Raw genomic sequence first — 72,089 nt, 5'->3', positions numbered from 1 at the left:
GGAAACTGCATGGAGTTCCCCGTATTTGGGAGAATCTGCTGTTTCCTAAGGGTGTGTTCCTAACTGTGAGAACAGCCTAGATTTAAAGGCAGAGGACTTTCCTCCCACTAAGAATGCAGTCTACCAAGCTGCTTCAGCTGCTTCTCTGTCCAACTGAACATTTGTCTTTCATTTGAATATATAATTTTGTTATCTGTTTGGAAAATACAGATTGAATTACCGTCTTGTTATTATGTCCTCTTTGGATCCTAAACTTAAAAAAGGCAGATAGTAGTTTTAGCCATTTATCTGAAACAACAGGTGGTTTGATTAGGAAAACATAGAACATGGCAATAGATGAGAAATTATGCAGCTGGAATAAATTGTCTCCATGTAAAAGTCTGTATTTACCATGGCTCCAAGAGTGTTTTGCATTCATTCACTAAAGCAGCAGCATAGGATTTTGTAGAATGGGGGTTTTATGCATGGCAGCAAACTAGAAAATGTCACAGTGACTGGGAAAATTCCTTAGGATTTATGTTTTGAGTTAATGCTTAACCAGACTTTGCAAAAGCCAACCAATCTGATAGAGTGGTGAGATAGGAGTCAGGTCAGACACAAAATCCCTATTATAACATCGGTAATAACATTATAGCACAATAACTAGTAGCTTTGTTTTCAAGGTAGGCTGTAAAATGTGCTCTGGGTTGAAATACAGTGTATGTAATTTGATTTTCCTGCAAAACTTGTTTCTGGAGGGCTAATATTCCCAGCTGCTCTGGTCAAAAAAAAAAAAAAATCAGAGAAAAGCTATAGAAAAGATGTCAGAATTCCATGTGGAAGGAAAAAAAATTAAGTTTGCATTTTTCATGGTCTCATTAACCTGTAGGTACTTCTGACTTCTCCATTTCTGCAGTATCAGAGTACAGCTGCATCTCACTGCTCACCGAAAAGTTTTTGGGGTCAAATATGAAACAACTGTTCGACTTTGCCTGAATTGCATTGAATAATTGCATGTTACTGTTCCGAGCATTATATTTTCTCCTTGTGTGGCTGTGGCATTCCTTGGAGGGGATCTACATGCCCAAGAGCCGGGGTGGAACCTGGGCAGATGCTATTGTTTGCAAGGTCAGAGGGAAGTCATGCAGGTAAGCGGACTAGTGCGGGATTTCTCTTGCTAATACAACAGTTATGGTCAGATGTCCTCTCCAGACCTAAAGAGCTTATGGGACAGAAGAAGAGAAGTTACAGGTCTTCATCATGTTCTGGTACCGTTTTACCTGCAAAAAGGAAGCTGTAGGCCTTATTTCCACATTCTACATGTGGTCAGTAGCTGCACCTAAGAAAGACACAGTATGGAGGCTGCGCGTGGGCTGCACATTCTGCATCCGGGCAAGTTTCTCCTTGCAAAATGAAGAGCCATTCCTGAAACAGCTGGGGGCTGTGCAGTACTGTCGTCCCCCCCGAGGACTGAAGGGGAAATTAGTCATCTATGGTGGAGGAGTAGGAAGGAAGAGATGATAAACAAAAGAAAAAAAGTCACATGCATATTTTTGTCTTTATTTCTAAACCTGAACTTTCTCCTGATGGAAGCAATACAGCAGCCAAGGATTTTGAAGGGAGGAGAGACATAAAATCATTATTGTAGGTAACCTTAGCTCTTGCTTCCCTCCTTTTCAGTGGAGTATTGCAACTTCTTTTTTTTCCTGTCTGCACATTAGATCAAGTAAACCAGAGAGTGTCTGTACTGCTGCAGAGAAATGTGAGAAGTAAACTACAGCCTCACGTTACCTGGAGCCCTGTGCTACAGGCCCACCCCATCATCTGGCAGCCAGGCAAAGTAGGGCTGTACCCACCCATGCTAGGGGCACTGTTTTGCCATTATAACTCTGTAGGTAAAATATAAATGTTTCCTAGATTCCTCCTTATGATAGCATGAAAATCTCTTGAAACTTTGCAGTATCTAACTGATACTTAAGTAGTCTGCTGCTTACACTAGGCAAGTCTCTTCATTACTAGTTCTTCCAATGTTTCATGCTTTCTCCCAGATTTGGCCCTTTAAGTCACTTTTTGTATTTTTGTTGGTTTTTAATGACAGCTATTATTTTCCTTCCGAAGAAATCACATGCATGACTTCAGTGCAAAAATCTCACCATGTAAATCAGTCTCATGGGTTTTATGAGTTTGTAGTTTTGGCAGTATTGGTGATTTTCAAAGAGATCAGAGACTCTCAAGTCTTTAATATACAACTTAATTAGATTCTGCTGCAATTAAATCTAAATAAATTTGCTGTCTAAGTGATTTAGCTCTGTTAAGACTGTCCAGCCGTCAAATAAACCTGCTTTGTCATTATACCCAAAGACCCCATTATCACAAAGATTCAATAAAATCTCTAGGACCATTGTTTCAGCTTTACACCTAAAAAAAGGAATCTAAACTTGCACTATTCATTGAGTTCTGATCAAACCAACGTGAGCCTAAGCAGACAGTACTTCTCACGAAATAAGGGCTATATTGGATTTGCCTGGCAAGGTTTTGGTAGCGGGGGGCTACAGCAGTGGCTTCTGTGAGAAACTCCTAGAAGCTTCCCACGTGTCCGACAGAGCCAATGCCAGCCGGCTCCAAGATGGACCCGCTGCCGGCCAAGGCCGAGCCCATCAGTGACGGTGGTAGTGCCTCTGGGAGAACAGATTTAAGAAGGGAAAAAAAGTTGCAGCGGGCACAGAAACAGCAGCCGGAGAGAGGAGTGAGAACATGTGAGAGAAACAACCCTGCAGACCCCCAGGTCAGTGAAGAAGGAGGGGGAGGAGGTGCTCCAGGCGCCGGAGCAGAGATTCCCCTGCAGCCCTTGGGGAAGACCATGGTGAGGCAGGCTGTCCCCCTGAAGCCCATGAAAGTCCACCATGGAGCAGATATCCACCTGCAGCCCGTGGAGGACCCCACGCTGGAGCAGGTGGGTGCCTGAAGGAGGCTGTGACCCCGTGGGAAGCCCGTGCTGGAGCAGGTTTTCCGGCAGGACTTGTGACCCCATGGGGGACCCACGCTGGAGCAGTGTGCTCCTGAAGGACTGCACCCCGTGCAAGGGACCCATGCTGGAGCAGGGGAAGAGCATGAGGAGTCCTGCCCCTGAGGAGGATGAAGCGGCAGAGACAACGTGTGATGAACAGACCACAACCCCCATTCCCTGTCCCCCTGCGCCACTGGGGGGGAGGCGGCAGAGAAAGTTGGGAGTAAAGTTAAGCTCAGGAAGAAGGGAGGGGTGGGGGTAAGGTGTTTTTAAGGTTTGGTTTTATTTCTCATTACCCTACTGATTTGATTGGTAATAAATTAAACTAATTTCCCTGAGTTGAGTCTGTTTTGCCTGTGATGGTAACTGGTGAGTGATCTCTCCCTGTCCTTATCTTGACCCACGAGCTTTTCGTTATATTTTCTCTCCCCTGTCCAGCTGAGGAGGGGAGTGGTAGAGCAGCTTTGGTGGGCAGCTGGCATCCAACCAGGGTCAACCCACTGCATTGTTTTCCAAATTTAACAGCACTTCAGACAGAAGTCATTTTTTTAGACAGTTGTAATCTGAAGTGAGAAATGTGAGATGACGATTAAGGCTGGCTGAACTGTAAGAACAAACCTACTGTCATAATGGTCCTCAAGCACTCCAGAAATAGCCCCCATTCAGTTATTTTCAGAGCACATATTTGTGTGTGCTCTATTAGGTCTACTCATTTGGTCAAAGTTAGTTACTTATTTGTCAATTGGGCCAGTAATTCTGGCATCTTCTTAACAGTTTCCTTGGTGTTCGTATGATCATCACCTTTAGCCTAACATAGCATCTTGAGATTGAAATGTTACAAGCCAGTGCTAACCCAGAGAACAAATACAAAGAAATAATATGACATTTCCTGGCAAGTTTTGGCAAAGTTGGCTTTAACAGTTGCTGTGAGTATGAAAGCATTTAGGAGATGAGCACATTTACTTGTTAGCAGCTGTCATTGTTTTATCCTTAGTCTTGCACCATGGGTGTTTTTTTTTCCCCATAAACTCCATTGCTGGAGTTATGTAGGAATTCTACCTTTTATTTTCTTTGCCATTGATAATTCTAATGGTTGCAAAGAAAAAAGAAGAAATTGTATTCCATAAAACATTGAAATTTAAAAAGAAAAAGCAATGCTTAAGGTTTTCATAGCTTCTGATTTAGAGAGACCTGACTTACTGTGACTGCTCAGCACTGCCCATGGCTACACAGGCACTATGATGGCAGAGAAGCCACGGAAGGAAGTTTACTAGTAAATTTAACAACATTTTGCAGTGCTTATATTTCTCTATATGTATTTTTCATAGCAGCTGTTGCTAATTCTTAGATTAAAATAAAGTGGTTGGATAAACACATTCCCAGGATTTCAACAGAAGGTTTGTTTGGCACTTCAAGTTACTTCTCTGAGAAGCACTCACCTGTGACAGATTACTATGGCTACTAATTTATGTCTTAGCCTGTTTTACATTAGCTTGTCCTTTCCTGACTCCAATAACGATTTGTTTATTTAGTTTGTGGCAGATGTGCCAAGCTTGAGGATTAAAAAAAAATTAAGAAATTCTCCCCCCCACACCCCCCAGTCAGGTGCCCCCACACTGTGGTTATTTATTTTGGGCAACATTGTTAGGTTCTTTTATTTGCTTTCTGGTTTCTGAGCTTGAGGGTGGACCTGACTCACATTTTCCAAGCACTATGCAAGCTGTAGGGCTTATTTTATTTTTGCTTTAGAAAAGTTCTGTTCTATTGCAATCGCTCTATTCCTACAACTCAAACCTTTAGAAGGAAAATCTACTATAAAATGAGCTGCAACAGAACCCACAGAAGCTGGCACCTCCCCATTGTGCATTACTTAAACAAGACGGAGAGTTCAGACGTGGTATGCGGTGGTCTGTTTGTTGCAAGATGAAAACAGTAGGTACCATATTAAATGTTGTATCCAAATATTATATTCTGGCCAGAAGTAAGAAAATTGCAGCTAGTATGTGATTCCAATTACCACGTGATCTTTGCAAAAAACAAGCCCATACTGGTCTATGACCAAGCCAACAATTCCTGAACAGTAATTTATCATGAGAGCAGGCCAACAAGGTTACCAGCATCCAACCAAAAACCACCACTCATGCAGAACAAGCCTTGCAGAAGATGAAGGTAGTTTTCTAATTCTGAATACTTACAGCTCCCACTTGTATTAAATCTCTGAAGTGTGACCCCACAGCTCACTGAGGTGTGGCCTTTTTCCCCTCCAGATGTACAGTCTCTGGTGGCTGCCGCCTGCTACCCTGCACCCTCCTCTCCAACCAGTTTGACAAGGCCGTACAATCACCTCCAGACCCTCCAGCCTGACTGGCCTCATTTATTCAGGAACTGTTACAGTTACTGCTCTTACAGTTCTGGCTGCAAAACTATTATTCTGTAAAGAATTTGAGAGCAAAAACTTTCATCCAAGTGTACACAGTGAATTTCCACCAGATGAAATAGCCTAGTAGAATTTGTTCCCTCCCTTTTCTTGAGGTGCAAATGGGAAAAATATATTGCAATCTATCGCATTCAGGAAAATTGCTGGAGGAGACAGAGATTTTCCCTCAGCCTGATCCCAACTGCGTTTATTTTCTATTTTAAATACGATCTTGTGCGCTCATAGCAGTTTCAGTGCTCAGAGTGCTCTGCCATGGTCCCAAATAGAGCTTTGCATCTCCCAACGCCATTTTGTGATACTGACAGTATCATATATTGGCCCAATTTTTATTTGGTGTCAGACACTGAGAGCCTAAAAAAAAGGTGGAGCTCAAAACCAAGTGAAAGGAGGGAAGCCTACATTATATGTGCTACCTGCACAACTGGGGCAGAAAAAAATTACAGAAAGCTCTGTGCCATGCAACTCTCAGACAACAGCTCCACTAGACATGTTTTAAGGCACCCAGTATAGATGAAACTTGCAGGCACAGAACCCAATGCATTAAACCATTACAAATCCATTAGAAGAGAAAATTTGGAGATGTAACTGTCATTGCTAAATCAGTTATTGTTTTCCATTTGCTACATTGATCTAATTCCATATAATTTCAGGTATCGTTTGTCCTCCTCCAGTATAAAGCCACACTGAAAAAAAAAACCTATATGGACTGGTCTGCACTTAATGTGCTTATGCCGTAGAGCCATGGCATTAGGCATACGAGCCCATATGCTTCTTGGCATTTAAAGCAGGACTGTCGTTCCCCATGCTTGAGGAAAGTAAATCTTGTCTGTGTCAGCATGCAGAAACATAAAAACCAGAAGTAAAATGCTGAGCGTTGACTACAAAAATACTTGTAACTAGCCCAGATTTAGCCAACCTTCTTGAGCCTCCCAGCCACAGTACTGAAATCTTCATACAAATCAATAGCCACAAGCAACGTACCATATTTAACTTTGCAATCAGGACAGAAAAAGTGCTAGAAATGGCTCGTGGGCAGGAAGAAATGGTGCCCAGGAGTCCCGTAAATTCATTGCAGGAGGAGCCAGGCTGGCGGTGTAGCCGGGTCTCAGTGCAATTCTGCAGCGTTAGCTAAAACCAGCGTGGCTGATTCACTCCTTCCTGCAGGGTATCAATAGCCTTGATGCTACAGCACATGTTGGCCCATATGCAGGAAATGTTTCAACTACCTCTGGGTTGACTGGATTAAAACCAATAAAACATGTGTTACCAAAGACATTTTCTTCTGCTAGTTTTCTTCTTTTTCAGGGTAAAGCTTCAGCTTCTTATCTGTCCATATCTTTCCTAAAGAACATGAACTAGGGCACATTAACCCCAAGTGGTCAGGTAAGAGCTGTTCTGCTAAAGAGGGGCTGCCAGCTTTAACATCGTATCTCATATTTGTGAGCATTTTGAGAGAGTATTTAGAAAATCCATGGAGATTCAGATATCCTCCAGGAAAACAGCAGTCAGTTAAATTGTTTAGAGGTAAAAAAAAAAAAACTTTTAGCACATTGCAATGCTGAGGTACTGAAAATATGAGAGACGTCTGAATAAATAGTGAAAGTAGAGGGTTTTGCAGATGAGTGAAGAATGAGAAAGGAGAAATTATTAATATTCTAAAATACAGCAACACTGCACGTTAAGTAACTTAAATGTCTGTAAATGTAATAAGGACTAGATACAAAAACAACAGGGTTTTTATTTCCTTAGAAACAGAAGCAATAAATCTAGATCTCTCTGATAATACAAGGTGGAAAGCAGAAAAAGCTGCTGCATGCAAATCTGCCTCCTGCCTTGTAGTCTCCTCTTTCTAGTGCTGAAAGGCTTTACCTGTGCAGACACATACACACGGACATGTACGGTGACATGTTTATAGTGACAGCATGTTTAAGAAGTTACCATCTTGTTAGCTGAGTCATGATACCTGTGCCTGCCTCTAAGCCATTGAAATAAGATCGAGTGAGACTAGGCATCACTGAATGTAACTTAGCATCCCCTGATTAACCTTCTTAAAAATCCTGTGATATTTGTGAATAAATTGTATTAACCTCTGCCTGGTGATTGGACTGTGCAAGTCTCCTTGCAATGCATTTTGCCTACTGCATGGGTAATGACAGCAGTGAATATTGGAAGCAACGACTTCTACACATGCGTGTTCACCAAAGAATCCAGAGTATGAACCACAGTTACTGAGGTCTGTACGTGCAACACAGTTTTAGTTAGCACAGGCATGCCTACTGGTGCTGCTGAACGCTCCTTTCTTTGAAAGTTAAGCATACACTCCAGTGGGGAATTAAGGCACCCGCAAACTGGTTCTGTAGTATCTTAAGAGGGTACAGTAGAAGAGGTTCCTTTACCCTCGTGTCTGCAAAAGTTATTGGCCACCTCTCCCCAGAACAGGCAGAGCAGAATGAACTACGTATTCCTGCCTGAGCTGCTCCCGTTCCCAGCTCTTTACATCAGCTTAACCTATTGAGAAGGGTGAGTTGATGCTACTGAGGAGGAGGAGGCTGCAGCACAGCCATGAATCTGTTGTAGCCTGATGTCCTCTTTGCTTGCTTGGGCAACACGAGCTCTCTGCTGACCTTAGCTATATCCACCACCACTTTCGTGTGATTCAAGAGAACTCATCTGCCATCTCAAAGCCCCTTAGCATAGGTTGGGCAGTTTGTGTCAGAGCTAGGATTAGAGCTGGGAGGCTCTGGATTGCTAGCCTGACCTTGCTTATGCCTGGACTGGGTCTATTGTGCTGAACTGCATTGTGGCTCTAGATGGGGAAGCTCAAAAGATTACCAGTCATTTCACTGCGACACAGGTAAGGACTTAGGTCTCCAGAAGCACTTTTTAATCCCTTGCTGTAAGAGTTTGGTATTTTTTCTGTAGAACATACTACTAGTACCAATGTCAATGTACATTACAAACCTCAAGTTTTTCCCTTCCAGCAGTTATAGCACATCTACTCTACAGTTGGAAAACAGAAGCTGATAAGCCAATGATTCCAGTTCTGGCTACCTAAAAGCTGAAGTGTCAAGATATCAGTGTTCAGGCTAATTTCTGACTTCTCTTGCCTATAATACCACTGCTTTCTAAATCTGTTCACATCTCATTTTGTCAAAAGACAATTACCTTTTATAAAGTTTAAGCCTTTAAGCCTTCTTCAAAAGCAGATTTTTAGCTCATCTGCAGAATACATGTCCTTTGGGATGGGGACAAGACCATTAGCAGACAATAGCGGTGCACACAAGTGGCAGACTACTTTAAACTCACTGTTGTACTGTCTAATTTAGAAAATAAATTATAAAATTGAAACTGAAGCTCTGATGGAGTTTGTGGTGGAACTAATATAACCAGAGCTTTTTAAAAAATTTTACATAGGAAGCTCCAATAAATACGTGTACTTTCATACGCATGGTTAACACATGCACTAGGAAAGTCGAGCCCTTCATCCAGATTGGGAGGCCGCTGCAGCCCTTTATCACTGTTGATACATCTTTATAACAACACAATTAGGAAAAGAAGACACCAGCATTTCAGATACCAATATTTCAGTTTATATTGCCTTTTATGGTACTGTAGCTAAAACTTAGAAAAGTGCGCTAGCGAGTTTCAAGCTTTGCTCCAATAATCAAAGCATTGTAAAATGCCGAGAGAGCGAGCCCTTGCTTTTCTTTTACAAGCACTTGGCAGGTCATAAATAAAGTATGAGAAAAACAAGGGAAGTAAAATTGTGCCAGCCCCCAAAGCACCTTAAGGTTCATTTAATTGTCAGAAGGATTTTCCAAGTGAAGGGAAATTGCTTGTGTAAAGTAAGATGCAAAGCAATTGATATTGGCAGCATTCAGTTTGCCTGTGTATCCTATCTATTTTGTTTTATTCTACTGTATCACAATTTTTTATAATGGTAGAAGCTGCATACTGGATAAGTTCAATTTAGGTTAGTTATGAACATGTCCTTAGAAATTCTACAATTTTTACCATTGTGGGGAGTCAAATGCATTATGATCAAAGATGTATTGGATAGCTAAGCACTTCTACAAAAAAACCCCAAACCAAACCAAAAACATGTTGCATAAGATACCTTGAGTTTGAAGTTAGGGTAACCTACATTTTTGTGAAAGGGACTTACTGTTGCAGTATGAACTGTTCAATAACAGTGTTCCCCCCCCAAAAAAACCCAACTCAAAACTGAGGAACTTTCATATCAGCCAGTTCTGCATCTGTGATATATCTATTGGTTTTAATCCATTTTAGTTTTACATAAATTCCTCTATTTAGTTTATTCAACATTAGGAGAAAATACCCAAGGCAAAAGATGTTTGTAGCAGCCTATTGTCTGTTGTATATACCTTGCAGGGCCTGATTCTGCAAAAATATTAGTCAAATGAAACTAAATGTGTGCAAAGAATCCTCCATTATTAGTCCCTGGAAAAAATGCAGTGTGTTTTTAGCAAGTTAGTTTGCGTAAAGACCCTGGATCCTCTGGACAGATAATTGGACATTCAGATATACAGAACCAAAATCCATACTCAGGCTACAGGTACAAAATCTCGTTGACTTCCAAGTGCAACAGAGAGTTAAACTAAATACCCTAGAATTAAATCTGTTCTGTAGGCTTGTATTCTGATTTTTTTTTCTTACTGTGAATCTGCTGGTGTGCCTTCATTCATCATCAGCTCCTCCCTGTCCGTCATGAGATATCTGTGTATTGCGTACAATACTTAATTGGATCTACAAGATCCAAAAGAAAGACCATGTAATAGTTCAGGCCTCAATACCTACTAACATCTGTTTTCCCTGTGAAGTCCTAGGATTTGTTTTCTGGCAATGGGACAGAAATGAAACTCAGGAGGAAATCCAAATCCCAGTAACCAACAGTTTTAGTTCTCAGTCTAGAGATCCTGTATAAAAAAACCAGACATTTTTGCACGGTCTTGGCTAAGTCAGCAGGACTACGTTCTGGTGGGCCTTGAATGCCTTCCTGCCTTTAAAAGACGGAAGCTGTAATAACAACTTCAGCTTGAAAAGGAATGAAGAGCAAAAAATTATATATGTTTTTACAGTTGTAATTCGGTATTCTAGGACTGTGCTGTTACAAGCACACTTTCTAGAAGAAATGCATGAGACTGTGCATGCGTAAGCTTCTCTATTCAGCATTTTATGAGCAGGTATGACAGACTTTACAAGAAATTAATGGCTAAATATAATTTTACAGCTACATGTACTTTTATAGTTTCCTGAAAGTTAAAGTTTGTACAGACTTGCTTTAATTACCTAATTATAAAACGATTCATAATGCCAACCAGCTATCAGCTGACATTATCTGTGTATGTCAGCACCAGTTTGCTTTGCTGAGCTTTTGCTTAACTCATGACTCCCTTTAATTATTATACTCTATGAATCTATCAAAGGTGAATAATATAGCTTCTCCCACAATAGATATTCTGATATTTTCCGCACATTACGGCGTTAAGAATCTAGTCATAAGCAGCAGCCACTTCTAAAGAAATTCCGATCTAAAGAATTGGATTCCAATCTGAGGATTTCCTTGGCAGACGCAGCACTGCGTGACTTTCTGTGGTTCTCTTTAACATGGCTGACTCATACACACGTGAAAGTTGCTACACCACAGTGTTTTGTGAAATGACGAATAAAGGATAAATAAGTCTTACTTTTTGGCCCAAGGAACTAACAAAAACCTGGAGTCCTCTGGGTTGAGGAAGATAACTGTCAATTGGCTCTTCCATGCATCTCTACATACTTAACAAATGCTGTTTCCCTCAACAGAGAACAGGAGGGACCATCACTGTACATACCAGCATTTAGCTGGCAACAAACCTTTTGCAGGCCTTTCTCAAGGTTGCACACCTGACATTGCTGAGAGTCTTGGCTAGGGCTCTCTCTTAGCTTTCAGCTCCTCTGCTTTTTTGCCTCATGAACTTTCAGAAAGCAACAGATGCATCAAGTGAAATTGTTTTCTAACCAAATACAAGGCAAGCTTCAGCTCCAGATCAAGACACCTAAATTCAGTTGTCTACCTGTCTAAATAGGCACAATGGGGTCTCTAGGGTGATTGTTTACCCTGAAACAGACTCTCAATAGCTTGTCTGCTAAGTGGCTTTTTAGTCTATATCTGAGCTGAGCTTCCAATGCAGCCAGTGTAGAGACTAGCTCTCCGCTGACTCTAATGGACACGTACCTCACATGTAGATGCCTGCATTGGTTTCTTGGCATCAAACCAAACTCCATCCTATGGAATCAATTCAGTACGTCAGTTCTTCAAAACATCCATATGGGACTGACATATTATGCAGGATCTGTAAGTCACCCACATGCTTTCTGACCAGCAGCTGAAGGCCAAGTGAGATACCCTAAACCATCTGAAATTGGGCAGCTGGATTGAGCCCTAGCTCCCTTCATGTGAAAGGGGTTTCTTTTATAATCATTAGAAAGCATAAGCACCTCCTGGGTTAAGTTCACCTTGTTCTAAAGTAGATGTGTGAAATGGATGAGGTGAACATAGACAGTCAAGGTGAGATGCAATCTGGTGCCGACATAAATCTTGCATATGCCTTTGGGTGGAAAAGCATGCCTGCGTTAAGGGTAGAGATTGCGCGTTTCATATACATCATTGTAAATTAAGACTAGCAGCTACATTCCCCTATTCTAATGAAATCTGACTATTTCAGTCTTCCTAGAACATGCAATTAGGTTCTTTTTCCCTTAATTAAAAATGTTGCCTGCATGCTTTCTCTTTGTTCATTTTACTTCAGTTTACTGTTTGTTAAGAAGCCTGGCCTCTTTCCACAAGGAAGCTTTGATGCCTCTCCTGGCGGCACAACTTGGAGAAACGCATGGAATTTTTATTCTTCGTTTCCATCTTAGCGGCAGCAGTCAGAAATAAATAATGTCCAGCTAAAGCTTGGAAAGAATGACAACCATGATAAGGTTTTAGGGAGAGAAAAATCAAACTACGTGAAAGCGTCTGCAAAGTCTGTCAAGGATTTAAACCGCATTCTGCAGACAGCACTTACCTGGGCCTGTCACAAAGGCATTTTATTTACCAGAGGATCATTTTTATCAATATGAATGTGCATATTAAGTAAGATAATTAGGTACAGGGAGATGAAACTATTTTAAAACAGTCTAGCACAAGACGAAAGTTCAAAATCATGCTGGGCACTGTAAGGGAAAGGCCTGCCATACTGGCTCAGACTGAAGATACAGATCTTCCCTAGTGTCACGCACTCCAACAGCGACCAAAGGCAGCTGCATAGATACGAGTGCAAGAGCAACACAGTATACACCGTACTTCCCTGAAAGCAATGGCAGCTCAGGGACTGCAGAGTACAGGACAACACTGAATAGAGGACCACAATAGTGTGATTCAACAACATAGGTAGCTTTAAAATCAATAGCAGCATTTGGTGGGAAAGTAGACAAAAGATAAATGGACTTTTTTGTAATTTCACCAAGGTCATTTATTCAAAAGGGTGAAGGACAAAGAACTGAGTCTTGCTGCTACTTCATTTCAACACACAGAACTGGGTCCATGCAGATTCCTGCAAATCAAATCTAATGTGCCTACTTCACTTCTTGACAAGGATCTAAAACAAATGGGTTCTGAGGAGATGCTTGAAAGGGAATAGAGTGGGATTTCAGGAAGATATTTATCTCTGAAAAAGAACTAATTGTTCAATTAAAATTCACTCTTAAAAATGACTTAAAAAGAAGGCTCTCTAACATTCTTTGACACATTCTAATTTAACTGAAAACACTGTGTGTTTTTCTTCCCCTCCCTCTCATTTTCCAAAGCGCTATTCAATACAGCAATTTAATAAAAATTAAATTTGAGAATTCTTTGTGCCAATCTAAAGAACACAGATTAAAATCTATGCAACAGCTATCTGGATGACTGATTATTTCACACAAATGCAAATGACAGGAAAGCTGTTATTAGTGGAAGACGTTACACAGCTGAAGGTGGTTGATATTTCCACTCAAGACATTTCACAAAGAGAGTATCAGCAAGAACTACCCAAAACTAGTGACTATCAAAGAAAAAAAAAAAAGAACACAGCACCCATCTTTTAGAAAATGAAGTAATATAATCTCTTTACCATCTTTCCTAAATTAATTTTCGTGGATTTTTATGAGTTGGAAATAGGATCCTTAATCTGAGGTCTACCAGCCAGCCTACTTAGAAAGCATTTGGAGAGCAAAGGTTTTCACTGCATCCTTTGACTGATTCCTGTAACTATGTTTTCACCGAGAATTTTTTTTGTATTGTATTAAAGCCTTTGCAAACTCTCAAGACTGTCAAGCAATCTCCAAAACTCTGGATTACTTGAGGTAGTAAATATTTCGTCAGGAGTTCAGCATTCAAGTCTATGCACTAAATTTCTTCTGAACAATATCTTCGCGTACTCAGTGATCAGTATCACTGGATCAGGTCCCCAGATACTTACATAAATTAAGACTTGGATTTTTGAAGACACTTAAGATAAAACCTATACTCAAGTGCTTTGAAGAATCAAGGCCTATAAACTGAAGCCAAAACTTCAGGAAACATTTGATTAAGCTTCTTCAAATCAAAGAACTAGCATTTTAAGAAGTTGAAATGAACGATCCAGAATTAAATATTTGCTTTGGATTTTCCAATTGTCAGGAGTAACTGATAAGAGTAGTAAATCTGTATAAGATTGTACATGACCAGATAAACTAGAAGTGGCATATAATTAAGGGATGAGTGGACAAGGCATATCTAATTAATATAGTTTGGACAGAGCTGTTGCAAAATCTCATGGGAATATTAAAAACCACTTGGGTTTAAGAGTAACAATTCCATTATGAAGGGAAACAGGTAAAGATCAAGGTGGTTGTTTTCAGAACATCTCTTTGTACGTGCTGCTCCTGGCTATCACTGCCTCACAGTGACGGCCACCTCTCACTGGTTTACATGGGAATCACAGATTAAGTTCTATAGGTTCAAAAAGATGATGACAGCTAAAATGCTTTTCTGTGCAGGCACAAAACCCCACCTCTGTCACATCCAGAGACGCATAACTACACCAAGCCACCGAGGCTTAACTGGGCATGCCTTGCTGGAGCAGGCTGGGGTGCAGGGACTATGACACAGGTTCTGGGTTCCTAAAAAAAACCCAGACTACTCTTCCCTGAACTGAAAACCTATCGGCAGCAGGACCCTCACCAACTGCGCCAGTCAAATACAGGACTGAAATTCATCTCCTGGATTCACATCAGGTCCATTGCCAAGAAACAAAAATACTGGTTGCCCTGTTTAATCCGAGTTCAACTTTAGTCCAGCATCTTTTGGAGGGCAAAGACTTGTGACTCTGGTGTGTAAGAGACACTCTTCCACAATTAATTCAACATCTGTTTGCCACATTCAGTCAAAACTAACAGATGGGCCACATCAGCTGGGGGGGGGGGGAAGATACCTCATCAGTACCCTGACTGAAGCACTTTGTGATGTGTCACAAACAGCTGTTAAAAAGAAAAAGAGACAGCTGTAGGCAGAGGTTATTTTTAAATTACACCCACTGATACTGTGCAGGTAGGAACAAACTCAGACTTCATCTGTTTTGAATCCTGAACCCCAAAGGTGTCCCTTTCCCCCTCCTCCTTCCTCCTCCCAGCCAAACCCACTCCACTGGCCTGATAAAAGATACCAACTTGCTTCCTACAGCTGTAGGTGTTCCACCCTCTGCAAGGTCAGTATGATTGCTGCCTGCTTTACATCATCACAGTACAATCAGCATGATCTCTGGGAGGTGCCTAATTTGTTGCCACACATTTGAAGTATGTTTATAAAACCTGGTTGATGAAGTTTCCCACTTTGCATGATCAAAGTTTGATTAGTGATTTTTGTGAACCCTAGAATAATTAAAAGACTGGTTTCCAAGCTAACCCTTGTTTTGAGCACACACAATTGCACTTTAAGCAACTGGGCACAAGAAAAATCAAGTATAGCTTATTTTCTCATATTACCAGTCATCTGTATTTTTCACTCTCAACATGCTTCATAAACATTAATAATTGCCTGTCAAAATGTAACTTTTAAGAATGTGATGAAGATTTAATCAGACTGAAGATTACAATCAGTGTTATTGCACTTAATGAGATAGAAAGATGGACAGTAGAAGGTTTCTGACCAAGTTTTGCAGTATATAAATACAATCCCTTGTGTTAGGTGACGATTTATCAAAATACCTTAAGTAGTTTGTTACCCTTTCTAGGACCCAACCTTGCAACTCCCTGAATAGGAAAGAAAATGGCTTGGCTTGAGAAATGGTATTTTTTCCAAGGGAAAGGATATAAACGCCAATGGTTACTTAGCTTTTCTTCAAGAGATTAAAAAAAAAAAAAAATTGGATTCTAGGCAGGTTCAATCAAATGTAGGGGCCTAAAAAGCCACTGAGTTTAGTCAACTTTAGCTCTGTGCCCTTGACTTACTTTACAATTGTTTCTGTCCACTGTCCCCAAACCTGTCTGTGCTAATCAGCAAAGCAGGCACTTGAGTCACACCAGACAGCTCCTTGTGTGTGCACATCTCACCTGGACACTGCTTGCACTGCTGGCAGAAGGAAAACCCAAAGCTGTGCTCTCTACCAAAATTATGAATAGCAGGGCATAAGAAAGTATCATGATTTGGTCCCATGTTCAGTCAGTACAATTTCAAGAAGTATTGAACATACAGCAATGGAAAATGGTTAAGTATTTCCACTGTGGTGATAGCCGTTGCCTAGACAGCTTTGCCTTCTTCAGCAAGATGCTCAGCAAACAGACTTCATAAGCAAATAATTTTATCCCTAATGTTTTTCAGAGGACTATTGGGAGTCCCTATGAGAGCAGAAGCACCACAACACCCCTGGAACAACACCCTTTCCTGCACCTGGAAAGCTCTAGGACAGTGGTTGTCAGTTTTTCCCCTCCACCATGTTAGAAAAAGGTTGCAATAATCACATCCACAACTTACAGAGAACTAATCCTGCTGTCAGCACTGTCACTTTTCCCCCCACTTTAGTTACTGTCACTGCTTCCAGTAAAGACACTATACTGCACCAGAAGAACAGTTCTAAAAAGGAACTTAAAGATTTTAAAAATGTCAAGAAATTGTGTTGGTTTCAGCTTCATCAAAAAAATTAAGCAACAGCAGGATACTGAAGCAAAACAAAGAAAATAAATAAGAACGTGCAAGACTGCAGGTACTGCTTCATCAGCAGGAAGAGGAATATTCCTCTAGCTCCCAGGCTGTGCAACATCACACTGCTAAAGAACTTGGGTAGGAAAAACTGCCAGTAATTATCACGGTTTGCAAATCACTTTTTTCAGCAATTACTTTGGAAGTTATATTCTGTGTCATCATTTTCATCTTTGGTAGAGTTGATGAAAGCAAAAGCAGCACAGCTCTAGGGTAACGCTGATTTGGGCCCATTTGGCTAAGTTCTGTGACCCCACAAAAGCAGATCTGTAAACGGTTGTCCAGACTGTACACATTTCAAGCACATTTTCCTTTGAATTAGCTCTAATTTGGTCCCACAGACAGTGAGGTATTCATGGTTGAAGCCTATCAGGAGTGCTCCTGAAGTGTGTCTTCAAGTTTAGTTTCATCCAAAAGGAATTCAATGAAGTGTTCAGAACCCTCTGCAATATAAACTGAAGCTGGGTAAGTGGGGGATGATTGAGAGTTCTGCTTCAAAAGTGACTTTCCGATCCAAACTAACTCACTGACTTGGATGCATTTACTTTTTTTTGACTGAATGTACGGGAAAATGATGCCTTTTCTTTATCCAAACATGGACTTAAGTTGAAATGTCTGCACCCTGACTCTGCAAGATACAGGGTAGTTCACATCTTTTGGTCTCTCGTCAGCCCAGAAACAGCACGTGGCAATGCAAAGATGAGCATTGTGTGCAGTATGAACTCCTAATAAGAGGTGGATGAAGGATCTTCATTGTTTCTCCCAGCAACAGTCTCAGAGGGTCACGGTTTTTTCAGTGACAGAAGACACCTGGAAAACTAAATCGCCTTTGCTTTGTCATCCCTTTGGGTTTGGGTTTTATTAATGTGCAGATACGGCCCAAGATATTTAAGAATACTAGGTTTTTGGTAAGGTTTTTTTTTTTTTTTTTTTTTTTTTAAACTGAGCAGAGTAATAAATTGCACTTCCCTTCTGCAAGGTGAAAAAATTGGATCCAAATGTGAAAGTTTTAAAGTTTAATGAGAGTATGATTCATGCAGTATTTCAGAACAATACATTATTCAAGTTTATAATTAAGTTTATATATTTAGCAAGGGAGCCAAAAATCCTCAGAAAACAGCTCAAAGAAAAAGAACTTTACACTGATGAAAAATGTCTACAGAACAAAATGGCAAAAGATTGCGGACACCAAACAAAAGAAACCGGTCTTTTACAGTCTCAAGTACTGCAAGCCAGAAGGCAACTCGACAAGAGTCCTCTTTTAAAGGAAGTTCATTCAGCCTAAGTGGTGGGGGGAATAAAGGGGTGGGAGAGGAGGAATAGAAAAAATGGTTGTAATTGTTTTATAGTTTGCTGGAAAACAAAATGATCAGTCGTAAGTATGTGAGAAACTGGGCATGGATAAATTTCTCAGAATATAATTTTTATTATTCTGAAAAAGAGATGTCCGAGTACAGTAAATTCTAAACAAGCTAGACCTGAGTAACAGCAGAGTTGTCCTTTTTATAGCATCCATGCCAATTCCCTCATTATTTCTTTTAAATCGTAATGATCTGACAAGGCTGATTTGTACTTAGATTTAACAACAGTAGTAGCCAACTGATAAAGTTTAAGAGTAAAGTAGCTTATTAGCACTGGCACCTTAGCTGGAAAACATCATAAAAAGGATTTAATCAGAAATTGAATCCCCACCCCTTGCTTTTTAGCTGATAACAGCAGAAGATACAGGACACCAATGAATCAATCGCATCAGTCACCAACTCTGCTAAAACTGACAAGAAGGAATAGTAGTACAGACTTCACAAAATCACTCAATATTGCCCTCGTCACCCCTATCACCTCCATAACGTGTGATCGCTATTAAAAGGTAACAGAGAGCTCAATATCAGACTTGAAAAGCTGAACAAACACCACCTCTCATGACAGAGTTTACTAAATATCTGAAGCCTCAACAACTGTCATACTCTTCCCCACACTATTTAAAGAAGGGTGCATATCAAATAACAGCAAGCTCAGAAGAATAACCCTCTCCCTGGAGAGAAATTGGTACACCTGATATACTTGAATTTTGACCCTCAGAGACGATGCTAAGGAGAAAACCACGCACTAAAAAGGGAAAACATTGCTTCTTGGCAGAGAGCAAACAAGAAGGACATGATCAAGCTTTCAGAAAAGCTCTCCATGCCACAAGGCTGGCTGGCAATGTTTGTGCCCTGGTAGCTCGAGCTTTAGCGATACCTTGATTTCTTCCACTTTACTTGCCGAATAGATCTGCTGCACTTCTTTAATACAACTGCATTCTGTACCATGTTTTATTCATAATTACAGTTGTGCCTGAAGGCACACACTTTGGCATAGAACCACCAGAGATTGCTTTAGAGGCAAAGTTGATATTACATTAATATTAAATACATTAATAAGATATTGCTTTGGCCATCCTGAACATAGATGATGCCAAATGTTCAGGAACAACCTTTATTTTAAGCACCTGAAAAACACTGCACAGCTTTTTTTTTTTTAAGAAGTTATGCAGAGTGTAAAAAATACCGACTTTCAAACTATGCGCTTACCAAATACGCTAAATATGGTATGAGTTTGACGTTTGATTTGGTACAGGAAAAGCAGCTGAGGGAGGTAAGGAGCAGCTGCATTTCAAAGTGGAATTCTGAGCTAGCCTCCCTACAGGAACAAAGGAAGGCAACCTGAGCTCAAGCTAGCTTATCTGAAGTAACAACTGCACACAAAACACAAAGCCCACATTAAATACTGACTACACACAGGGTGTCAAATAGTGGATTCTCAAATGCTCAGGTGGAAGCAGCTTTAAAAATAAAATTGAATGTTAAGTTAGGAATTTAAGTCAGTTTTTGAAACAAATCTGACCTTCATATGGCAACAACAGGTTGCAGACTTAACACTACAACATACTAACAAAGCTCCTATACACTGTTAAAAGGGATGCGGTGTAAGCTCAGACTTGAAATATCTAAGCGCCCTAGCACAAAAGTTCAAATTCCAACAGGGCTGACTCAGTCCTTCCACCTTCCAAAGTACATAAATCTAATTCCATGCAGTTTTACTGTGAAAGGAATTCTTAAAAGCAGGGGTCCTTCTCCCTGCTGTGCCAAACCTGAGGATTCCCTCTCCTATGATATTTTCAGTTGTTGCATACCATGCTTCATGACAGAACTGACTGGCAGTCAGGGGTCAGCAATCAGGTGGTTACTTGCTGATATTAAACAAGTTGCTTTGAGAGCCCACTATCAAGTTACAGAAATACAAATGACTTGCAGTAATTTAGTTAGTGCAATAGTTCCAAACACTGGTTACATAAAAAACCCCGAACTACATTTTAAGATACTTCACCTAAGGTGTTTTAAAACGAGTGGCATCAAATCCAAAATTAAAAGCTATTGGTTTTTTGCTTACAAATAATTTAAGTATTCTAGCATGCTAGCAATCTTCAGGATACACCAAATTTGCAAGCAACTTAGTCAGAGTTGTCTGGCTGATATCCATGATGCATTCACTTTAAATATTTACTGTAACTGTTCTACCTTCAGTAGGTGTGGGGAAAGCCAATCATCTTCATTAACATCAGTAAAAGCAAGGCAGCATCACAAAAAAACCCCACCTAGCCCAGCAGAAGATACTTACGTTAAATAATGTCATGATTCTTTTTCCATTGTTTAATTCTTAATTATTATGATTGCATTGAGAAAAATCAAGTGTGTTTTGCAACTATCAGCTCATGTTGGGCAGACCCAGGTCTCCCTAACTCCACTAGGGTTCTTCCTACAGAACTCCTTTCCAGAGTTTTTATGTCTCCAGCAAGGAAGGAAGTCCGTGGATCTAGAGGGACAATCACTTCAGAGCCAGCTAACAGAAGTAGAGAAAAGATAATTACGAGCTCAGTTGAAGCATTCCAGCCTGTGAAGAGAACAAAAGAGTATCTGGTGCAAGATAAACAGGTAAAAGTGTTTCTTAGAGAACAGTTGTTTGAGATTTTAGCCTGTGATGATAAAGAAATGAGTCATCATCCATCACAATGAATATACTCTAAAGTTAAATCATTTGATGTGGTAACTTACAACCACATTCAGTTTTAGATTCTTTTCTAAACCTACATCAAAGAGGAGGAACTTCCAATAATTCTCATTAAACACTACAGATTTACACAGGTACTTCACTACTTAGGCTCTTGAATAGCACTTTTCTCACTACTTCAGGAGAGCTTATGAAGTATCTAGCAAAAAGGAAAAAGAGACAATGATATAACTGGGGAGAGACATATATGGGACAAAACCTCCCTGAGATTACCCAGCAGGACACGGCACAAATGGACAACAAAAGGGCTTTTAAAAAGCCCTGTCAAACGCTGTAATCGAACTACACCACTTCGATAGCTACCGTTACTGAAGCAGTGCAAATAGTAACAACTGCAGTTAAGACCTGTGCAGCACTATGAGATCATATTTTTATTAACGTAAATGGTATATACCACCAAATTACCACACCAGTTCAGACTGACTAGTGGTGTCTTTACACTACTATTCAGGTTTCAAAACTAAAATGCTTCAAAGGAAAGTACAAGAAATTCCAAGGGAAAAGTCTGCTTCCAGAATATATATATCTATGTGCCTTTTTTGCAGATTAACATTTTTTTTCACCGCGAGTGTACAGTGGGCACCATGCCCCTTTCCACATCTTCCAGACAATAAAAACCATTATTCAAGGAGGAATCCAGGGCAGAATAATACCTTTCAAGAGAAAGTTATTGACAACTTCTTTGTGAACAGTATTCACATCTTGCCGTTTCCAGAAAGTGAGTAGATCCTCAAAAGTTGCAAATTATGTTAGAGGTATGACAGTAAAGATGACTGAGATTACAACTCCAATAGTTTTGAAAAAATATAATTAAACAGGGCAATAGTAATTTTTGCAAACTTAGCAAGAGTAATGTTATATATCCCATGCAGTTTATAAACATCTTGGCACATCAAGTCTCAGTAAGGTTTAAAAGCAAGCATCTTCCTAAATTCCAATTACTCAGAGGTTAAAGATAAACCTTCCCACTCCCCCCTCTTTTCCAATTACCTCAATTTTTGAGAAAGATGACAAAAATGCATCGATATATTAATATTATATCCTATGACCTCAGTAGTCTGATTTTTCAAGTGGATGCAGCAAATAATTTGCAGAAAGATAGTATGACAACGTTCAAAGAGCACATGCAGGTCACTCACCAAATCAGCATTCCTTAAGAAAAATAGTTACTTAAAGTAAAAGGATCTTTCAATTAAAGCAGCGCTTCAGAAATTTAATTCCTACATTTCCGCCATGAGAAACACAAGAAAAATATTCCCAGGTAGGATTTATTTTGTGACACTTCTTCACTGATAACATTTTGCAATCTACACCCAGAAGGCAGAACTTAAGGATTATTTGAACAAGATGTCACCTAGGGAGACAGTATCACGGAAGAATGCAGCACACACTGACTGATAAAAGCAACCCTTCCAAGGTAAAGGCATTTTAAGAGTTAATAGGAGTGGGACGCAGTTACCATTTCCTATCAAGTTGACAGTTTTGGCATTCAGTATCAATACAATCTTTGAATGAACTGAACAAGTACTGTGCCTCTGCTCTATGAATTTGGGAAATAAATGCACTGAGGTGGTATAATCACTTAACATGCTCAAAAAAACCCTCTTCATTTGATTTGAAAACAATTGGGGCTCTTTCTCAGCATTAAGTATGGTATCTCTTAAGAGTTAATCTTGTAAGCATTTTCAAGTTAAAGGGCTAGAAAGAGGTTGAGAGCTTAAAAGTTTCATGTTAGGTCTATCCTTTAAAGGTCAGCATTTCAAGAGTTAAGGGTTCTACAGCAATATCAACTCAACCATGCTGCAAAGATAAGCATCTTTTCCTGTCCTTGATGAATGCAGCTAGACTTCAGGTCCACGAAGAATGCTGCTAGACCATTTCATTCAGCATTAGCTTTTTTTCATGACCCTCCTACAAACTCTGCAGTTCAGCTACAACTGCTTCCTGTCCCAACGTTAATTCTTATCTAATTACATTGAATTTGCTGAATTTTAAGAAACTTATTTCTTTTCCTGCTGCTCCTTTCTAGCTACAAAGTTAACACTATTCTGCGGAATCTGAAGCTCTTTTCCTAACATACTTAGACAAAACAGAATAGTTTACATAAATTTAACAAGAAAACATCACATTACTATATAGCACTTAATTAACAAGCTGAAAATATATTCAAGTCTTGAAATAATTCTCTGAGAAACACCATTCAGATAATTTTAAAAGTAATGCAGAAGTTCATTCAACGGCTTACAAGCTATTTTCCAGGCTCTCCCAAAACCAGAGCTATTGTCCCCCACAAGACAATTTCCTTGTGTGCTTTACCTACGTATCAGAAAGCTGTGCAGAGACAGTCAGCAGGAAAAGGCCTTAGTCTTCACAAAGCCCTAGTATCCAAGTCAAGACGTACAAGCAGACTTGCTATCCAGGATACAAAACCTAAAATTTTCTCTATGCGGCAAACAGAAAATTTTGAAGTTTCAAAATCCTTGAAAGAGCTGACAAAGGGCTGCTCATTTTTTAACTGAAGGAACCCAGTTGTGCATAACCTACCAAAAATAACTCTCATTTAGGAAGAGAACAGAAGCCAAAGGATCAGTTCAAACACACATCCAGCATTATTCAGTCAAGAAGCTTTTGAGAAACCCAGGTGAAAGCACTTTTTCCAAACATCTCAGGTTGGTGGGGCTGGAGAGAGGGAACAAAACATCAAGGCAAAGGTTTTGGGCGCACACAGTACAAATGCGTTTCTGAGGGGATCCAAGCCTTCTTCTGGTATGCACTAGACTGTGTCTAAAGTATCCCTTAAGTAATCTGCTCAACATTGTGCTGAAGTTTGTCTAAAATCCAGTTTTAGGTATACACACCTTTCTGGGCTGCTGGTTTTTGGAAACTAGTTATCTTAAAGTGATCTGCCTTCTTATAAGCAAAGTTAAATATACAACCTTAAATTAAATTCTATTTTCTGTAAGTTCTATTCTATGTCAGAAGCAGAAGTTACATCATTTGCAGCAAATGATTGTATGTTAACACTTATCCATCCAAAGAAATCTCTCCATCTACTTGTGGAGGGTGAGGATGCAGGGCACAGATAAAAATAGATAGAATGAAATAGTTATTTTTTAAATTTATTTGCAGCACGGTAACTTAGAGACTGGTGCACATGGTATTAGAAGTCTTGAAGTTGTGTCTACATATCAGTATATTAGTGAGAAATTACTTATGTCTGTATTCTGAAGTGGCTAATTCAAATCAATTCAGGTAAGCAAAACATTATATATAGCTTATTTTAAACATTTGCTTCAGATTGCAACAATGTTACATACAAAGTACTTAAGCCAATTTTATTTTCCAGTTTAAAGTCACAGGATCCTTCTAGTATATTTTTACCTTTTTTTACATAAAAGTATTTTAAAAAGCCATAGTGAATTATATGTGGGATCTTCAACATCTCAAAGGGTTCAGCTCAGCAATGTCCCTGCCCCTGGATTTCAAACCTGTATTTTCTTTATTACAAAAGACTTATTTTATTACAGGTTTGTTAAAAGAAACTATATGAAAACCAACTTATTTTTTTTTATCCATTGTGTTAATATTTAGCCTTTACCATACTGTTTAGTGAAACACAGTAGTGTGCTATTAAAACATATAAAAGGCAAATCTCAGTTCTATGGAGCAAACATTTATCAAATAAAAAATGGATAACAATTACACAGTGAAGAGGGATGCTAACAGAAGGGTATATGGTAAACTATCTACAGCAAACTACTCAGTGGTACTACCTCTGCACAGCCTGAACCACATTCTGGAGACACCAAATAAATTCAGAACCGGGCTTCTTGCATAGCTTCTTCATCAGAAGGTTGTCACCAAATTGTGCTAGAGACAAATACAGTGAATTGTCCAAAACATGCAAGCAGCAAACAAGAGGAACTGTAACAACTCAAATCCAAAAGCCTTTTTCTTATCACATTGCATTCAACATTTTTCTCCTTTCTCACTTTCTTTTGGCACAACAAGTTTTTCGGGCTGGTGGTGGTGTCAATTATCTTGCTTTCATTTCTCGTATTAGTTTCCAAGACCATTTAAATACAACAAAGTACAAAGGAACAGCCAGTAAGGTACAGTTCTTGCAAAGTGAATTCTGGATCTGTGTGGAGTCAGCAGACTACAGCAATATTTTAGATTAGGTGGGAGACTTGTGTTACTGAGTGGCAAGAACAGGAAAAGTCAAGTGAAACAAAACTTTAAGCAAGCAAACCACAGAGATTGGCCTCGTTAAAGAAAATCCTATTAAAAGTCTTACCAACTTAAAGCTAGGTAAAGGCAGCATCTTCTGCTGACAGCATTACTGCTGTGACTCACAACTAGAAGCCTACCACATGCCAGTGTACTGGCCCCAAACTTTTCTTCACCTGATAATGCTTATTCTTTTCAGAAGAAAGGGGCGTGTAGTAATACCTGAAAACTCTGCATTTGCAGAAGTATATGCATCTCAGCAAGTAACAGTGTATACTGTGAGGACCAGTTATTTCAACTCTTACTTCTTAGGGTGCATCATTGTGTTGACAACCAAGTATCATTTCTGGCTTTCAAAACTGGTTTCACTTCAGAAAATTATTTTACTAGAAGATCTGTTAGCAAACTGAACTATGAAAGTTTTCTACACAATTGAAAAAATGCCATTTTTCCTGCAAGATGCATCTGACATTACAATTGAAAAATGCTTGCTATTGCATTGTAGTAACATTGGCATAAGACAAACACATATTACATTGTCCATCTTCCTTACATCACACCTACTTTGACAAGGACTTCTAATCAAAGTGAATTTACCTACTGATTTGATTTTACCCTGCATCATGGTTCCCTGCCCTGCTCTGTATGTTTATTTCTAAAAGATAACTGCCACTGCTTGAAGAGACCAGAAAACAAACAAAACCCCACAGAATGGGGGGAAACATACAATTTTTTTCATAACACTACTCTTGTGTATCATTGCCCCAAATAAGCAAGTCTCAGACATTTGGTTTGGGAACTATTTCATCAGAAGACAAAATGAAACACTGGGTATCTTTTAATTTGATAAGGAAGACAGTTTAGTCTGTCTTCTATTAAAAAGGAGTCACCTCCCCGCCCCCCTGCAAAACCCCCAAAACCAGACAAACTAAAATTCACTGCCATGTTACTACAGCATAGCTCCAGCATTTCTTAAGGGGAAGATGATTTCTAGGGCAAACAGAAATCTCTTCCTTTTTTTCGTAATAGTAAAGAAACTGGAGCTGTCCCTTTTATGGTAATTCTTAGGAAATTTACTTTTATTAATTTAGAGCTCCCCAATCAAATAATGTATTTAAAATAACTTCTGAATAAACAGCTCAGAAAATCCAGACTGCAGATAGCTTCCAAACAAATTCTTTTCGTTCCCCAATACAAGAACAGTGGATCTCCATTAAACTATTTCACACCATTTGCTAAAGAGCTATTACCACATTTCAATAGTCGTCCCTCTCCCTCCAGTCCTACCAAGGGCAATTACATGCAACTTTAAAAGCAAGCAGTTAAGTATTACCAAGGAAACAATGATTGTCACAATGCAACAGAATATTAAGGTCAGTGAATAATAACTGATTATTTATAAATAACACTAATTTCTATTAAAGCCTGCTTTTCCAAATATAACCAGAACAAAAGCACAACAATTCTGTAGTGTACCAAGTGTATATTTCAATTTACTGTATGCAGTCTAACAACAAATTTGGTCATAATTTACCAGATATACATAAATGATTTAAGTAGTAAAAGAAGATTCAGTTCCAAGAGAATAAGTTCATACCTAGAGGAAAAAAAACAAAACCAAAACAAAACAACAACAAAAAAAAAGAAAATACATTAAGAATGTAGAGCCAGGTCCAGTTTCTAAGCATTAAGTGAGCAGTATCCTAATAAAGCAGATTTAGGTGAATTTCAGATATATATATATATATATTTATATATATAGACAGATCTACCAATTGTAAACTATGGTTTTAAAGGGGATAAATGGGATGGAAAAAATCTTTATGCTATACTTACATATTCACAAAGCAGACCATTACTTTAACGTTTAAAATATTTTTTCATTCATATCATCTTTGCCCAACTAATTTCTACTTTGGACCCCACCAGAATTACACATTACTCATTTCAGTCTAGAACAATGAGAATAAGATGTATTCTTCAGTGTAAAAAAAGGCACCCCACCCTCCCCACCCTCCCCCACAAAACTAATCATCTGTCAGGTTTACAATGTTGTGGAAACTACCAATGAAACAAGTGGATGATAAAAAAAGCATTTTAATTCCCATATAACTGTAATTCAAACTTATCTCAGCTTCAGTCAACAAAAACAATGTCTTAACATTATGTTACTGTTCTACTGATGTAAAGGACAACAGTAAAGCTCGTCTCTTTAAATACATACCAACTTTGATCAGATGGAGCACCATTAAGATTCTGTCTGTCAAAGCATTAAGTTCAAAGTTATCCACACAACTAGCATAATTTAGTTACCTGATATAAAATAGGAAAAAATATACTCATTTTAAAATTAAACAAAGCTGAAAAATATGGTGACCCTCAATTGTTTTTTATACAGTACTGTCACACTGGCCTAGCTATGTGTCATGATAAATGCTCTGCATATTTACTCGTGACATAATAGTACATCAGATTTATTGTTCCAATGATTGCCTGAATTCATTTGCCTTTAGGCTAGACAACACAAAGGAGTTTAAGATGAAGGTGTAATGCCCTCCCCTCCCTATGAAAGAGGCCTGAAGTCATTGGTACAATATTACAAGCTTAGGAAAAAAACCCACATGGCTACAAAAATTCAAGTTTCAACACCTCCTAGAAAATTTGAAATAAAGAGTGTAGGGAACATATCATCCTGAAAAGTAGACAACTCAAAGAGCATTATTTTGCTTTGGACTTTTTGTTTTTCTTTAAAAAAAAAAAATCCAGCAAATTAAGTCAACAGGTTAAATGTAGTTGGTTTGTATTAAACACTAGCAACAACCCATTAAGTACAAAAGAATAAAAAATAGTTTGTGTTCATTTTAATGACGAACGATGGGCACAATAGCCTAGTGTCCAATTCACATCACATAAACTAGCCAAAAACCGGACAAGTAAGAAATTATCAACCAAAAAGTTGTTTAATATGACACTTTCTCCATTCCTTGTATTTTTATTGTGTGGGACTGAGGTATACACCAGGGAAATCAAAAGCTTGAGAGGAGGGGGGGCCTTAGAGGAGGGAGGGAACATTATTACATCAGATACCTTTTAGCATGACTATCTCTTTTGACTAAGTGGCAGAAGAGTTACCCATGCTCTCATCATTCTATTATTTTCATTATTGGTCATTCCTTCTGCAAGATCATTTTGGAACTGATGAATCAATAACAGCCTTCTTGAAAATTCAAAACTGTGAAGAGACACTAAATTAATGCCATTATTAACTTCTCCAGTGCTTATCACCTATACCACCTGCCAGCATAGAGCCAAAAGTTTTAAAACCAAATTTCAATACAGTGTTGGCATTATCTTTGATGCATATTTAAATTATTGGCTTTCACCTATCAGAGTACGGGAGAGGTAAGGTTTGTATGGCAAAGACATGCTTGTGGAAACAAGAGCCAATAGCCCAAATTAGCTTAACTGGTTCACTGACAAAGTACAAGTGGATTTGGGAAACCTGTCTTTGTATTTCCATACGAAGTTGCAATTTTCTTCATTCATGTTAACAGATACATGAATGTGTAACATAAGTACAGTTACTACTATGTCTGAATAGGACCCAAGTAGCTATATCCTATAAATAATAAAAAATACATTTTTCTTTTGATAACTGACTGTAGATGTGAGGACTCTGTATAATTCAACCAAATGGTTGTATGCTGTACAGTCCTGTGCAAATATCATAAAAAAATTAATAATCCTTTTTTGCTATAAGGCTTTGACCCTACATTTTTCACAGCAACATAACTACCACCCAGCCTGTACCATATTTTGCAAGCCTTCAGTCCAAAAATTCAAATAGTCAATCCATATAGTGTCCATTTGCGGCACCCTGAAGTCATATGCTCTGTCAGTCATCTAAAGGCATACAAACTTCCCCAGATTCATCCCATCGAGACTGGTCATTCTGTTCTTCTACATCATCACCAAGCTCCTCATCACCTTCTCCCACTTCATTTTCCTCATATTCTTCATCCCTAGGGAAATCTGTGTCCTGCACCTGGTCTGCTCCCTCTTGCCCTCCAGGTTGAGATTTATCTGCACAGTCTACACAAACTCCGTAACGTCGCGATCCATGTCTTATTCCAACGCTGGCTGCTAGCATGAAAATCTTCTTACACACCATACATTTATACTTTTTATCCTTTTTATGCACCTATGGAAGAGAAATATTAACAGCTGAAAATGTGTGTATCAGGTTGCATTTGCAATAGTACTAGAAAACTACTATTAATAATAATTACTAATACAAAAATTCATTTTTTGACCTCTTCTGAAGGATACCCCAACACCGTTCAGAGAAAGATAAGTACTACTAGAGATCCATTCTGACTATGAGCTATTGCCCACAACCAAACTAGCTGCTTACTGTTCAGCAGATAGCTGAATAGCTGCCTGTTCCGTAAACAGGTGAGTGTTACTTTTATGACTACTCACTGTACAGAACAAGACTCTGAAAGGTAATGGGAACAGTATAAGCACTTACGTTGCAAACAGGATCATAACTCATTTAGAAAATCACCTTTACAATTTTAAGTCCTAGAAACATTAAGAACAAGCTGGAGTTGTAAATTCAAAGAGCAAGATCCTTCTTCCACGACACCTCCCTCCCAACACAACCAAACCCAACATCATCTTTCCAGGTTCCTTTGAAGAATTTTTTGTCTTGTGTGTAAGAGTGAGCTTGCGTGTAAAATTAGGAGGCTGCTGTTGACTAACTTGACTAAACATAAATTTTAATTTTTAATTTGGGAGTATGTTATTTGTACAAGTAACTGAATTCAGCAACCATGTATAATGGTTATCATCTTGGAAAAAATTAAGTTGAAGGCTTCCTTCTTCTATTGGGGGTCCCCATAACAGATTACAACTATGTGCTTAAATATCTCATTTGAGGTCACATTGAAAAAGTTGCCATTTTAGATAAAACAGAAATTACCACCCAGATGAGGGGAAAAAACCAAAACCAAACAAGGTCAAGATACAAATAGTTACCTTAGTCCCACTGTAAAATCTGTACAGCTGATACAACATGTGTTTTCCTCAGCCTCTAGACTTGTTATGATAGTGTTTCACACAAAGCAGAATGTTTGAGGTTTCTGTTGAATGGCGGCGAGGGGGGAAGGTGTTCTGATTCCATCAGGGAGAGCACACTTCACTTAAAAGTTAAAACACCAGGCTGGGCTGAGCTCACTCTATAGCTATTTTCAACCTGACTTCATCTCCTTTCCTGAAGGAAAAAAAATCTTCAGCTACAAGACCTCATCAGATACTGCAGGACAGAAACCTGAAGTCCCACTCTACTCTACCTGGTAGACTGACTACGACCCACAGTTGCTATCTTCTCTGGTGAGCCACAAAGGAAGAAGTAGAGTAGCTGCTGGGATGTGTTACACAGTATCACCACCAATAAGGTGATAATGACCTAACCTCCTCTGCCCAGCCACAGACCTGCCCCGTACCATCACCACCTCCATCACTGCAGTCACCTACAGACACTACAGAACAAAATGTTCTTCAGACGCGGTAACATCATAGGTACTCCTGTCCCTTCAGGCATCTAAGCCTTCACCAGGTGGTATGGGAAGAGGAAGAAAGGCAGCAGCAGCAGAGTGGAAAGATGTGTATCCAAGATGAGAGAAGACCAGTGGAACATAAGAAAGATGCTGGTTCTAAAATGTAGGAGCTACTAACAACATATGCCTTTCCTACCTGTAGAGCAATTTAAGGAATGCTTAAAATTACTATAGCAGTCTTAAATTTATATCTTCTAGAATTATATCCTGATATGACTCAAGTTATTATTTACTTTTAATAATATTACTGGCTAACAGAAAGTCCATTTCATGATAGCACAAGCTAGAAAGGAAAGGTAGGAAGCCTTACACCAAAAGCTCTTTTCTGCATCTGCATTAAAACTTGGAAGCTCACAACCACTTTTTCTACTCACTGAGGAACAAAAAGCCAACTGCTAGGAGAGTATGGAGACTTATGGAACACCTTCATGAGGGAGCAAGATGGTCCATTGATTCTCAAAGGACTGAGGAAAGCTACCAAAATGGAGAAGTAAAGTGCAATTTACCCTGTTCCATGTACTAACCTATTTTGAGTATCTGCAAAACATGTTGCAAAATGAGTTTTTTAAAATCACAGCTTGGAGAAATGTTATTACCTTCTCACCACCAATATGATCTTGCTTTTATTACTCCCTGAAAACACACTTTTGATTTTATACAGTAAATATTGTAATGAAGTCTTAATTTCCTTACAGACTAGATACAAAGTACATGCAAAATACCCAAGACAGATAATACTTTCTCTGGTTCCTCAGATAAACAGTACTCAAGTCAAATCCTGAGTAATGCAACATGCACAGGACAGGGTAAGCTCACCTGCTGATTATGGTATTGGTAGAATGCAAGTCAGAAGGACATTTACTTTCTGCATCTCAAGTATTTTTGTATTCCTTCCTAAATCTTAAAGCAGATAGTATACTATAGCTTTGTCTAGTTGTGAAATAAGTATTTCAGAACTACCCCAAGATATTGTGCAAATGCTGATTAACAGGGCGTCCTCACAGAAAACGGTGATGCAGCATTATAGAACAAGAAGACGCGCTATTCTATTGCGGTAACACTAAGCCAAAATTCCCTTTCGTTATCTACAGAATACTTACATATACTGCATCTCTTTATCACATCACTTTGAAAATCATCTTGAAATTATCTCATCAGAATTCCAGCGACTGTCTTAATTGATACTGCATTTTCCATTAAGAATATAAGAGGTATAGTTATCACAAAGAGATGTTTATCTTCATACATTTTAGATTAAGATAAAACAAGTTACATTATGGCAAATCAGAGAACAGTGTTTCTGTCAACTACCAAAACATGTGAAACAACTATAAAAACCCACTCGTACATGCGCATACACACACACACTTGAGGTTACCTACCAAGGAATGTCTCTTTACATGCTCTCTTCGAGTAAACAGCTTCCCACAGATGTCACAACTGAAAGATCTCACGCCTGTGTGAATGAGCAAGTGTCTCTTTAGTGTTCTTCTGTATTTGGCTACATAATTACAGTGTGGACACTTCAACTTGTTCATGATTAAAGCAGAGGAATCGCCTACAAGATAATAAGTCATCAGGAGAAAAGATGATGAAACACAAAAAACTATTTCAATATGTTCTGCCTGGTGCACAAAAATAAACAGGTGCCAAAACAATAAAGCACCCACATGACTTTTCATCAGCCAAATCAGGACAATGCCTTCCTGCAGAAACCACAAATACTGGTAGGTTCTGCATGTATGATCTTGCTAGAAAAATACCTACTTGTAACCAAAGAATTTTTACTACAGAAGTACAGATCGATTCTTTGAAAAGAAGTCTTATTTCATGAGTCAGAGTAAGTTAGCTCCAAATTAGCAGTATTCCATTTTCTAGAGGTCACCTATACCAGAATACACTTTATTCTGGATTAGAAACACTCTAGCTCTGCGGCATTTAGACAGTTACAATCTTCTCTCCCAATATTCTATTTAGAATTATGTGCAGGAAGTGCCTGCCAAGATCTGACTCTACAAATAAGTAAAAAAAGAAAGTATAATTAAGCAAGAATTAATATTGACAAAAGGAATAGAACAGTAAGAGGTAGCATAATTCTGAAATAGCTAAAAAGGGAAGTTATTGGTTCAGATTTTAGCTATTCTCTACCCAAAGTCTATTTTGATCTAACAGTAGAAAAAATAAAGAGAGCAGAAAAAAAACTTCTGGAAGCAGCAATATCCCACTTCTTCCTTATGAAAGAAGAGAGCTATTTACATATCCTTGGACCAAGGATAACTAACATAGCTTGCTCAAAGGATACGTGCAAAACAGGTTTACTACAGCTGCCTATTACTGTGTGAAATAGAAAAGCATAGGATGCTGTGACAGCTACGAAGAAGTCCACACAGGAATACAAGGATTATTTTGAGAAAAGGGTACCGAGTCAACTTACTACAAGTGACTTAATTTATGAACATAATCATAACTATCTAGAAGCATCCAAAAAGCACTGGCTAAGGCTACTTGATTATATACATAAGTTTCTAATGTTCATGCTGGCAGGAAGAAAGCAAAAGTAATTGTGTGCTATGTGCATGGGACTGCATGCCTATATCTAAGATGCCCCCTCCCAGCTTCAAAATCCATGGAAGTTCAATTTTGCCTGTATTCAAAAGTTTGCCCTGGTATATCGGAGCACTCAGGCAAGCTGCACATCAACATAATGACACATAATGGCTTACATGAAGAAAAATAAGTTCAAAAAACATTTTAAATTGCAGTCTTACACACATCAAGAGGGGTATGACAGACAGGCAGACATCAGGGCTGTAAGATATATGGGAATTTAACGGTTTAAGAACAGGCAGACCTCCTAAAACCTGAGTTCTAATCCCTTGCCTGCTAATGAATTTCACCTTCTGATGACCCAATTCCTTCCACCGTAAAAAACAAAAATATTTACAGTAAACCATAAACCACATCCCAGTAATAGCTCAAAGCTACAGAGAGAAGAGGTGGGCATTACTATTACCCAGTCCTTAAGATCCTCTTTTTACTGAAGACTTTATGTATTTTAAGGATCTAGCAACAATTATTTTAGATGTGGTGGGGTTTTTGGTATGTTTTCAGACAGAAAAATAATTACGGATAATTGCTTGCTTGAACTATTAAGAAAGGCACACAAGCTGTGAAAGGGTAGGTTATACAACAAGAAGGCTTTAGCTATGGCTCCATTGAATTCAAAACCTTTTATTTTTAATAGCAAGAAGTATGCTCTGATGTCTACTCTGAAATTATATTTAACTTCATAACTTCATCATCCAAGTGTTCAATTTCGAAGCCCATTTATCTGTAATTAGCTCACTGCAGGGGTGGGGGAAGCCATCAGATCATTAAAGACCTTGGGTATCTTCATATTCAGGCACAATACAAGAGCTGATATAAATCATGTTCTGTTTTTACTTTTCCATACATTTGAATTCCTTTTTCTCCCTTCAAGGAAGTACTACTATTTACATTATCCAGAAAGGCAAACGATATGGAAGGAGATTATGTAAACACTTAATCTTGTAAAGCTCTAAACAAATTAATCAAATATTACCAGCAGTGACACAGAATATAAAGAACACCTATCAGAGGCAAAAAACAACCTCCTCTCCATCAGATATACTTGCCATTTTCCCAAGCTTCTTTTGGCCAAGATTCTGGCAGCAGTCCATACTTGAAGTCACTTGAAGTACCCGGCAGCAGTCCATACTTGAAGTCACTTGAAGCACCCGGCAGCAGTCCATACTTGAAGTCACTTGAAGTACCCGGCAGCAGTCCATACTTGAAGTCACTTGAAGTACCTATTACAGACACAGTCTTACTTTAGCTTCCCGGGTTCTAGTAGGTCATGCTGTTTAGCAAAATATATATCCTTTTTAAACTGTGACTAAAAAGTTTCAAACCTTAAAATAGTAATTATCTTTTTTCACATAATCTTCAATACTGAAATGAAGAAATAACTGCATTCCTAATTTCACTGAAATTAGACCTTTGAACTACTCTCCACAGCACCATTTCTTCTGCCCATCCTGAGAAAAATTCAAAGCCTTTTTCATACTACAAGAACTTTTATCGTAAGGGTATTTATTCCCTCACTATCATCATGACAGGGATAAAAAGTTTTCCACTAGACTCTCTTTACAACTGCTTTGTGCAGTGACTTCATCTGGTCTACCACAGGCAGTCTAGCTGGTACAAAAGTAAACACTTTCTACTGGAGGTTTGATTTTCTTTACTGCCTTAAAATATCTCAGTGGTATATAAAGTGCTTTAAATACCTTTATTTACATAAAGTATCCTACAGCTATGTCTAAATCCTTTTTTGAATAATCATCTCCATTACTCTATAACCACATCAGTTCAAGACACCACAATGACTTGGAACATACCATCTTAAAAGACCAGTTTGCATATTTACATTTGGTCTTCAGACAAGCTCTTCATGCAGTTTGCATGGTCTTTGTAGCTTTTTTTCCTCTTTAAAAGAACAAAATCATTCAGAAGTAAATAGTGCCTTAAGAAGACTCTTGCTTGTTTAATTCTTTACTTTTGTAACAAGAATTGCATGAGTGAATATGGAATCACTATTACACAGCACAGAGAAAAGAACTATAAATAGTACACAAGAAAGTTGCACTAGGCATTTGACAAAATCATATTTGTGGGGCAAAGACTCTTCTGGCAAGAGTGAAAATCAACCTTCCCCCCAATCCCCAAGACAGTTCATGTTTTCCAACAAACTTCTTATAAACCATTACTTTCCTCACAGGCACACAGTTGTTAAATAAACAAACTGCAGTGGAAACTGGCAGATTTCCTTTTATTTGTCTGGATGGTGCTCAGGTCCTCACATTGGATTCCCAATGTCACTGTTGTGAAGGGCTTCAGAGCAAATAGATACATTTTTACTTTCAAGCCTGAGACTTTACATTTTAATAGTCCAAAGACTTTTTCCTTTGTCCCTATACTGCTCATTCTAAGGATTTTTCCGGGAAAGGAAGTTGTCTTAGTGTAAATTAGAATTTCATGCAGCTAGTGGTAAGCCGCATACTGAAACACTCACAACTTACAGTTTTACTGGGGGAAAAAAAAAGTACCAATTACAAATCCTCACAGCATTAGACATATACAGTAGTTTCGTTTACTGCTCAGGCAGTGTTACGGTTGGCAGCAGTGGTTTCATCTGCAACATAGGACAACAGTTCAAAAGGAAATCAATTAACAAATAGGAAACTTATAATTCTATCCTAACCGTTAGACAATGGCAAATGATAAGCAAAGCTGGATCTCAACTGCCAAACTAGGTATTCCACTGGAGCTTTTAAAAAGCAGAGCTTGAGTGGATGAAGGAAGAGAAATCCCAGTATTTTAGCTCATCCACCTAGCTATTTTGGTATACAAAGAAGGGGGAAGGGAAGGGAATAAATCTCCCTCTCCTTTAAGCAACAAAGTAGAGAGGAAAATATTTTTATATTGTTTTAATTACTGACTCCAATAGCTGCTGTTATGTCCAAAAGAGGCAAGAACTCCTTACACTAATTTGGAGCTATGGACTCCAGCAATGGCATCTCACAACAGCTCAAGGAATAGAACACAGATACCCTATAGACATGCCAACTACACATTCCTTTGAGGTGAGCAGTAAAACTTCCTTCTGTAATATACAAGAAAGGATTAGTGAGGAAGCAGTTCTGGGCAAGAGCAAAGATGACTTGACCTCAAGGCTAAAAGCCTCCAAATTAAAGCAGGCTTCAGGCTCTAGCAGAGGAAAAAAAATAAAACAACTTCTATAATCTGTTTAAAATATTAGACCTTTTCTTTATAGGCTTTTCCCCTCTAATAGAGCTGTCCTGTCTCTACTTGACCAGTGGAAGATCAGTGATCAAAATATTTAATCACATTTTCCCCCCATTATGGGAAGAATATCTGTAAGATAACAGACCAAGCCTTTACTGCTCACAGATGTAATGTATATGCTGTGTACAGGCAATATTGCACAGCTTCCTTCAAAATAAGCATACATCAAAGACTGACCATAAGCAAGAGTTGTACCAAGCTGAACACATTTATAACACGGTCACTTTGACAGTTTTTTGGGATCTAAGAGAATACAAATCAAATTTCATTAGGAACATTTATGCTCACAGCTGGTATTGAAGTTTGAGGGAAGTTAGGAACTCAAATCCCTGCATAAGTCTAGATCTTGGCATAAGACTTGGCATAGAGCCAAACAGACTTAAAAGCTGTAGTCTACTGGGGATAATAGCTATTAAATTCTTCTACCTCCAATTTGAAGAGAAGACCTGTTATAACATGAAAGAACACCAGCACAGATACCACAAGAGATAAGAGGCTGCTACGGACACTTCAGTCTCTGCACAGTACAGGACTAAGCAGATCATAATTAAACCTAATGCTTACTCCTAGAATAATTCGTTGACCTAGAAAACCTGCTTTCTAGATTGAGCACACATATAATGTGTTCAAAACAAAACAACAAAAAAGGCATTTTTAACGTCTAATGGCTCATCCAAACAGGAAAACCATGAATTATATATAGACTGGGAACTGCAAGTGCAATACCTAGCCTCTACTCGTTTCCCCAGGTGGACATATAGCCTACAGTCAGATAAGCTTCTTACTGTAGCTGGGCCAAGTATAAGATATTACAGACCCCTGTGGCTCATAACATCTTTCCCCATTCCTCCTCCCACCCAGGCTACTGCCCCCTGAAATCTGCTTGCAAAACTACAGGTACAGTCATCATCTAACCTGTTCCTGTCAACTTAATTACAGATGATTTTGATAGGAGACTGAAAGCAACTACATATGCAGTTGTACTGGTAGACTGGGGGTGGGTACAAAGGGGGGAAATACAGACAGCAGTGAAAAAGGTGCGTTTTGGGTTTTTTTTTGTTTTTTTTTTTTTTTTTTTTTAAAGAAAGAGGGTAATTAGAAGCAATAATGTTCTGTATCTCCAAACCAGGTCGTATGATCACAGCTTTCCTCTGATCTAAGAATAACTTTTTACAGTTTAGTTGATTCCTAAAAGAGGTGTAAGTTAATAATTCAAATGTCAATTAATCTCCAACATCTACCCATTCTTCTACCCTGCATGGAGAAGAGGTTTCTATCAGTAACCTGATCTTAGCAAACCCAAAATAATAAAAATAAAACAGAATACAAGTAAGTTGATTAACTGTCAGCACTAAAATTCTCAAGATGTCAATCTGAGAAGAGATAAAGACAATCCAAAATACAATTAAGTGGTTGTGTAGGCTTTTACACAACTAGCAAAAACTTTATGGAAGGATTTTATGTTCTACTGTGTGTGTTCTCAGGAAAAAAAGATAACCAGAAGTCAGACACACTGATTTTCAGTTTTGGAGGCAAGAGGTAGGGGAGTATCACCAGAAAGAAAATGCATCTGAGCAGAAGCATCCTTAGTTTGACAAGCTTTGCTCTTTTTCTGTAACCAGAAATACACTGATTTTTTGGGAAGAAAAAGAGACATTACTGAGTAGGGGATGATCAAGGAAATTAATGAGAAGATCAACAACAGAAGCCATTGAGCAGGTAATTATAGAAAGGGATATGGATGCAGAGTGCGCTGAGGGAGAAAATGCAAAACTTTGCATTAGATACAGTTGTCTAATGAACTCAACTTCTGTTTTCTTTATACATATTAACACTAGAAACAGTGCCAAAAGAAGAGAAAAAGGAATACTATTTTTCCCCACCAGATTTTCTGACATTGACTGCTCATTCAGATCAATTAAAAAAGACAGAAAGTAGACAGGATAAGCGATTAGGCCGTAACTTTCAAGGATTGTAAAGAAAGCAGTGGTAATCTACTCATACAATCTGGATTGCTATTAGAGAGCTAGATTTGTTGCTTATGTTAGGTAACATGACAGAAAAAACAGCACTATCAAGACTGACATACTGAGAAGGTGGGGGAAAGAAAATATATTGTAATCCATTTGTTCCCAGAGTATTACTCACATCTTTAACCTTGCTTCTGAGAAGGGTCAAAGCACATTACTTCTCAACTGCCTCTTGTAACAGAAGGCTCAGACAAACCTAAGACATTTTGCCAATGCAATCTTACTCATACTCTATGTACTGCTCCCAATTGCTCTTAATTTTTACTGTTTCTCATTCATGACAAAAAAAAAAGTTTATTGCCTTGACTATGGAGGCAGATCTATTACCAACTAACCCTGCCAGACGACTATCAATTGACGCCAAATATATCACCCACTTGCTTTTTCAACTTGCTTATCATATACTCCCTGAAAAACTCCTCCCTGAGAAGGGGTGACATTCACATTGGAAAGCTATTTTGCTGATCTCTCTTCACAAAGGTTAAATCAGTGCAACACAAGATAGTGAGAGCTTTCCTCATCCAGATCATTTATTTCTGGGGAGTTATTGTTCTCAGGGACTATCACAGACTCAAACAAAAACTTAGGTCTGAAGGGGCTGCTGAAGGTCACCTAGTTCAACCTCCTGCTCACAGCAGGGCTAACTTCAAAGCTAGACTGTATGTTGCTTTGGTCCTTGCCAAGTTTTAAATATCTACAAGGATGGGAGATTCCATAAACCCTCCAAGCAATCTGTTCCAACACAACCGCTCTCATGGTCAACAGTGTTCTTCATATACAACTGGAATTTCCTTAGCTGCAACTTGTGACAACTGACTCTTGCCCTTTCACTGTGCACCTCTGAAAAGCACCTGGGTTTGTTTTCTCTGTAATCCCTTTAAGGCGGTATAAGATGGCAGGTAGATCCCTCAGCCTTCTCTATACTAAATAAATTCAGTTCCTCAGCCTCTCCTTGAACAACATGTTCTCCATCCCCCTAACCACCTTATAGTGCCCCTCCACTGCACTCCCTCCAGCTTGTCGACATCTTTCTCTTCATCTCGTCTGAACTGGGCACCACCAACTGGTGGTTCAGGCACCTGTCCACAAGGATCTCTGGTTCTTTTCCACGGAGTTACTACACAGCCACTCAGCGCTCAGTTTGTACTGATGCACAGGGCTGTTACTTCCAGATGCAAGACTTGATATTTGTCTTTGCACAGCATCTTAGAGGTTCCTGTTGGCCAATTCCTACGGACTGTTGAGGTCCATCTGAACAATAGCCCAGCCTTGCCTTTCAGTATATCAACCACTCCCACCAATTTGATGTAATCTGCAAACTTGATGAGAGTGTCTTCTGTCCTACTATCCTGATCACTGATGAAGGTGTTAAACAGTATGAGACTCAGTAAGCTATTTTCAGGAAAATAGCTCTTCTTGACTTCACTGTCAAGAAAATACCTTCATCCATAAACTTCTGGACTATGTTGTGAGCTCAAGGGCCAGATCACGAACACTGCAAACAGGTCAGTTTAAGGATGTACCTCAAGAGCTTTCTCAAGTAAAGTATTCAAGAGATAACTCAAAGACTTTCTGATATAAACATTTCACATCCCCTTTTCATCAAGTCTTACATTTAAAGTGTTAATCTGAGCATGACTTTCAAGGAGATATACACCTAAAAGGCTGCACTGAACTCCTAGAGACTGACTGGCATTTAGGATTAAGATCCTTCAATACAGTAAAACACACCCACCATTCTAGATACTCTGGTAACCAAATTAAACATCATGGCATTATGTTCTGCTCCTATTTTCTTGCTAACTCGTTGAAAAAGTGACTACAGAACAAATCCACTTTCTCCATAATGAAGGGGTAAAAAAGTATCCAATTAAAAAAAAAAAAAAAGGAAGATTAAGTTTATTCCCATCTTAGCCCTAATAAAAGGGTTCTCCACACAGTAAAGCCATTAGTTTCTTTCTGCATCGGCATTAGAGAACTGCTATTGCTACCATTTTATCAGCTACACATTGTAGCTTGTAAACATATTTTCTTAAAAGAAGAATTAAATCTCAGCTTGAGGGACAAAAAATAGAAGAATCACCATGCATTATTATCAAAGACCACTGATGTCATTGTAGTTGAGATAAATACACCAAGAACTGATATGGGTCTTCATTTGTATTGATTCTTATGTAAAGACATAAGCACAGATACCATTGCTGCACAGACGCTCTTTTGGTCCAAACAACTTTTTATGCTAAAACAGTTGAAAGGAAATGCTAAGGAGATCTTCACTTCATGTTAGCTTCTCTAATCACAGGCAGTCTTAGAAGCAGTAGCGTAATTGAACAAAACCCTTGTGTTGAACTGGCATCTCAGTATCATTCATTCCAGACTTAATTTGCCAAAGCCTAACTTTGTCCAGGAGTACAAAGGGATTTTGTCTTTACACTGGGCTTTGAAGAAAATTAAGGTACAAGACAGAGGTGCAAATCTGTAAAAATACCAAAACATAAAGGAAAACAACCAACCCTTCCAACAACAACAAAAATCAACCCAAAACCCAAAAACCCACCAAAACCCAAACCCAGATACTTCCTTGGGAACTCTGCGTAATAAGGTCTGGGAGTACATGACAAACTAAGCTTGCCAGACTGGTGTCATGCTCTCCCTACAAAGTAACATGCAACATTACACCCTAAAGAAAGGGGATCAACTCAAGTCACAAGCAAGCAAATGTGTAAAAGATTGGAACTTTTACACAGCTCATACTTCTCATGCACACAGCCTGACCATGAAAGACAACTGCTGCTTAAACAAAGGGGTTTTTTTTTTTCCCGCGGCCTTATCCCCTCAACCCCTCCTGCCACCCCGCCCCAAGAATACCAGAAGTGACTAAAGTTCTGCAATTGTGGCTACATTTTTACAGTAAAAATGGCAACTCTGATCTTGCTAACTCCCCTCTCCATTGTTTCCAGTATGACAGGATGAAGCTTGTAACTAACCGCACCACTGAAGTCTAGTGGTTAAAGTGAAATTGTCTGCTAAAGCTGTACTCCCACAAACACATATGTATTGCAAGTACTACAGTGTGCTTTAGGGTAAACGCATAGTATAAGCTTGCTATGCTATAATATTCTACATTTTGTATAAACTTTCTACACTATAAACACATTTCTGGTTGGATATATTTACTGATACCTGTCAGAAACTGGCACAAGTAAGAAATGCTGCCTGCCTCTCTCCTCCACTCCAAAAAATGACTCCAAGTTCTGTACACAAGAATTCCAGAACATACACAGAGAATAACTGGTTGGGCAGCAAGCAAAACAACGCAGCAAGGAAAGAGAACCTGAAAAGGAAAAGCTGAAGGAATCATCTTTTAGTCAAATTACATGCCACTTAAAACCTATTCTACTCAGCTACCAACACTGAGGATGATCTATCCCTTCCATGAAATTTAAAAAAAACCAAAAAACCAAAACCACCACCAGCAAAAAAACAAAACCAAAGAAAACCAACCAAAATCCCCAAACCACCCAAAATCAAACAACACACTAAGACTGGTAAGCCCAGAGTAACGGAACAGCAATTGATCAATTCATACTTCTATAAACTCTTACATGACAAAGTCACTCTAGCATAAGAGTGCTCTCACAGGGAGTTATGGTGGTGTAACTGAATTGAATAGGCCTACCAACACAGAAAACCTACAGCTTAAATAAGAAACCTAAGATCATTTTTCTGTACCATGTATGTCAGTGAAGGCATAAAAGATATTTTAAGAACTCCTTTAGCCGTCTTTCAGCTTCATAAATATCATACAGGAACGGACAAGCATGTGAAGACAAGCATGTAGGAGATAAGAGGGCTGCGGATAAAATCAAGACTTTATTTTCCAGGGCAATTACTATCTGGAAAAAAAGCTTTTTAAAGGAAGTTGTACTGTAATCTTCTTGATAGTTTAAAAAAGCTCCACACTACTCTGAAAATTAGCTACAATCCAAAAGGATCTGAAACATCTGGAGTAAAACCACTTTCACTACTCAGCATGTAATAAAATTGATTAGATTTGACTTACTGAGCTATATCTTCAAGATGCAGGAAGGAAGCTAGCTGAAGAAATAGCACAGCTAACTTCTGTAGCTGGAGTTACGCCCCCAGATGAATCAAGAAGAAATACAGCCCCTAGTTTTCTTTATTTATGGAGCTGCTGCCATCATCATCGCTATTTCATAAATGAGGTAGCAGAAAAATCAGATCAGCAGTCCAGATTGATAATTTTTTTAAAGTGAATGTATTGCCCGCACTTCACTTGCACTGAGACAAAAAAAAAAAAAAAAAAAAAAGCTTTTCAGGCAGAAAAGGTCTGTAGACACCACATAACGTTCTTCCCCAGCCCATCCACCTTGCTTGCTTTTTTTTTTTGTGACCCGCCCAAACCAACACAACAGTAATACACAGAACATTGCTTAAAGTTGCAAGGTCAGTGGTTAACCATACTATGAGAATGTGAGGATCTACTTGTCTTTGGGATCATCCCTGGGAGAGGTAAATTTAATGAATGGCGAAGAGGTTGACCCCCGGATGTTGTACTCTTTAGATGACTCCTAAAAACCTACAGGGCCTTCAATACCAGATTACATAGGGAACAGGGCAAATAAAGAGGTTACAGGTCCATTAAGCAATTTAAATCTTTCCATCAGGGTATCAGCTGGAGATCTGACTGAGAGTCATAGTACCACAGAAGAGTAGGAAAAAAAGCTTAATTTTTTTTTTTTTTTTTAAACTCAGTCAAGTGGGGTTTATCCCTACAAGAAATATATACATGTCCGGCTAAGTCCATCAATCTGGATTTCTTCAAATACAAAAGTTACCTGTCTTTATTGTAAAGTCCTGATCAAGTTGTGTTATGCTGCTCCCTCACGTCATGACAAAAACCGTGACCAGCACTACATTTTTTGTAAGCAGGTTTAGCTGCTGCTTGTATCCTCCTGAAAAGTAGCTGCTTCTACAGCAAGCTAAATTAAATTCCTTAAGAACCCCTACAAAATCATTCAGGAACCCTCTTATTCAACAAAAAGGCTGTTTTCATCCTGCCCTTGTTATCCTTTCCCTTGTCCCCACCCCAATACATGACACAGCATTATCTAGCCTGAAAGTCATAGTAACAATCTGGTGTAGTAACGATCATAGTAACGATCCCAACAAAGCTATTGGGATATTACATACAAGTTTCCTTAACAATCAACATGGTCAGCTCTGGAAAGCATAAGCAATACTTAACAGCTGAGTTCTGAAGCCTGAGGATAGGACGCTTGCACTCCAAAAACCAGGCCCAAATGAAAAGCAAAATCAAGAAGTGATAAAAACTTACAAAAAACTATGAACAGACATTAAAAATATGATGCATTAGAATCACTGAGCTTTTATGAACTGGAAACTGAGTAAGAGATGCTGCCTGACTGCATTGTTATTTTCACCATGGTAAATGGTTAATTGGAGGATGCACCACAGCTGTAAAAAGACATTTTTTAGCAGATTACCAACTAGAAGAGAAAACAGTGAGATAGGCAGTAACATTCAGTGTGAAGAAACACAACTATTTTAATTAATAGAGCTAAAACTGGAGAAGGCTTGAAAGCTTCAGTAACAGTAGGTAAATGAAGTAAGACAGTACATGCAGTTTAAAATCCATCTCAACTTCATGAAGTTTTTTGAAGCTCACCAAAGTGCTACTTTTACAGGGAAGGTGTTAAATATAAACTCACTGGCAATGGAGGGTGAGAGGAAGGAGAAGCTGACATATCCCTATGGATACCTGTAGGAAAACTTACATTTGGCAAAGACGGTTTAACAAGTTTGCTTTACTGGGACAAGAGGGGTAGCAGGTAGTTCAGAAAGCTTTTATTGTTGATTATCTAATACTTACTTAGCAGTACCCAACTGGAAAGTCCATTTACTATAGAATTCAAGGTAGTGGCTTTTGGGGTAAACTTTTGTAGTGAAAGGAGTGTTCTTAAAACAGGCTTCCTTTCCACCATATCTATGGTATTTCTCTCCCCTCACAAAAACACTAGACAACCCAAAACCATGATCAAGGACACAGCAACTCCCTTTGCATGTAACTGGACATCTCATAACCACAGCTGGTGCTGGTTATTCCCATCAGCACACGACAAAGCATAATAGAAGTTCATTCTTTCCCTTTTAGCAACCAAAGGGACAGCACACTCCTTAGCTTTCATCATAAGAATTTACTATTCCTTCTTTTTCTTCTCCTCACAGCATTCTTATATCTACTCCAGAAGACATTTTCTTAGCATTTTGAACTCCCAGTGCCTATTGTTTTGGTACTTTTTCATCTCCACAAGAAATTTAATCCACAACTGAAAAGTTACCGTATAACCTGCAGGTTACTCTACAACTCATTCTTGTCATTCTTCCAATTCTCCACTCCTCCCTCTTCCACCTTTTCTTGGACATAGAGGGAGCAATTGAAAGAAGAATGTTTAAGAGTGGAATCTACCTGAAGAGCAAAGAAAAAGCTAGCCAGCAGTAGAGGAGAAAGAACACCAAATGCTGAAGCACAGACTATGGGTGAAAGTAAGCTATACCAAGCCTTACTTCCAACATATCTTCTTGTTTCAAACAATGTGCATGCACATAAGAACTTTGTAAAAAGTAAAGGTCTCATTATAAAAATAGTAGATATGGATTCCAAAATGGTTCTAACACTGACAGAAAATGTAATTATTTACTTCGGACCACTTATGTTGTGCTCTGAAAATACCAAGGAGATCATTAGTTGACACTATTTTACAGTTCAATAAAATAAACTCCCCCCTGCAATCACAGAACTTTCAATGGTTTTGGACAGACACCACAGCACAAATTCAGTGTGCCCCTAGCCTCTAAGACACCTCTTTTCAGCAAGATGTTGCATGGTTGTATTTTGTAATTTAATTCTTTAGTACAACGAGTTACAGGAAACCTTGGCGCTTCTGCCCCAAAAAACTGAGTAAGGTCTAAACTTGCTTAATCATTACTGCACTGCCCATATCCATTACTTTTTCAAGAAAGCTCTACAGCATATATTCAAGTTCTGCAGAATGCAAATAAGTATTTATTTCTGTGGTTGAGGACATCATTGAGTAGACATATTACCTGTGGTATTTCCAACAGTAAAAGAGGTTGTATATCTACCCCCTATAAATCAGAAATAGAAATCACATGCTAAATTGTGTCAGAAATTTGATGTTTGTGCAATTAATATACAGGTCCTCAGCTCCTGCTCCAGACCCTCTGCTGCCCTTTTTGATGCCGCTGCAACCAAGTATGTATTAGCAAGCAGCGTAGACCAGCACAGGCAGATTTGTTGCGTGGGTGCTGAGGACTCAACATCCCCACCATACACATCTAAAGGTGCTTTACTGAAGGCTAGATCTAACCTGGTGCTGTGGACCCAAGGCCTGTTAGAAGTTGGCATGCAAGAGGCACGTTTCTGAAACACAGCTTCTATTTTCATTTCAGCCAGAAGAAACCCTGTGCAGTCTAAGAAAGCTTAGACAGTAAGAGAAGATCAGGAAATTCACTTTACAAGTGCACACTCCCAAGCTGAACTGCAAAGCTAAAGCAGACCTACCCACTGAGTTCAGACATGAAGACCAAAGATAAGCAAGACCCCTGATGCATTTACAGAATGAACGTTGGCCCCTCAGCACAGCCACTTCTCCAGAGCTGCTCCTGTTGTGCCACACTGCTTGCTAACTATATGGACCTATCTTGTAGTGGCTGCTCCTGCTCACGTGCCAGATGTACACATCCACAGCTCCAGTCTGCACCACTCCATACTGTCACATGTCATCGTGATGCTCATGCATATATACTGGTACGGTAAAGTACAGCGCAGAGTCACCACAAGCCCTCTGCTGGACCGCTATTCATTCACCTATTGCCTCCTCGCACCTCAGCAGCTGCCAGCCACACAGAGAGGCATCTACGGCGCTGCGGGTAGAGGCATTTCAGGGCCCCAGGAGAAATGGCCTGTCCCTGCCACTACTGAAAGGATTTCTTTCAGCCTTGTTTTTAAACAAGTCTGGGTGTACAGGAAGAAACTAAGGCTATCCTTCCTTCCACCAAAATAAATATAGGTTCCTAGACTTTCCCAGAACTCAGGCTGCTTTCAAATCTCTGTTTTGTCACTGGAATACAAAAATATCTGGAAATATTCTATACCCACAGGTGTGAGTGCTGATTTATTTATTTTTAATTTCCCTCTGAATTCTACTCCTTGAACCTGGTAAGCAGAGGATAGCCACAGTCCCTTGATGTTTGAAGGCAGCATTCATTTTAAAATGCTTTAGAAACAGACACATCTAAAAAACTTTGTTCCAGCTATGCCTCAAATTCACCTTTAATTTGACTCCTAAATTGGGGTAAGTTTTCAAAACTGTTAATTCATCTAAAAGTGATACAGGTAAGTGACAGTACTGCAAATATATACTTCAACTATTGATACAGTATAATAATTATTAAAAAAATAAACCCTGAACTTAGTTACATTGCCCCAAATCCCAATTACACTGTGAACAATCTGCCTATAATTCTTTGTGTGACCATATTTGTTTAGCAAACAGATATTTAATCTTATTCTAGCATTTACATTAACCATAGATCCTTAAGGAAAAAAATCCTATGAATTCAGTCACTCTCAGGATTTGTTTAAAGAATATTTCAACAAAAAGATATTCCTCCTACTGTATGTCATTGTGGCATCTCTTTCCAATCTGTTTCACAAGTCTGGTTTAAGAGTTTCTATTATACTAGCCAGGATTACTCCATTTTGTAGCTTCCCAGATACCCCTACAATAAACAGCAGCGGAAAGCTGACTTCTGTTTCTGGGTGACACTCAAGTGAGGGAGATTACCAGAAAAATCTTTTGCTAGTGTAGGAAAGGAAATTATAAAGGCCCTTTATCTCTGTGCTACCAGTTAACATCATTAGCCACCAGTTATCACTCCTTGATTTTGTGCCGAACAGTGGCTACAAATTAAATGTAAAAGTAAGAATTTTAGCTTCTACCAGCTGGTAAGGATCCCCAACTCAAGCGTCAAATGCAAACAGCATGTTACATTCTGTATGGCACAGCACTGTCATTCCTTTCTCTAGCCAAAGATACACTGCTGTGCCCCAAGGTGGAGAATCAGATTCCTGATCTAGTAAACTGACTGGTGTGCTGACTTTACTAAAAGATCCTATCCAACATACCTTTATAAAAGTTGCATTGTCATGTACTTTATTCAATAATTTAGTTTTGAAATGACATGATTGACATTAAGCAATATTTACCTGCTTCTTCTTTAATAAATGACAAATCTTCTTCTGGATATGGGACTGATGGTTGCAACACTGAGCAGTCTTCTGAGTTCTCTTCAGTATTAGGTGGTATATTATAAATAAATCTCTTTGCAGTTTGGTTTTTCCTTCTTGCTTTTCCAGGTTCTTGAACTGATTGTCCCTGTGCACCCATGTCATTCCATACGAAAACTTTTCCCTCACCTTGAGATTCATTTTCAGCCATTTCAGGTGAGCTGTCCTGGACCCAACTGCAGTCATTCATTTGGTAGCTTTCCATTTGGCCCTCATCAATAGAGTAACCATCGTTCTCAGTTTTTATGCTACTTGCTAAGTTGGTAAGGTTTCGTGTTGCCCAGAAGCTGGCAACTTTCTGATCCCTTGGAGACAAACCATCCCTACTAACAGATCTTCTGTTGTAATCCACAACAACGGTCTCTGGAGCTTCTGATTTTATACTTATGTTTAAGGCATCTTTAATGAAGTTGCGGCAGGACTGGACAACCTCCGTCATCTGAAGGTAGCTGGCCACCGACATCACTTCAATGGCATTTTGGCTCGTAAGCACGAGGTTACCAGAATATAAGAAGTCCAAGATGACAGAAAAACCTTGAACAGCAACAACGTCTAAATAGGTAACAGTGGTTTGGTTACGGCTTTCTTTGTTTGTAAAGCAATACAGAGTCTTAAAGAAGCGGCTGCCTGCAACCAGGATGTTCTTGTGAGCTCTGAAGACCCTCCCGCTCACCACAATGTTAACGTCACAAAGAATGCCTTTCTTCCTCTGCTCGTTGAGCTCTTGAAGGAGCTGATAGCAGTAAGAGTTCTCATTTGGCCTGCTGTTAAAATCACAGTATCCTTCATTATTCAGTTCTGATGGTAACTCTGACTCCTGCAATTAAAAAAAACACAACCATAATTAGCTCTTAATGAATGCTCTCCTTAGTCCTCCAACACTATAATAAGGATATAAAAACAAACTTAAGAGGATAATGTTATTAAAAAGATCATTTTTTTATGTTCTTGGTCATAAAGGCAGACAGCAATATATAATTAAAAAATATTCTGAAAACTAAGAATCACGATCTCATTCTGCACCCTCCACCCCCAAATTTGAAACAAAAACAGAACTCGCAGAATTGCCTTGAGGGCAAAGGAAGTGAAATTTCGGCCAAAAGTAAGGAAAGATTTAGTTGAGTGTGAAGGTTTTTCTTAACCCACATACACTAGAGATTCAGGAGTCTCTTTTGAAAGATTTAACTAGATGGTTCCCAATTACCCAACCCCCCCGTTCTTCCCTAGAAATCTCCACTTAAAACAGATAAGTAGAACCCTGATAACTGATTCAGCATTTTCTCATTCTGGGAGATGAATGCATAAAAGATTAGGTCTGTATCTTCCCATCTGTCTTGTATGCTTTAAAGAAAACATAATACTGAAGTAGTTATAATAGCAGATATATTGCTACACAGTTCTACAAGTTAGGCATTTATTCTAATTTTGGCAGGCTTAAGATTAAATAGGTGTATCACATGACAAGTGAACAGAATATTGCAGGTGACCAAACAAAACTTAAGTTTCCATTACATTATTTAACTAAGACTTTCTTGAATCAAGCTTCACTGAAACTTTCCAGTAGTGACACCTCTAACTAGTACATACTTATTATGCAGACAATACGTACTTATTTGTCTCTCTACAACCTAAGATGTGACCTCAAACGCAACTTGAAAATTTTGCTAGAAGTAGTATCAGACAATCCAACACCAAGAAATTAGTTGTTATTAAAGATTAGTTCAGACAGCGAGTAGCTGATAAGTAACAAGAGATCTGAACTGGATTTTAGAGCATTTAGAAAACTTCTAACTGATGTTTAGACAATGATGATTCAGAGCTGCTACAAAGTAGCTACAAAACTAGAAAGGAGAAAGCAGAAAACAACACAGACTGGCATATTTGAGACCATACTTCTATTGATTGACAGGTGCTGCCATCAGGAGCAGTGATGATGACAGAGTGTTTTATACCAGATCTCTAACAATCTCTCTTCTTCCCTAGCAAATAAGGACAGTTCAAAAGAGGCTGGCTCCAATATGGTTTATTGGAGAGAAGATCAGATTTTGCAAATTACGTCATTATTTTCTCCTCTCATTTTCTAAAACAACTCAAATATTAGGGGCTAGAGGTATCATTAAAGCTTGACTGCCTCAACATTACAGGTCAAAATCAGCATTAACAAAGTAATGGTAATGCTGTCATGAGCCCCTAATCTATACCAGGGCTAAAATACATGTTGCAGAAAAGAACTACCCTTAATTTGGGACTATGGCAGAATCCAGCTATATAAATAAAAGTCACTTTCCACCACACAGGAATTAGTGCATTAATCAGTACTCGCCTCAAGTTATAATCCCAGTGTGGATCACTGGGATGACAACCGAGGCTGTAAATACATCCTCTGAAATAGTATTTACATCTATAAGCAGCAAATAATTGCCCAGCATAACCATAGAAACTTTACTATTTCAGCATTTCCTGCAGAGAAATTTCAGTTTGCTGTCACATTCAAGTTGCTTCTAAATCTCTACACTTCTCAGAAAAACACTTCAGTGAAAAGAAGAGGTAGAAATAAATGCAATTAGGCTTTTATGTGAAAACGAGCAACAGATCTTTTTCCAACCTTGGCTTAATTTTTTCGGCATACTCTCTGACAGACCCAAGTACTCACTCAGATCAGAGCTCTGAAAGTATGTCCCAAACGTGTGACAGCTAAGTCGATCATTCTCTAAGTTCTCAGCAGATTTTGGATCTGGACTAGCTTCCTGTTACTCCAGCAACAGAGCACTGTGTAGTTTCAAAACACCAATTACACTGACTTTGGATCAGATTAAGACAAAAATTATCATACCCTAAAGTGTTGTCACTCTAGTCAAAGTCAATCATCAGTGACTTGCACCTCACACAGTAAATATTAGGTAGATGCTATGATGGCTGACAATTTAATTCTCTAAGAACACATTAAATGCAACATAAAATTTAAAAATAATCTGTAGCAGTTCTTTTCTTTTTACAAATGTCTGATTAAAGAATGAAGATAAGAGTACATTTTAACTGAGCATGTGTATGTACCCAAGCAACCCAATAAAAAAAGAAATTGAGATTTACAATGTATTTTTTTGTTTTCCTAAGAAAAGAACAAGCCAGCATGGTAAAAAGGAGCTGCAGATCACAAACGTGCTACAGAGACACAAGACTGAAGTCTTCATTATGAGAGGACCGGAAGGCTGAGTGAAAATAAGAGACATTATGCAACTGATGTCCAAGCTATAGGGGCATGTGTTGGGGGAAACAGATCAGTGTTACAGCTTTACAGAAATGGGTGCATAAAGGTTTTTAAAACTAACTGTAATATTGGAAACAACTGTTTAACTGCTGGTACAGAAGTAGCTAACCCTAATGCCACACCTCAAATGAAATGAAAGCCCCAACATCTGAACAGTTATCAATCCTATGTACACCAAGTGTGACAAGTAGAGTTAACATTCACTATGAGAAAAATAAAAACAAACAAACAAAACAAAACACAAACTTGGAGAAATATCCCTTGGAGAGTTTTAAACATCTCCACTTTGTACAGAAAAAGTACAATACAGTTCAATAGGAGGTAAGGTGCAGAAAACAATTACAGAAAATTAAAAAAAAGTGTATTTTCAAGCTTCTGTTACTTATGTTGTGCTCATGGCACATCATCATAAGGGTACTGTTTTTCTAATGAGAACCACAAACTAATGATATATGCTTAGATGTCAATTATATTTTCAGAATACAGCCCAAATATTCCCATCACCTAAGTTATCTCAACACAAAACCACCTTATCATTTAAGAAAAACTGCTAAGAAATCTAGAATAAAAATCAAGACTATTTCAGTTTTATTTGTGGAATCTACAGCATTGTAAGTCTGAAAAGCTTCTCTCTGTAGGTGAGATTAAGAAGCGGTCTAACAGAACAGAGACTGCTCAAGGAAGCTAATATTGTGCTCAGTTTCCATTAGCTTGACTCTTCTGAATACACCCAAAGATAAATGACTATTTCAGATATATATAATTCACTAATTAAAGTTGCCTAAAAGCTATACGAGCAAAAACAGATGATCAAAACCTGCTACTAGAAACTTTCTTTTCTTTCTCCTCCTGTGCCATCAGCATACTCTGTCTCCTGGGAGCAAGAATGGGGGAGGGGGAGGTGGAAGGGGGAGGGGAAAGGGAAGGAGAGAAAAAAAAAAGAAATAAACAAAACCAAAACCAATCTAACCATAGATTCCACCTCAGCTGTATGTATATGAAAAGTAGTTATGCCACATTTTTGTAATCCCTTCCCCACTACCACACCTTACTCTACAGCAGTTCCCTATGCTCACAAATTAATTCTTATCCTGAAAAATGGATCCTCTAATAAAAGTGAGCTATCAGGAACTTCTTAAGCACGTGCAGCTACAGAGGAAAATTATCTCAAATTATAGTCCTATAATATAGTCCTAACTCAGCAATTTAAAACTGTTCCATTAAGTGCCTAACATCCAACTGAGTAGTTCAAGGTCTGGTAAAAACGCTACATAAAAATACAGTAAATGATAGTCCTTACTCTGAAGGCCTGACTCCCTCCTAAACATTTTTGCTCTGCTAAAAGTAATTCAAGAAGTTAACTTAGAACACTATGTAATGTAACTCTTACATCTGAAGCACGACTTCTATTCATCACTGCTCACATAAAGCAAACAATTAGAGTTCACATGGAAAAAATAACACATCAAAGGCCTTCCTCCTTTTGGAGAGCTTCTGCTTTAAACCAACATGCCTGTTAGGCTAGAGAAAGCTTTTCTGGCAGTATTTCCAAAGCTCAGCTTCAAATTATGTCCAGAGAGAAAATGTTTTAAGAAGCTGCTTTGAGGGAAGGAACCCCAGCAGCCAATAAATCTGCATCTTATGGATCTAAATTAATCACTGAATTAAAATCTTTTGCAGTGATTTCCCAGTAAGTGTCTATTTCTTAAGATTTTTGCAACACAACCGTCCATTTATTAAAAAAACAAAGGTAGTTTCAAGCTGGTTATATCTTTCCTTAAGCTATAATATGGACACATTATTTTAAAAACTAGAAAAGAAAAAAGAGAGTCAAGATTTTTGTCTTAGAAAGAAACACCGACTGACAGCTCAATACCCTTGAATCACAGCAGCTGCAATCACTTGTGATTATTTTGGCATTCCAAATTAAATGTATCCCAAAAATAAACTGAAATCATCACTCATTTCTTCATGAGTGTAATATCCAACAGACCTATAGAAATTTCCACTGCTTTACTGTCTTAACACCTACAATTTCCTTTTCGCACTTGAACAGTGGCACTATGCCATATGTTTATTAGCAGCTGCTAAACATGCCCTGCAGTTGAAGCTTGTCAAGTCAAGAATACATGTGTGTTGTCTCTAAGACAAAGGCTGAAAGATCTCTCCCAAGTTTCATTAAATCTAAACAGCTTTGCTGCCTCATTATGTATGTTGGAAGTACGGTCAGGATACAAATTACCTACTTTTGTTCCAAGTATCTGGTATCATGGCATTAAGGAAAAAATGGGGCTATTGTTTTGGTATTAATTTAACCATATGTATCAAGAGAAATTCAAGTGCTACTAAAAGAGTGTGAAAGGATATGGAAATTAAACATAAAAGTGGAAAGAAAACAGAGCTTCTTAATCAGATTTTCGATAAAGCAAGTGTAACCTGAAAGTGTACCACAAAGAAAACTACATTGACTCTTGAAAAACTGCAATTCCTTCCCTTGTGAAAAGTTTTTAACTGAAATGTAATTGCACAGGAATGCATCCAGCACTTTTCCACTTGAAAACACCCATCTCTCTACAGCTACCTTACAGAAGCTTACCTTGTCCAAACCTTATCTTTAATACAGTACAAAAGAACCACTGACGCATCTCATACTGCTTCATTTATTATTACAGTTACTACAAATACTTTTTCTTAAACTGTCAGTGGTATAAAAGCAGAGGCTCATTTTTATAAAGATTCCCATGATGATGAGAGGTTAATCTTCAAATAAATACTTACATTAACTTTTAGGCTACTGTGACATGCAAGCCAATATTCTGTCCCCCCTTCCACCCTCCCAGTATTTAACAGTCTTACGACAGACTGGGGATAGGAAGACAGAAAGAAAGCACTAGTAAATTTAGTAAGAACAACTGCTTAGAATATGTTTTATTTACACATAGCTTAATGGGAGGGAGAGAAACTTCCAAGTGTGGCATGAATTAGCAACATCTAGTGACACAGGAGGCTACACAGTGACAGGACATACCTTTACAGGGTAATCACTCACAACTCAAAGTTAGAAACCAGGCAACAAGACGGTAAAGAATATACTGCAATAACATTAAACAAAAAGAACATTTTCAAAGATATAAAGAAATTAAGAATGAAAGTTTCAAAATTAGAAACAAGTTATTTAAAGCACATTTGGCTAAAATACTGCAGAGTGAATAGCAAACCCCAGATTGAGGGAAACTGATAAGATGACCTACTGCCATGAAATGTCTGTAACAATAGCTGCCTTAAAAATACACTTACTGAAATGGTACTATTATTCACCTTGAAGGTGGACGTTGCATTTGCAAATCCAAAAATAATATTTTGGATAACTGATATTTATGCACCGTAAGTTTTTCCTTGCAGTCCTGCAGTAGTTTCACATAAAACTTGCATACCTTTTCCAACTAGCTCTAAGAAAACCTATGTTCACCTAATATTTTACCTGTCATCCTGATATCCTACCCAAACATTAGAATAGCAGCTCTTGTCCAAGGTACCCCGAGCTCCTTAAAGCGCTCAAGCAATAAGCTCAATTTAACTACTGCGCTACAATTCAGACTCCAGATACACCTATACAAGCAAGGTGGGTGTTTTAATTATAACTGAGCTCTAAATAGTGAAAAACAGAGCAACTGGGGATTAATTCTGGCTAACAGCTCAAGTTCAACCTAACAGTTCAAGTACTAGCCTAACCTGAAGCACGTTAGCTTGTACTCACTGGCAAGTTTAACGCCAGCTAGGCAATCCGAGTGAACTTTTGCAGCGCAGACATCCTTAGGAGGAAAGGCTGCAGAAGGCTGGTGATTCAACACGAGTATTCTTTAGAAGCTTTTCATCCACGTATGTTCTAGAGTTAGCCCTGCCTTATTTGTAAGAACAGCCAAGAAACGCAGTAATTTTAAGTTCAGTGGGGAACACAAAGAGCTTCACTGGTCCTAAAGCGTTAGAGGAGAGCTGGCATATTAACATGCCTTTCAGGAAACCACATGTTTATCTCAAACACACACCAAGCAATTGCAGACTTCTTGCTCAGTAACTCAATCTAAAGCAACACAATCGGGAAAAAAGATTTAAACGCGAAGGTCTCGACTAGACGCAGTTATCCGATTAGTGCACGGGGACCATACCGTTAAGACAGCAGAGTAATTCTAATTTCACGGTGGCAAGTACCAGTTTCACACGCAGTCGTCAGCCGGACACTACCCTCCCTTCTCCGGTACCGCAGGAGGAAGTTGTAACGAGTGTTTTTAAATCAGTGCCGCAACACTGGTATTCGTACGCAACTTCTTCCCACGTCGCCGGGTTATCTTCACGAGATGAAGAGACAAACCGACGAAAACGGCGTTCGCTACCTCCGAACAGGTAGCGCTGACCAGGCACAACCACAGACAACGACAGTTCGTGCAAGCGCTCCCGGGCTGCGCAACGGCGGGGCTGACAGCGCTGTGCCTGCCCGGACCCAGCGGGAGCGTCAGCCCAGATCGGAAAGCGGACTCGCCTCCCGCGCCGGAGACAGCGTGCGAGAGCGGCACGCCGCGCCACAACAAACACAGGAAGCCATTTAAACAACTTGTCACACGTGGGCATAAAAAAAGAAAACAAGAAAAAACAACCCCCCGCCCGTGCGGAAGGGGAGGCCGGCCGCTGCCCCGCGCCGCTCCGCCGGACCCCGCCGGGGACGCCCGCCCCCCCCCCGCCCGCCCCGTCCCGGCCGTCCCCCCTACCTGCTCGGCGCTGACGGGCTCGTTGAGGCGATGCTCGGCGGAGAGGTGGTGCCGCAGGAGCAGGGCCCGCTTGTAGTTGCGGGTGCCCTTGCAGAGCTCGTCGTGCCCCCCGGGCAGGGCCCCGCCGGCCATGATCAGCTCGGGAGGGGCGGCGGCGGCCGCGGCGGCGGTACACCAGGCGCAGGACATGAGGCCGGTCTCCTGGCAGTAGTAGAGCCATGGGAACTCCTTGAGCCAGGAGCCCTGGAAGGAGATGTGCAGCTTCTGCAGCAGCGACTTGGGCCTGGCTAGCGGGAAATGCTTGATGCTCTCCCCCTCCCCCGCGCCCACGCTGCTGCCCTCCGCCTCGTCCCCTCCGTCGCCCCCAGACCGCCTGCTGCTGCTGCAGCTGCCGCCCTCGGCGCCGCTGCCGTCGCCCAGGCTGCCCCCTTCGCCGTCCTCCTCGTCGTCGCTGCTGTCACTCAGGGAGCCCCCGTCCTGGACCAGCTCCTTCCCCTCCAGCAGGCCCTCCGGCTCCAGGCCCTCCGCGCCCTCCAGCTCCATCTCCTCGTCCGCCCCCCGCCCGTTGAAGTGCTTCCGCGGCCAGGCCGGGGCCTCGCAGCCATTGTTCGCGGCGGAGGGGGCGGCGAGGAGCCCCCCGCCGCCCCGGAAGGCTAGCGTCCGGCGGTTTCTCTCGGCGAACGTGGGGCCGGCGGCGGGGGGCGAGACCGCCTCCTGAGGCAGCAGCAGCTCCTTCTCCTCGGCGGCAGCCTCCAGCTCCTCGGCCTCCAGCCCCTCCAGCTCCACTTCCTCGTCCGCCCCGCGCCCGTTCAGCGGCTCGGGGTCCTGCCGCTCCCAGGCCTCGGCCGCGCCGCCGGCCCCGCCGCCGGCCGCCGCCGCCGCCGCCGTGGCAGTGACCAGGCCGCCGCCCCGGAACGCCAGCGTCCGCCGGTTCATCTCCGCGAACATGGCGCGCGCGCGCGCGCCCCCCGCCCGCCGCCTCCTCCTCCTCCTCGCGCCCCTGGCCCGCCGCTCCCCGCCCGGCCGAGGGCTCTGCCCGCGGGAAGGAGGCGCCGGCCGCCGCGCGGGAAGGGCGGGGGTGGCGGCCGAGAGAAGCGAAGTCCGGCCGCTCCCCCCCCCCCCGGCTCCGGCCTAGATCGCCGCCGCAGGCTCCCCACAATGGATCCCGCTCGGCGGCGCTTCCGTCCCAACAGGCCCCGGATCAGGTCGAATGGCAAATGAACAACGGACTGCTCCCACAATGCACCGGGAGAGCCACCGCAGGGGAGGGGGAGCGCGAGCGGGGGGCGGGCAGGCGGGGGGCCGGCGGGGCGGGCGCGACAGCTGGGGCGCGTCACGCGCCCCTGCGCCTCCCGCCCGCCCCGCCGCGCCGCGCGCCCCGCCCCGCCCCGCCCGCCGCAGGGCGGGGGGGGGGGCGCGCGCGACCCCTCCCTCCCTTGCTCGCTCTCTCTCTCTCTCCCCGAGGGGCCGCAGCCCCCTCCCTTCCGCCCCCCTGCCCACGCGCGGGGGTGTGGGGGGGTGTGGGGGGGGGGCGGGGGGTGGGCCCGCGGGTCCCGAGGGGTGAGCGGAGGTAGCGGCGCGGCCGAGCCTCTCGCCGGCGGGAGGTCTGCGCTGCCCGGCGATCGGCGGGCGTTGCGCCGGCGGGGCCGGGCGCGGCGGTACCGTTAGGCGCGGTGCGGCGCAGGCGCGAGCTGCCGGGCGGCGCGTGCGGCGTGTGCGCTGCCCGCACGTGCCGGCTGGGCGGGTCCCTCCGCGGGGCGAAGGCTCGAGGCGCGGTGCGGTAACGCCGCGGAGGGGGAGGGCGGGCGCGGTGGATGAGCGTCGGGGTAAGCCGCCGCCGGCGGAGTAGGGGGGGGTTCGCCGGGCAGCGCATCGCCGCTCGCTGGCGTCTCCCCCACACCCGGCACCCCGGGGGAACGGAAAGAGGAAAAGCAAAAAAACTCGTGCGTCGGGATAAAGAACATGTTGATAAGGGAAGAAGAGGGAGAAGAAAGAAGGAAAACGGGAGGAGCGATGGCAAGGCGATCGCTCTCCACCCCCCACGGGTAGACCCATGCCCAGCCAGTTCCTGAGAAAAAGATGGGTAACTTCCCCGACCCCCCTCCTCTCCGCTCTGCTGCCGAGGGCAGGGACGGTCCCTCCCATCGGTTCGGGTCATCTGCCCGGCGGTGTCACCTCCCAGCCTCCTTGGCAGCCCCAGTCTATTCGCTGGGGGGGGGGCAGAGTGAGAAACAAAAGGCCTTGGTGCTGCGCAAACGCTGTCCAGCCGTCACAAATTGAAACCGCGGCCCCATATGGCCTGCGATGAAGAATGTTAACTCCATCCCAGGCAGACCCGGTACAACGGATGACAAAAGATGTCGGAGAGGGAGGGCTGTGGAGTCTTCGCTGTCGTGTAATGCAGATATGTACATTCAGTAGTACAAAAAGATCATGCCTCTGCATCTTGGCCCGGAACTATGCAGGGGTGTGGGAGAGCTGACTTGGACTTAAACCTTGGAGAAGACTTTGCAAGAATACTGTAAATGCTGTACATACTGCCGTAAACCAGAATGCTTTCCTCCTGCCAGAGAGCTACTTGGGAAAAGGAGACCTTTGGTAGAAAATTAATTTTTATTCTGGAAAGATTAAGAAAATCTTTCTAAAATGGTAGGGGGGGGAGAGGAGGGGAGAGTCGGTCATGGAGAAACAGAGAAACTGTAAAAGACAGTATCAGATTTCCAGGAGAGGAGCAGAGATGGTCTAAATTTAGGCAAGGGGGCAGAGGAGTGGTGGGAGATAGAGAATTTTGAGATTTGCTGTGCCTCACTGGGGCACAGGGTGGAGATAGCGATTCAGATCTGGGCCCGTTGAAGCAAAGGGTTCCCCTGATACAGCATCCATAAAATACAAAACAGACTCGTATTTCATAAAGTTTTAGGCTTTGTGATGTATAGATGTTTTTGCATTCCTGTGGCGCTTGATCCTTGCCTGTCAGTGTTTGTCAGCTGACTAGTGCCTCAGCACTTATGGGCATTAGAATTTCTTACCCATTTTATATTGGTTTTAAAGAAATGTTTGGTGTTGTGGATTACTTCTCACTATATGTGATTGCACTGAGTGTATACAGAAAGTTTACATTAAGAATCCCTGCTGGGATTCGCATTTACGGAGCAGACTACTTGTGATCTCGGGGAACAAAAGCTGCACCCAGGACTGGTGTGTTTAAAGCCTATCCAGCGGACATCCAGGAATGAGCTGGGATAAGATATGTAGGAGGAACTACAGGGTCTCTCTTTTGGAGTGCAATTAAGTGTTATTTGATTGCAGCAGGTAATCTAGAGTGCTAACAAATCGATACAGAATCATAAAATAATTTAGATTGGAGGAAGCCTCCGGAGTTCACTCAGTTCAAAGCAGGGCCAACCTCAAAGTTACAGCAGGTTGCTCAGGGCCAACGTCTCAGGCTCTCCTGGACTGTTTGCTGAGAAGACCTTTGGTAACAGCTCCTCCCAAATCGTCTCATCATGCTTTTGCTTTCTCAGCTTGCTAGAAGGGATTCCACTGCTGTGCAGGGCAGCGCAGGCAAGAAAGGGAGCTTGACTGAATCATTGTGGCTAATTTAATTGGTCTGTAATGGCTCTGTCACACCTGAATTGAGGTTGTATTGGTCTATTTGATAATTCCATTTTACTGAGTGTCTTCATGGACGCAGGTCTTCCCAGGTGATCTTAACTTTTACATAACACTTTTTTGTCACCAAGTAATTTGCAAAAATTTTCAAACCACTTGATCTTCACTGCAGAAATTCTAGTTTTCAGACTACTTTGTTGCAAATGAGGTTTTATGTTATATTCGTGATGGGACTAAGTACTTCAAAAAGCATCCTGAGATACAGCAGCAAAAATGCATTTATTTTGTAGAAACAATAATTTGCTGTTTCTTTACCATCTGGTTTTCAGTTCCCCTGTCAAACCCACACGCTACTAAGGTTCATAATTAAAAAATAATCATTGATGTACACCTCATGGTATTTTTTTAACATACCTTTCTCACCCATAGTCTCTTGAGAGTCAGTAGTGTTTACTGCCAAAGTTCATACATTTGAACAACAGCTAGAATCTCTTTCCTTTTCCATTCTTTGATGGGACAGTATAGGAAAGAAATCTTTAGTGGTTAACTGTCCTAGTCCTGTAGATAGCAAATGCTGTTTTATTCAGTCTGAAATCTAATTCTCCAGATACAACATGCAGCTTCCTTATTTCTCTGATAGTCCTTTGGTTCTTTCTGCTTCTTTCTCCTGTGTTACAGAAAGACATAAAAATCTCCCACTCTTCATTGGGAAAGAATCGTAAACTGATTTGGCTTCCTGCAAATGAAAAGCTAGTGCCTCACACGAGAGAATGGAATTAGTAATCGATACATCATGATACGTATGCTGCTGCAGTGTGGCATTTTGCTCTAAATCGAGAATAGCCCGAATCTAAACCATGTAGTTGCCAGTCACTGGTAGTACTTTGTGCAGGGGACACATCCTAGGAAGGCATCACTTGTCACTTTTTTTTGTTTTCCAGGACCTAAAGGTCTGATATTTAAAAATAACTAGACGGGCAGAATGCTGTGAAAGGGAGTGGACGTTGCATAAAGTCCTGTTTATCACTCCAGCTGTATATGTATCTGGGGAGAATGGTTTATAAAAATCTTTTGTGGCTGAATATCATCACTAATTGATTCCATATTTAATACTACTTAAAGCCCTTTCTACCAAAACATTTAAATGTGTTTTGGTATATTCTGCTGAATTAGGGTTTCAATGAACAAACTGCAAGCTCCTACACAAAGAACAGGATCTTTTGCTTTTAGATGATAAAACCCCTTGTGCAAGACTCCGAAGATTAAATTCTCATACTTGTATGATGCCTGATGTAGAGTACCCTGTTGATTAAGGACAGTGTGTTATCATAGGGGTAGCGAGCTTGTTACACACATCCAGTGTCTCCTTTTGTTGCAGCCAAGGAAAGTCGATCAAACTCTTACAGAAATGAGTGAGAGATCATGCCATGAGAGACATCGTGCAATTCCAGTGTGTACCAATCATAGCATTTTCAGCAAAATACTACTGATACTTAGAGCACATTGTGTCTGGAAAGTTTTGTGTCCCAAAATTCCTCCTGTGACCTAAGAAACACTTTCACGATGAGGCTGACTCTTCCAAGATGATAGCTTCTGAAACCAATGGGTTGTTGTCCTATCCCTAGAGCACATCTCTGCGATGGATGTTCATACAGTAAGGAAGAGTTAAGATTTTTTTACAAAGAGAGTTCAAGTTTCAGTAACGTGGTTTTTGTGTTATTGGAAATCTATATTCCTGGGCATATGAAAGTTTCAGTTCAAATACTCCTGCATATTGAGGGATTTTGGAAGCTAGAAGTTCACTGATAGGAGAGGAGGCTCTTTTGTCTCTCAAGCAAAAGCATTACTCTGCAGAACAGGCTGATCTGCTGTGGGGATCACACAGGAAAGTGAGTGTGTCAGAATTGGAGCCTTATTACTGGGACAGGAACAAGCGCACATTTGTCCTGATAAAGCCATGAGTGGAAAAACAGATCATAGCAGAAAACGAATAGTATAAACTGTCACTTTGTAGTATGAACTGTGCTGCTCCACGGAACAAGTACCGAGAAGAAAATGCAATGATCAAAGCTCATGAGGAAGGACTCAGAAACCTCAGTGCCATCCCTAGTCTGAGGTTATGCTTACGCTGTGTGCTCAGGTGCCACTGAAGTAGACGTACCCAAGTAGATTTTGGTGGCACAGGTTCAGCTGCCTAGGGAGCCCTGAGTGCCTTGGGAAGGCTTGTGTGCTGAGATTTCATTGCTGTCCAGCCTGGCAGAGGCACGTCTGTCATGTTGCAATCCTTGCTTCCAGATTACAATTAGAAAAGACTTTTGAAAGTGTAATTCCCAATAATAGAAACTCACACATTTGTAAAGTGTCAGGAGAATGTTTGCACTACAGTCAGTAGCTGTTTCTGTAGCAAACTGAATTCAGATTGAGTTTGTGCAGTTATTCCTCTTGGAATACTTTGTAAGTGATACTTGAAAAGGTAAATCACAACCTTTCTCAGGACAACTACTTAATTTTGCACAGTCACACCTTGTGACCTTAGACAGGTTAGGAAGGTACCGTGAATTAAAACTTACCATCCATCGTCTGATAACTGTTTCCTTGCACACTCTTAGCACACAGTCAGTATGAGTGCCTTAACCTAGCCCACAGCGGAAGAATTTTCAGTGTAATTGTATTAAACTTTGTATTTGCTGCAGAATAAAATACACACGTGGATGGGTGTCGTGCACGTAAGATGCTATAGCTTGTGCGTGCTTGTAAAGCTACAGCCAGACAGTGTGTTGCAGATCTAACTGTGCCATTTGAAGATTTTGCCAGTTTGCACCTACACGCTACCCCTTCAATGCTGTAGTTACTACTGCCATAGCTCTGCTGGTAAAAGGGTTTGTTTAAGAGCGCTTTCATTTGCTTCAGGCAAAGCGAGCAGGTTAGTTTAAACCCTCTTCGTCGACTAATCCATCTGACTTGTTGGAAGCACACATGGGAGCGCTCACTTAGTTCCTTCTGCCAACAGAGCTGCGGGGGTGGAAGCTCTCAGCAGAGGAGTGGTAGGAAACAACTGAAAGAATGATAATGTCACCGACTGGCACACCTGTCTGCGAGCTGAGTGCCAGCGCATGACTTAGTCCTGCATACGCTGTGGGTATTACAGCTCTTCCAAACATGTCTGTGCCTTTTCTGTTACACATTCCTGGCTTAATTCTCTTTTATACCAAGTACTTTTATATCGCTCTGGCAATACAAAACAATTTGGAAGCATCCAGAGGTGTTAAAGTCTTCATATTTGGCAAAACGATGTGAAAATGTTTAACAGGTGAATATCGATGACTAGTCTTGCAGAATTAAATCTCCAGTTTTCTTGTCCAGAACCTGAGCTGTTCCTTTAAAGGATGCCAGATGCACGGGGAGCCCCGGATGCGGGGTGGCACTGCTGCCCCTCAACAGGGGGACGGTCCGATTCGGGGCTGTGTTGCACTGGTTTTTACACTGCTGCAGGAAGCTCACATCGCCGAGTGGGGTCCAGCCTTCATTCCCAGTTTGCACATTTTCTCATGGTCGCCATCTGCCTGACTCCTGTTACTCTTAAACCTAGAGGGGTCCGGTTGCACACAGGCCTCTGAGAAGAGTTTTGTCTGCCTGGATGTGAACAGATGTCCTTGTCACCCTCTCTGCAGGTGTGTCCTTCTTGTTATAGAGCCTTCTCCTCTGGCTGCACCGTCACCTTGCCGGAAAGGCCCGTGGGGCGTGTAGTGGCTTCCCTCCTTTCACGGATCCCCCCAGCTGTCTTTGGCAAACTGTTGCTGTGTGGCAGATTCATTGCAGAGTATCTTCTGCTTTCTGTTTTTTTCTCCTTTTCAGTATTTTCCTTATCTCTTTAGCTTGTATTTTCTTGTATTATCAGGTTGGGGCTTCTAGACAACCTTACCAAGAGGTTGTGCTTTATCCACTGCTGTTGTTGCTATTATGACTACTAACTATATTGCTTCTTTTGGAAAGTTCTGCTTAGTCTGATATTCTTAATCTAGCTTTGCATGGTTGTTTTTTGTTGTTTCTTTTTTTTCCCTTTTTTTTATTCTACACATGGACAGCACTGCTATTTGTTTTAGTCAGTCACCTGCAGCCTAAATGAAAAATATTTTATTTTTCCAGCAAAGCACTTGAGCATGTGTTTACCTCTAGATAAGTGTGTTTTCATGTGCTTGCATGAAGAAAGGACATAGGGTTTTGCTAAAGAGATTTTTTTTCTGAAGTAGGACTGGAAGAGCTGATCTGAAGCATGCTGTAGGAGGTGGAAATCTGCTCACTCCTTGGGGCCAAGTGCTCAGGCAATGGAGGGAATTTTTTCTGTATCCCTATGGCTACAGCAGTGGTCCGTTTAGCCTTAGTAAATGCAAGGCATTTCCTCTTAGTTCCAGCCTTCTTTTAAAGTAACATAGCCTGTTTCTACCTAAGATTTGTTAGTCTTTCTTATTCACGTCTTTCTGATCCTTTTGTCTGTCTTTGGGTTACGCGTCTACTCTGAATGGAGGTCAGCTCTGAAAGCCGCTCAATATCAATTTCTACCTAACAAAATAGTTGCATGAAATACCAAATTCTTGGTATTTCATGTTGTTTGTTGCTTTGATGGTCCTCCATAGTAGTCCTATATTTTTCAGTCTGCAGCTAGGACAAGTGTGCTTTATCAGGGAATGAACAAGCTGTGAAAGATACACTCTGATCAGGAAGGGAATGAAGCTCCTCTTCTGGGTATTTAAACAACTGCACCCTGTGACTGATCAGTGCCTGTTCAGTCAGGTTACAGCCTCCTTCTAATGATCTGACTGCTGAGTTCAGGTAATCCAATTTAGCTTTCTCTTTTTAGCCTACTTTCCATCTCTTGTTTTTCTAGATGATCTTATAAATTTTTCTTATTTCTAAGTCTCCCAGTGGGCCGGTGGTATTCGCTTTGTCTTAAGTTACGAAAGTTCATAGAAAGCATCTATCTACATTAAACCTTCCTCATATTAATTACCAAGCAGTTATTACAGTTATCATGGGCTGCAGAATCTCAACTGAGCGGAGTTAGTCCACGCAGTGGTGAACATGACTGAAACTTTGAAAGTTTTGCTTATTAAAATGTCCTCCTTGTAGGACAACGTTTGTGAATCCCTGTCTTGGGAGGAGATAAGGAAACAACACAAACAACTGATTTATTGTGGCACACTTTGCTAATCCTGCAATTCTATACATTGTAAATATATTTGCTGGAGGGAATTCAAGTGATACCTAAAAACATTTTTACAGGATATCTTTAATCACTCAGAAAATCAAAATTAAACCAAAATTCCTTAAATTGAGTGAAATCTGTCAGCAAAGATGCTAATGCCAGGTCAGTAAGGAATAGGGTTAGCACTCACAAACGTTATTACTGATGTACTCCTTACAGGATGTTGCAGTTTCTGCTGTTGCCAATGCCAGACATGATCATGCAAATCTTCTCTTCTGGGAGTCTTTGGCAGGCAATGCACAGGCATGGCTGCAGTGCAGCTGCAGTGTAGCTCAGGCAGGGACCAAGGGGAAGAGACTCAGCTTCAAAGCAGGTCCCAAGGGAAGGAGGGGCAGCCCTGGCCGAAGCCTCCCTGCATTGCTTTTGGGAAGAGCTGTCCCCAGGGTCACCAGCTGCACTATCTCTGAGTTGGCCTGGAGCCCAGACAGCCAAACCCCCCAGGAGGATGGGAGTGGGCTCAGGGCCTCGGCAGTCTGTTTTGTCCTTACTGAAGTCCCCTGCCCACTTCACCAGCTATTCCCTGACCTAATGCTCCCTTTTTTCTTTTCCCAAAGCAGGCTAGTGCAAGCAAGAGAAGGCATCCACAGCAACGCTGACTGCCTTTGTACTGCCCTCGTGCCATCCCTCTCCCTAACGCACATTTCCCCAAACCATCAAAGCCCTCAGCCATGCCAACATGCTCCTCATCCACACAGAGTGCTGCATGGATTCCCACATCCAGTTTCAATGACCTTATGCCTATTGCATTCCCCTGTCCAAATTATAATAATAGTAGTAATACCCATTGTCATCTTGGATACCCTGTTCAGGGCCTGGGAAAGTGTTGCCTAAACATTGGTGGCTGTTGCCTTCACTATGGCATGGACCTGGAGCATGTCCCAGAAGCATCAGCACCGCTGGTGCCTGTCTGAAGTATTCTTGCTCAACGTCCTTTATTTTCCTCCTCTTTCTCCTCTTTGTGGTATGGACAGGCTGTTGTCCTAATCTACTGAATCTTAACAGCCTTATGTTGCTGTGGGGAACATTGTTGTTGCCAAATGGGTGTTTCAGAAAGGCATGTCTATTTTCACTAGGAAAAAACCCCATGTTTTTCTAGCATTGCTAAAATGTGAACTCTTAATGCTTTGTGAAATCCTGATTTAGTCAGGAAAACTTCAGGCTTACCTCAGTGTAACTACTCAGGCTTTTCTGGAAGTTGTAAGTAAACTGGAAAACACTTAATTGTTTTTGTGTGTGAGAGGATGGATGAAGGTATAGTACTATTGACATTAAATCAAAGTGGCTACTTGACTTTCTGTCAGTGTATTCTCTAAGCGTTCCTAGAAATCAGGCGTACATCATAATTGAGTTAATTATGTTAAAGTAGCGTAAACAAAAAAAGCCCTGCAGACACAACTATGCACATGGATTTTAAAAATTACAGTTGGCACCTTTGTAATACTTTGATTTAATCTAGGGAGGCTACATTTGCAAAACCAGGTGCTAATGCTAAAGCACTTAATGCCGGTCACCCAACTACATCAACGGACTCATTTCAGCAGTTCGATTGAGTTTTCGAGGACACAACATAGTGGTATCAGCTCTTGGGTCAGGAATCTCAGCAAGACAGAAGAGGTGCTCACAGAAATTTTTTGGGAGAATTTACGTGTCCACTGTAGTTTTCTTTGTGCAAATGCACAAACCCACAGTCCGTTCAGTCCACAGTTTGGGAGCAATTCTGGGTTTTTTGCTGATACCCAAATAGGAGCTGATGAAGCCAGCAATGTTTAATCATCTCTGGCTGGGAGACTTCTGTGTCAGCAGATCTGTCATGCCCTATTCTCATATTCCTTCCACCTCTTGGTTAGACAGCAGCTACACTCTATTTCTGCAGGAGATTCTTGGCACCAGGGAAATCCATGCGGTATGGGAAGGTTGTAACAACTCTCCACAACAGCAGTGGTTCTTTTAAGTATGCTTGACACATATTTTCAGGGTTTTTTTTGCATTGACTTATGAATACTGATCGAAACTCAGGATCTCAGTCTGTGTCATTAGGGTGCACTATCATCAAGGAACTGCTATCTAGAACAGTGGTCTCCAAAATTTTTGATAGTGTACCCCTATCACTAAAAAAATTTTGACCATGCACACCCAATATATATATTTTTTTAATTTACAAATTATATACATGTACTACTGTCCTAATATATTATGTACATTATAAAACATACACAAAAATAGAAATTAAAAAAGGATAAGATAAAGATAAATTAAACACTTTTTACATTTTATTTATTTATCGTTAATGATACAAAATGCATTTTCTTGCTGCACCCCAATGGATTGTCTTGCACATCCCTTGGGTGTGCACACCTCACTTTCAAAATCAGTGATCTAGAAGATGGGCTAAAGCTCAAGGCAAAAAACCAAGACAAAAATCAAGAAAAAAAAATGTACTCTTTGGCCTTAATGTACTCTGTGCAGGAGGTTAAAGACTTTCAAAGTCTGGTCTAAGACTATGGAATGAATTCCCTCAGGAGCTAAGACTATCACAAACATCATCATCCAAATGTAAACAAGATTTCTTTAACCTGCCTTTATGACATAAATACATTGCAACATATACATTAAAGAAAAGCACCCAAATTATCAAAGCAAATCATTCTACAAACCTCTCCCCCGGGGCAGAGGAAGGGAGAACAAACGACCTGTTGCTTAATGCACTACTGAAAAGCAATTGGGTATTGCTGCAATGGGGTGAGAACGTGAATAGACTAGCGTGTGATAGAAAACTGTATTTGTTACTGTTTCTACTCAATTAAAATCTGCACCAGTGTGAATTAAATGTTCATTTCAGGTCAACAGACATTATATATTCATTTTTTAATTGGATACTACTTGTTTAGGATTCTTCTATTTTTTTCTTCCTTCCACAGTGGCATCCTGACTGTGGAACCGTGAGTAAATTACTATAAATCATTGACTCTAGCTGCATCTGGCTGTAAAATAAGCTAATTTCTTGAGCTCACTTCAAGAGGCTTTCTTGGGTCATATTTCAGTAAAGCTGGATTGCTTTGTTGGCACAACTCTAAATACAGATCAACCTTTGAATTACTTTCTTCCAAAATTGGTTCAAAGAAGTATTCTGCGAAAGAAATACAGTTAATACACAGGACAGTGAATCCCAACCTACCTGGAGGTACACTACTGTTTCACCTGAAGGGTGAAGTTTATTTCATCCTTGGTGTCTGGCTAACTCTCCTACTCATTACATCAGTTGGGACGAACCTGGACTCAAGACTTTCTCTGCCTCTGTGTCCTTTGCACAAGGGAAAGTACTAGAAAAGACAGGCCGCACGCTCCCACCTCATTTATAGGAAGTTACTCACCCAGGATCTAGTTTCCAGATGCGTGTAGGAATGGGAAGAGACTAACTTCATACTTCATTCACCACTTTCCTGATTATGACAAGAAAGCAGTCTAGGTTTTAGAAGTGATTAGGGCTGGCTAGAAACTTGTGTTTTACATTGGAAAATGTACTTTCTGAAAAAAATCGGAATTTTTATAGGCAATTTTTTATGTTGTCACAATATCTCTGTTCGGCTGATTTCCTGGGAAATTATATCTCTCTCTCTAGCACAGTACTTTCCCTCTGACTGCCCTGACTGGTATGTTATGGAAGATGTAGTCTGACCAGCTTGCTGTGCCTGTGGGAAAGAACAGGACATCTTTACTTGAAAGAACAAGCTTTTTCAAGTTATGGAGCTACACCACAATGGGAAATTAAAGTTTAACATTGAGATGACTGGAAGCAAAGATTTTTAGCCTTGTTTCAACATGATTCTCTACCATGATGTTTCCTAATCAAAAGCTTTGGAATTTGTGTTCTGTGCTTCTCCAGTATGTACCCTGAAATAGTACCTTTGAACAGTCAAATGCAGCTATTGATATCTTTGAGTGTGGGAGAGTAACCATTGGTGAAAAATACAAACAACTTGGTTGACTAATATAACAATAAATAAAACTGCAGCAGAATTTACATCTATTAATAGATTCAGAGAATCACAGAACGGTTTGGGTTGGAAGGGACTTTCAAAGATCATCTAGTTCCAACCTCCCTGCCATGGGCACGGACACCTTCCACTAGACCAGGTTGCTCAAAGCCCCATCCAGCCTGGCCTTGAACACTTCCAGGGATGGGCCAGCCACAACTTCTCCGGGCAACCTGTTCCAGTGCCTCACCACCCTCACATTAAAAAGTGTTTCCTTATATCCAATCTAAACCTACCCTCTTTCAGTTTAAAAATGTTGCCCCTCGTCCTGTCACTAACAGGCCCTGGTAAAGTCTCTCACCACCTTTTTCATTAGGCCCCCTTTAGGTACTGGGAGGCTGCTCTAAGGTCTCCCCGGAGCCTTCTCTTCTCCAGGCTGAACAACCCCAACTCTCTCAGCCTGTCTTCATGGGAGAGGTGCTCCAGCCCTCTGATCATCTTCGTGGCCCTCCTCTGGACTCACTTTAACAAGTTCATGTCTTGCCTATTGCTGAAGTCGGATTCTTGGTGATGACTAAGTGCTGGTTTCATGTAGGAAATGTTGAAATGTCAGTTTTCTTTGGTATCATAAAACAGGATGAAAATGGATACTGACACTTCCTACTTTCCCGAGGGAAGGGGATTCTGAATTTAGCTTGATGTAAAACAAGATCTTCCTTGACAGGTTTTGCATAAACCTATCATTTGACTTTTCTCAGCTATTAAATGCTTCTTCTGAAGCTGATCTGAGTATGAAGTAGGGCATTTTAGTAACATTTCCATAACATTTTGTGTAATAGCTCAGTAAGTATACTGGCAACTTGCCTCTTGTCCAGTCTTTCATGAATAATGCCTGTTTGTATTGAAGCCAATATTTTAAATCTACAACAGCCATAAAAGTCACAAAAAAAAGTTCATGTGGGAAAAACAAAAACGCAGGATTAATTCTGTTAGTATGAACTATTTGAATCTTGAATATATTAAACCTTATTTCTGAACAACTGTTAACTTTGAAAGTAAAAGGTTAAAATAAAAAGTAAGGTGTGGTGTGATGGCAAGTAGACTGAAAGATTTGTGACTAGAAGTATGACTTTCTAGTATTTCTAGAAGTGTGTCTAAAGAAATTAGTGAATATTATTGAGAGTTACCATATTGCTCAAATGGCTGTTACAGAAATATGTCTTTTTTTCTGAAATTCTTGGCCAAAACATCACCACTAGCCTTCTTTGGTTATATTTCTCAATTAACAAATGCACTTGATGAATTTTTCTACTCTTTCAAGTGAATTAATTCATTCAAGCTTCTGCAGTGTTTTCAGGACAGAACTACCTACTGTGAACTACAGTAACCCATGACTGCTCCTGAAAATCTAATCAAAATTATATTTGGCATAACTAATCTGTAAATGACACTCAATAGTAGTAGGATTTTACAGAGTGCAAATTTTGCTTCAGACTTCTTGAAAAGAATCATTGCTGAATGTTCCTGCAAATCTAGTATAATTTCGGTTTTACCCTAATCTTAAAAAAAAATCATGTTGTCAAGTTGTATAGGAAATTAAAACCATACAAAGTTTCCTACTCTTGCTCCCTCACCTACCAGCAAAGGTCGTTTCACACTTACTATCAGAAGGCTTTTGGCCAACGTCTGCAACCCAACAAACACAGATGCAGACTCAGTCCTTTGAACCGTGGCTAAATGCAGCTGCTGTCGGAGCTGGAAGCACAGGCACAAGAACGTTCTAGTATTGTAATACTAGAGTGGCCTGGTGCTGCTAACGGGGAGAAGAGGACTACTGACCCTTTAGCTACTCCCTGCTCCCCTTCCCTTCCAAATACATATATCCCTGGACGTTGTTGTTGTTGAAGATGATGTTGATGATAAATAATGTTATTAATATGGACCTACCATCATGTTCAGGAGAAATAAAATTGCAAATTTGGGTGTCCTGTTCCAATGATACATTCAATGGCATGAAGTATAGGCAGATGTTCATGTTACTGCAAACAAGCTAAGATACAAACAGGCGATGCCTCAGCTGCACTTTGATCCCTGTGTGGGTGTTCTTACCCTGTGGTGAATGCGAAGCACCTTCATCACTTAGTGTGTGGACTCACAAAGTTACTGTGATGTTCTTACTCAATGTCCCAGTCTGTAATCATAGGATAAAGCACACATGCTGCTGTTTACATCAAGTTTTCAAGTCTGTGTCTTTAAAAAGTGACCATGATGTTCCACCATAGTACCCACAGCTGACTTGCCAACATGGACTGGTTAGCCACTGAGCTGTGGCCCTTTAGGTTAGCAAGCTGCTTCTGAGTTGGGAGGGTGTTCCTCATAGCCTCCTCCAATGTTGGATGATTGGGTTACATGGTTCACCTGTAAGTTCTGGAGATGCTGTTAACTCTTTCAAAGTTTCAGGGCAGTGGAGCTGCTCTTCTCTGAGGTTATGACCCTGCACAAAAGTTGGGAATTAGCATGGACAAAAATCTCACAACCTGCATCAGATGTCTTCAGTCTGTCACATCACCAGCAAACCCACGTGACTGCATCATCAAAACTTGCCTTCAGAGATCATGTATCATTGCTGGCATGTCCTCTTCATGTCCTGTATGTCTGGTCTAAATCCTTGCAAGTTATCAGGGTAGCTAAATGCAGGAATAGATCAGCTTCCTTTCAGGATCCATGTGGGGCAGCAGGGAGAAGAGAGAGGTGTGGTGAGTCTGCAGAGCGTGTCAGCAAACACTGGTGGACTAGGAGCCTTCTGCCCTGGCATCAGCAAGGGTAGACAAGGTCTCTCACAACACCTAATATGCACTAGCTTAGTGCGAGTGAGCATGGATGTTTTCTCCAGAAGTCCCAGTAGATACGGTGACTTGCAGCAGACACTAGCTGCTGTACAGTTCAGTTAGGGTAGATGCTTGTTAGCCTAACCTGGTAAACTCTGCAAAGAGGAGGTTTCCACAGACACATCTTCTTTAGAGAAGTATGGAAAGGAGTAATTTTGTGTAGGAAGGAGGCAGGAGCTCAGCTTTCTTTTTTTCACTGTGGGCTCTTGCAAAATGTCTTCAGCAAAGTTGGCAAATTATGTTTTATCTGTGGCATTCAGCTTCTGGTCTTCACTGGGGGCGTGTGGCCTGCAGAGTCACAAACAAAATGCCACAGCTCTTCAAGAAGAGTTTTGGCCACTGAATCAGA

General features: G+C 40.6%; 1 protein-coding gene across 2 annotated transcripts; it reads right to left on the bottom strand.

The window, feature by feature from the left end:
- Window positions 1-26,493: 26,493 nt before the first annotated feature.
- ZBTB10 (zinc finger and BTB domain containing 10) lies at window positions 26,494-57,270 on the bottom strand. 2 transcript variants are annotated; one of them, XR_008235298.1, is made up of 6 exons: window positions 56,004-57,270; window positions 47,892-48,789; window positions 34,298-34,471; window positions 32,024-32,199; window positions 31,742-31,825; window positions 29,007-29,221 (listed from the first exon to the last, which is right to left on the bottom strand). XR_008235298.1 is itself a non-coding variant. In XM_052788109.1 (5 exons), exons 1-5 carry the CDS (start codon window positions 56,949-56,951, stop codon window positions 28,916-28,918), a joined length of 2,502 nt encoding a protein of 833 aa, XP_052644069.1. In that variant the 5' UTR covers window positions 56,952-57,265; the 3' UTR covers window positions 26,494-28,915. The 2 variants fall into 2 exon arrangements, 1 of the variants encoding a protein (XP_052644069.1); XM_052788109.1 differs by lacking the exon at window positions 31,742-31,825 and having other exon boundaries at window positions 26,494-29,221; window positions 56,004-57,265.
- Between the last annotated feature and the right edge of the window lie 14,819 nt (window positions 57,271-72,089).

The sequence above is a fragment of the Harpia harpyja genome, chromosome 5, assembly GCF_026419915.1.
Source record: "Harpia harpyja isolate bHarHar1 chromosome 5, bHarHar1 primary haplotype, whole genome shotgun sequence".
In the NCBI taxonomy this organism is placed as follows: domain Eukaryota; kingdom Metazoa; phylum Chordata; class Aves; order Accipitriformes; family Accipitridae; genus Harpia; species Harpia harpyja.
Note: the sequence above shows the minus strand (reverse complement) of the source record. Positions and strands in the feature narration are given on the sequence as shown.

What these genes read in the sequence shown, in the direction of transcription:
- ZBTB10 (XM_052788109.1), bottom strand. Translation starts at nt 56,951, where the DNA reads ATGTTCGCGGAGATGAACCGGCGGACGCTGGCGTTCCGGGGCGGCGGC. An exon ending in AGCCCGTCAGCGCCGAGCAG is followed by an intron (nt 48,790 to 56,003) that starts GTAGGGGGGACG and finishes TTTTAATTGCAG; the next exon opens with GAGTCAGAGTTACCATCAGA. An exon ending in ATTTATTAAAGAAGAAGCAG is followed by an intron (nt 34,472 to 47,891) that starts GTAAATATTGCT and finishes TGTCTGTAATAG; the next exon opens with GTACTTCAAGTGACTTCAAG.